The 72,089-nt window shown below is 41.7% G+C and overlaps 1 protein-coding gene and 1 long non-coding RNA gene across 2 annotated transcripts; both read left to right on the plus strand.

The window, feature by feature from the left end:
- The first annotated feature begins 8,474 nt into the window (after positions 1-8,474).
- On the plus strand, positions 8,475-36,864 carry LOC121269374. The gene is made up of 9 exons (XM_041173958.1): positions 8,475-8,658; positions 10,638-10,749; positions 17,656-17,749; positions 18,270-18,324; positions 26,933-27,073; positions 28,044-28,204; positions 34,611-34,709; positions 36,338-36,483; positions 36,705-36,864. Exons 1-9 carry the CDS (start codon positions 8,475-8,477, stop codon positions 36,862-36,864), a joined length of 1,152 nt encoding a protein of 383 aa, XP_041029892.1.
- Positions 36,865-48,397: 11,533 nt separating this feature from the next.
- LOC121269356 lies at positions 48,398-49,969 on the plus strand. Its single transcript, XR_005941339.1, has 3 exons — positions 48,398-48,500; positions 49,554-49,638; positions 49,830-49,969. It is a non-coding gene; the product is annotated as an uncharacterized LOC121269356 (long non-coding RNA).
- Positions 49,970-72,089: the final 22,120 nt, after the last annotated feature.

A 72,089-nucleotide genomic window follows, 5' to 3' on the forward strand; every position in this document is an offset into this window, starting at 1 on the left:
GATAGATAGGTAGGTAGAGAAATAGATGGGTAGGTAGATAGATCAATAGATAGGTAGGTAGATAGATAGATAGATAGATAGATAGATGGATGGATGGATAGATAGATAGATAGATAGATAGATAGATAGATAGATAGATAGATAGATAGATAGATAGATAGATAGATAAATAGATAATTAGATATATTGAAATACAGATAGATAGTAAGATAGATTTATGGATAGATAGAAAGATGGATAATTAGATATATTGAAATATAGCTAGATAGTAAGATAGATTTATGGATAGATAGAAAGATGTATAGATCGATATTTAAAGTGATAAAACGATAGATGGATGGATAGCTAGATAGATAGATTTGTTGATAGATAGATAGATATAGAGAAAGCCAAATACATAGATGGGTAGATAGAGACAAATGAAGATAGAAAAAAAAAACAAATGGACAGATAGAGAGAAATAAAGAGAGATAGAGAGATGCTGATAGAGTAAAACGAAATAAAAATAAATGCATGAGCTGCTTCCCTTTTATCAATCTGATATGCCTACTTATAATGCATAATTGGATAGATATTTCCAGTTATTGTCAACATTGCCCCTGCTAATACCTCTCCTTAGCCATATGCAAAGTATCCTTCTATCCCTGAGTTCAAAAATAAAATACCAGACAATGACCAACAAGCGGATAATTCGTCCATGATGCTAAGTTAAAAATTTGGAATAACGCAGTTGCCGGAAAATCTTGGAAATATATGTGTATCAATTAGAACTTTGAGCACCTAACCGCAAAATCAAGGAAGAATTATTTGTATCTCAATATGTTGTCACGATAGTTGCAAAGTGCTAGCGAACGCAATTGTCTTTTCGGATGTATCTCATTGTGATCCACTCCGGTGCTCAACTTTAAACCATAGCTAATATGCCCTATGTACACATAAAATATTTTTCCACTTAGATTTATTTTTGGGCGCAACATGGCGCATAGAACAATCAAGCAAATTCCATTCTTAGTGGAGTTACAGTCATCACACGTCACACAAACTTTATTCCCTCTCATTCCCTTATGGTTCGCTGGCAAAACTTTGATCTACCCCATTTCTACCTTAGAAGGAGATAATCCTCCATGCTAGCTCACACTTCCATGAACATATACATAGTGTTGCATAGAATTGCATTCAAGACTTTTATATACCTCTTAGGTCGTCTTTAGAGGAAGAGTTAACCAAGTTGCCAGTACCGCTAAATTGACATCACCTTAGAGTGTCCACAGTATGTATAGTTAGAAGGCCAGTTGTTGGATAAGGATCGGAACATTCATAACTGGCTTGGTGCACATTTGAAATGATGATTCTTGTGTTGTGCTGTGGATAGAAGGCTCCAACATTCATCACGTAAGAGTTGGAGATGGCGATGGGATCATAAGTGCCATTCGATTGACTTGCCACACAACTGAAGCCAATCCCTGTCCTCCTCCAAGAAATGCTTCACCAGGGTTTGATTCTCACGATTTCACGAACGTTAAACACAGAATCGCGATTTGAAGCTGCGAGAGAGAAAAAAAAAACTGCCAAGAAATCCAACAAAACCCTTTAAATTTCTAAGGCAGAGCTCTGGCATACGGAGACGGCAGGTCGACCAGAATTGAATGGACCCTGATTCATGTATTCACCCTGTAAAAGTACAGTCGGAAAAAAAATATGATTTGTCAGAAAAACAGGAGGAGTGGGATGCTTGTCATATGACTTCGACACAAGCTACTCAAAGCTGCAATATTGTTGTGAGGAACTCAACAGCAGCAGTATAGCATTTTGCGCCCTATCAATTATCATCAGAAAGGTCTCTGTCCACGTAAATTGCCTGACCCTCATCTACGTTGTGCTCTACTGTATGATCTGAACTCTATAAGGCCCATCCATCTCTGCGTGCCTTCTTCCACAGGGCAAATTACGCTTCTCTGAAGGCTAATGACCCTGCAACAATTTCAGTCGGCTACCCATATAAGGAAATAACATTAGATTTTTGATTGTGGCTCAGGGCTCACATGAAACATTAATTCTTACTTTTATCGAGTATTGCCCTGTACCCCATTCCATCCCTTATTCTTCTCTTGTTGTGTGATTGCAAAATGGGCGGGCATTGTTATATGCTTTTCCACGCAGTGTGCGTGTGTGTTTGTAAAGTAAACCACCTGGTTAATTTTACATTATCTCGAGTATGCTGTGGGGATTTAAATAGAAGCTCTCATCATTCCAAACTGACGTGTTAGCGAAACTGCACCACCACTTCCTAAAGGGGAAATGTGAAATCAAAAACAATTTAGTTTCACGGACGTTTACTGAGAGGGGTGGAAAATCTGTTTAAATCCATCCCTCCCTTGTCCGTAACAGAAATTCTGGGCTTTTCCAGTACTGATCAAATTTGAACTTGACCTGATTTCAAGTTAATCGAAGAGCCAAACTAGAGGTATATGAGTCATTTGAAAGTCCGAAAACGGGAAATCGGTTGCTTGAACTAATTCTAAGGCAAGAAAGCTTCCAGGGCATTTTACTTCTCTTAAAACTAAGAAACCGTTAAAATCTGATGCCTAAATGTTTGTTCACCAAGATAATGTAAGCAGGAAATGTTTAGATAACCTTAGCACAGATTTTTTGAAAGCTGTACTTCGGAAGATACAGTTCAAATTATTCAGCAAAATCAAAATAAGTTGAGTAATGCTGGCCATGGTAGAACATCTGCATATGGCGTTATCAGCAAATCAGTCAGATGAAAAGCTCACTCATAACTCCGAGTCCTCTTCCCGAGCCGAAATCGTGCTGCAAAACCTTTGATTGGAGCTATAAATCAAGGAGAGAGAAGGACAGAGGGAGAGATGGAGAGGAAGAGATAGGGAATGGGAAAATGTACAGGGGAGTGAGCGGGAGAGAAGAGGGAAGAGCGAACAAGAGAAGAAGCAATGGAAAGTTTATTCCAGCTCCGAAAATTGGAAGTGGAGCTAACATTTCAAATGAAGAGGGAGAGACTGAAAACAGACAATTAGGCGTTGGAATACATTTATTTCTTTGCGGCAGCACCCCCTATCCCCTTAACACAAAACAATGTCTTATGCAATCCAGCATGCAAGATCCCTGCTCAAGTCTGAAGTGACTAATGGGAAACCATTTTGTACCACAATTCAGATAATAGCTCGGCTGCTAATATGACCCATAGTGACATAGATATTTTTAATTCGGGGCAGCAGTCAGGGAGAGCCCGAGATTTCTACTCCATGCTTTCTTGTAAGGTAACGCGAATTTTTGAGGACTCTCAGTCTGCCTACCTAAGTCCATACGACTTAGTCACAGAGCCCACCAGCAAATATGGAATTTTTATCAAGAGGGCAACCGAAACCTACATAGAGCTTGAACGAGTGAAAATGAATCACATAAGATACCTAAATACCCCACGCAGCTATGAGGGGTTACATGAAGTAGTACTGTCGGAAGACTCCAAAAATTAGCTTCTCTCCAACATGCGGCTATACATAGAGAAGCAGAGAATCTTCAATGTTAGGGATGCAGCAGTCAGAGCAGGTAGCTATGATCTTACCCATAGGACATTAAAATCAGCTGATCCATTCCAAAATATACCGATGAGTATTGGAAAGAGTAACAGGGCGTCCAAGATAGAAAATGCACCCAATCTGAAAAAGAAAAGGCACAAGGAGGTCAGAGAAGCACCCTCCGCCTTCAGTTTAAAAGGGGAGTCCGAAGTGTTCTCATTTCAACAGAGTAGGCCATTCCAGATGCTACAGATGGCAACGCAAGTCATTTAACCACATACGGCTACAACAGAGGTGCCCTCGAAGAATTCCCGATGGGTCTTGTAGCAGAGCTACGCACTACAGAATCTTATCCATTAGGCGGCAATTCATTATGCATATCTGAGCCGGATGGACTCCCAGTGATTTTCTAGAATAATGACCTTTCAGAAACTGTGTTTCCCTACACGGCACAAAATGTTAGTAGGTTCGAGGCACTTCCCTGGGTCAAAGCGACCAGCCAGTCCTTAATGATAGAGGCAATCGGAAATCTAACTAAAGGGCCGAGGCCTTCCTGAAGGCCAAAGCCCTGGTTGATGGAGCTGGTCTAGGATCTGTGTTTGCACCCCTCCATGAGGCACACATACAGTGCGACATTGTTGCAGGCCCCGCTACCTTAGCAATTGCTGCCAAGCTACTAGAAGCAGGTACGATATCTCCCTTGCGGCCGATTTGCCTGGCTATCGGGTGGAATAATTGAGGCCAAGAGCTCGCAGAAGAAATCAGCGTTCTGGTACAAGCCTGGAGAAGGTCAAGAGTCCCAGAAGGATTTAATAACACCCATAGACCTCGAACAAGAGCTTCTCGAATGTAGCACAGTCTAAACAAGATGAGTACAATTAAACTGCATCCAAGGAAGCGCTAGAATCTGAATCAGATTCCCTGCAAAACTCCACGATAAATTGGAGCCAGAGAAGCCCTATAGGATGGAAATAATTAGTAACGGAGAAGCCCGACATAGTTAAAAAGCCTGAAAGATGTCAGTTTATTTAACACTGAATGAAAGTGTTTCAGGACATGCCTGAAATATGGCTGGTAGAATCCTGATTTCTGGCATTACATTGGGACAAATGGAGTTCTCAAACCAATTAGCAAATGGGGAGGGCGATGCCTTCCCCAGTTGGATAGCTCCAGGGAGGGTTCCAGGAACTACACCTTCAAAGCAGGATCGTGATGTTACAGAGGGAATGGAAGCTGTTTGGACAGCGACCTATCCAAAGTTAAGAAGGGCTCGAGCCAGGAAACCAATGATTAGTTTGACTGTCAACTATATGAAAATTTTAACTGTGCAAAAGAAAAGTTCCTGAATTGGCCCCGAAAGAGTAAGGGTGAAACCCACCCAGTTGATAAGCCATCCGGAGTTGAGCAAGAGTTGGCCGTCCCAGAGAGGACACTGAACAAAATATGCATCTGAGCTGCAAAAATTACCCCAATCAGTCTAGGACCCATCCACGCCCACCATCATGTAGGACAGCAAGAGGACCGAACAAAGTGAACACTCACCTTTAAAACATTCATAATGCCCTGATAAGCTACAGCCCTGTGGTTGTATCTGGTTTCGGGTATGGTTGCGGGAGAGTCTCCTGCCAGAAGGCCAGAAGCGGAAGATTCTAGGGCAAGTGAATAAAGTTTATTAAATGGCTCGGGAACTTAGAAAAATAAGTGAATTGGGAAGAGTCAGCATGGTTTTGCGAAAAGAAGACCTCTTGTTTAGCGACTGTATTGCAGTTTTTTGAGGAGTAACATGCGCTGTGGATAAGAAGGTGCCTATAGGCATAATGCACTTGGATTTCCAGAAGACATTCGATTAGGTGCCGCAGCATGGTCTAATTGAATGGTGCAGCATGGTCGAAGAGCCAAGTGGAATACTACTGTTCCAACTTCAAATATTCGGATGTTTGGTCATGTGCTAATGACTTTTTTGCCTGATTGACAGGGTGTTAAAATTGGAGTCCTTCAGTGGTCAGTGCTGAGTCCTCATCTTTTTTCTGAATTTACATCAATCACTTAATGAGGTGAGAGAAGGCATTGTAGCTGATTTTGCTGACAGCACAAAACAAGTTACCAAATGATGTTTTGAGGAAGACATAAGGAATTTGCAGCCGGATATTTATAGATTGAGTGAGTTGGCAAGGATCTAACACATCCAAGTGAAACTGGGAAAAGTGAAACTGTTCCTTTCGTAGGAAGGAAAAATAAACCACCGTGTTCCTTAAAGAGAGAAAGGCAGCAAAATTCGGAGGTGCGTTAGTCACAGAAAGGTGAGTTTGCATAAGCAGCATAGATTCAAGAAAGCTTATGGAATGTGCTCCTTCATTGCGAGAGGAATTGAACATAAGAGTAAGAAAATTATGCTTCGGTTATACAGGGAATTCGTGAGGCTGCATCTCAAATTAAGTGTTCAGTTTGGGTCTCTAAATTTAAAGAACTAATCCAGAACAAGGGGGCACTGTTCTCAAGTTAGCTGTCGCTCTTATACAACAGAGATGAGGAGAGTTTTTTTTTTTCTCTCAGAGGGTTGTACAACTTTGCAATTTCCTGCCTCCTGTGTCAGTGGAATTAGGGCTGCTGAATATTTTTTAGGATCGATTCTTGTTATTCAAAAGGAATAAAGTTTATCGGGGGCAGATGATAACGTAGAACTCAAACACAAACAGAACATCCAAGATCTTACTGAAAAGTGGAGCCGGCTCGAGCGGCCGAATGGCTTAATTCTCCTAGTATTTTGCACGTTCGCCTGCATCTTTCTGCACCGCGGCGCTAAAAGTCTAACCTAATTTCCGGTGCAGATACTGACATTACGGTCAGAAAGCAAATTTGATATCAGCAAAGGTAATCAGTCTGAAAAGAACAGCATGATCAGGAAACAGATGACCATTGTGGGTGTGGGATGGGGTGAGGGGCCGGTTGTGGGAGGAAAAGCGATCGAATTTGCGATAGGGATGTGGGATAGTCAGGGGGGTAAAACATTAAATAAACGGTACCTCTTTCAGCACCTTACCACAACCATTAATTCATCATTTGTCATTTTATTGTGTCAATCTCACCTTTGATGTCACCACCCGCTCCCCACAACTCCTTCACACAGCTGGCCTTCTGGCTACACCCGTAAACACTATTTGTTCGACTTCAATTCGACTTTTCTTCGGTTCTGAGGAAAGGCCATGCGGACCCGAAACGTTAAGTCTGTTTCTGTCTCCTCAATTGGTCTCAAACATGTTGAGTATTTGCAGCATTTTAGGTGTTGTTTCAGACTTCAAGCATCTGCAGCATTTTGCTTTTATCTGAAATGAAACGAAATTCATTTATTATTGTTCTCCAGTGCGGGAGATGTCTCTCATCCAGGCGACAGAAATGGAAACATATATTTCCACGTGAACCTGGCTACTTTGTAAAATTATTATTATTTTATAATTACGGTTGATTTAATTTTTACTATTATTATCATCATATCAATAATAATGATAACAATAATAATAACTTACAAAAGCATTACTATGCCATGCGTAACTGGCCATGACTAATGCCAATGGCATTTCTAACCTTCAGAAGCCGTAGGTAAATGCTTCCCTCTAAATAAGCGCTAATACCGACTGGGACTGCAGAATATCAAAATTAAAAGACATGCAGCAAATTTCATTTACATTCTTAAGACAGTGCTCTGGTCCACGGAGACGCTATGTCTTCAGGGGTAAAAGTGATCCTGATTCATCCCTTCAACAACTCAAGAATCCAGGGCTGAATAAATAGGATATTTGTCCACACCTCAGGAAATGAAACGGGATGTGGCGTCGGGGTGGAGGGGGGGGGGGGGGGGGGGGGGCGGGGGGGGCGAATAGACGGGGCTGGGGGGTAGATGGGGGCGGGCGGAGGGAGGGGGGTTTGCTGTGGTGGGTGCATTTTATATGACCTCCCCTCACACTGATCGAATCTGTAAATATTGCCGTGCAGTTGTGGCGAACTGAAATCAGGCCATCGTGCATTCCACCAGCTAATAGGTAGCAGCAGGAAGAGTTTTTTTTTTCCGGGTACATCACCCGGCACCCATTAACACTGTGTACCATTGGAACATCGGAGCTCCTGTATCTGTGAAAATCAAACTCATTCATATCTGCATTTACTCTTCCATCGGGGCAACAATCTCTTCTGGGAAGTCGGAGCATCCTGCAACATTTCAGCCTGCTGATATATAATGCTGTATACCATTCCCCTTTTTATTCTGCTATCTGGAGTCACGTGAAACATAACTTTTGTTATTCCTGTGCCCTTTTGCTGTACCCATTTCCCCCCTTACAGAACTTTCATTATTGGGAGCAAAAAGGGGAGGATGTTGTGAAACCACTGACCATGATTTGTGCGCCGTGAAATTATAACGACCTTCTTGTTTTACCTCACCTCGTATTTGCTTCGCATTTATTATTGAGGATTTTATCACTTCAAACTGGCGGTTTGGTGAAAGTAAGAGGAAATCAGAAATCAAACTCAACTTTCCATTTTGGGACTCGTGGTGAGAAGAAAAAGTCAGGGCTGTTTAAATTCATCGCACTCATGACCGTAATATTAGCAATATTTTTTTATTGTTACTCATTAATGAATGATGATATGTGTCTATTTATTCGCAACCAGTCACCATTTAAGGCGCAGTACTGGGCTGTTTCAGAACGATTAATGAGATTTTGTTAAAGTGACTTGGGATCTATGATCAAATTGTTTCATCAGAGTTTTTTTTTAAACTAGTTAAATATGAAGCGATTGCTTAACCCTTCTAAAATTATTCTCATTAAATTAAACATGCAACCTGTCAATTGATTTAATTGGATCCGGACACAGACGGGTGACAAAAAATGCTCGTACACATGTTATGTCACTCATACATGAATAATTGACCTTTACGTAATGCGAAAGTATGACAGTCTGGTCAGCTGTGAGCGTGTGAAGCAATCCGTGGTGCAAACAGCAGGCATAATGTCGGGAATCCTCAGGCTAAGATTCGCTGCAAATCCTTCCGAAAGGTTCAGTCCCCCCGTTAATGAGAACATCCTCAGAGAATGTCACTTGCTCTACACGGACTCAAAACATGGTAAGTGGCTGGGTGCAGTTTTCCAAGTACAATGGTGAAATCTATTTTCATTACATGTTTACAGCACGCAGCACAGTTTCTGCAGTATGTGTGCAAAAGAGAGCAACTGGCAGCTTTATTTTGGTGTTTCTGAGTCACTTGGCTCTCGGGTTTCACGCAGACTGGCACCAATTCAACTTTGTGACATTGCTTTCGGCAAGATTTTGCCGACGGCTAGCCCTTTGCTTTACTCCAGCGTTGTTTGTACTTACTGCTCACAACGCATTGGATCTCTGTGTTGTTAGTAGAAATAAGATGGATCAAAGTATGATTTAAAAGTGCGGAAATATCAATGAGATTTAAACAGTGACGTCATGGGCGTTATGTGTGCAGAGTGAGCGACTGCGAGTGGGATGGACGGAGTGCCATTGTGAGAGTAGGGTTTACAGAGTGAGAAAATAGGCGTGAAGTTGTTTATATCAGCCTCAAACAGCCTCCAACAATAGAACAGCCACAATTATCCAGAGTAGACAATGCAAATGATACACGAACGCAAAGTGAAATATTTTGTTCTAATTTTAATCTAAAAAAATTGATCCCAATTTCTTCACACCGTTGTCCCACGCAGATTATTATCCAGCTAAGGGAACGAAGATTTGGCTTCCGCTCTATTAAACTTCAACTATTGAATGTTTCGTTAAGATCGCCGCTCAAATCCTGAGCTTAGCAAGTTCATAACGAATTTCCTCCGAATCTTATTGTCGGACGTATTACTGGATTCAATTTAATTCCGTAATGCTGCACAAAGCAATTCCAACGTTTTGTTTCCTTAGTTACGGAGTCCAAAACCGCGTACATATGATACATGTTTGGCTTCACACCTTTTCAAAATGTTCTGCTCTCTATTTTCACGAACATATTAAATGACCTCAACGGTCTCACATCATCATCGACCTGCCACGTTTTTGCCTATTCACCTTTTATCGCCTATAACCTGATGTATTTGCGAACCATTTATGCCTGTTCAACTTATCATTATGTGAACAACATCGATAAATTGAGTAATGATAATTTGAAAGAGAATTATATTGGCAGAGTGAGCGGAAAAAATTGGCAACAGTGGATCATTCTGCAGCTCCGTTTCGAGGGCTAAAACACCAAATTGTGTGGCAATCCGTCTACCGACTCATAAGTCGAGATTTAGAATCCAATTCTTTCAAGTTGATTTCATTGGAGAAGATAATTAAACGAACTTCTCCGCAGGATATATTTATACGCAGCTAAATTTACCCTCCTCTGTTTCTCTCTTCCTCGAGTTCACTTCTTCTCTCTAGAGGTTACATCCTATTTCAGGCATTTCTCTCCTTCTCCTGCTACTTATTGAAGGGAAACACTCCGTTGGTTGGGAACTGACAGGCAATTCGGCAATGTCTATTTTTGTGAGCGATCATGAATGAAATTATTCTCTAACCTTTTTTTATGCCAATCAATGTCATATTTACAACAGTAAAGCCAATTTAACGCAGATATTTCGTCCATCTCAGTATTGTTAGAGTGCATACGTTAGCTTTTTGAGGACATGTACAATAAAACGTAGCGAATGACTTACCAGTGATTTCAGGGAAAAGGATTTCGAATGAGCTATAAAATTGGCGACTAATCTCTCATCTCTTATTGAAGTTAAAATATTGCTTGGAAAAACTCAGCAGGTCTGGCAGCATCGGCGGAGAAGAAAAGAGTTGACGTTTCGAGTCCTCATGACCCTTCGACAGAACTTGCGTTCGAGTCCAAGAAAGAGTTGAAGTTCTGTCGAAGGGTCATGAGGACTCGAATCGTCAACTCTTTGCTTCTCCGCCGTTGCTGCCAGACCTGCTGAGTTTTTCCAGGTAATTCTGTTTTTGTTTTGGATTTCCAGCATCCGCAGTTTTTTTGTTTTTAAAATATTGCTTAATGCGCAAAAAATTTACCCATTTGAATGAAATGTCCTTCACTCTCGGTAGGCCTGCTGGGCATTGCAAAGCGTCTTGGAATCGGACTCTTGGCTCCAAGGAAGAAAATTACGGTGATGCTGATGGGCAACCATTCGGCTGGGAAGAGCTCCTTTATCAACTGGTGAGCATGTCAATTTGATTTTCATCTTGGGTCATTGACGCCTCAGGCAAGGATTTATTTATTTCCAAATCAAGCTATCGTGACTAATGTTAAGTGTATACAAGACACAGGAAGGTTTAAGTAACTGCACTTCTTTTACTTTCCAACGTTGATTTTTTTTTTTATCAAATGTATTCATATATTAGGCCGTTACCAATTTTAGGAATACAATTACAGGCAAGTTGAATATTCACAGGACATTTAATGAACCACCTCAAAACTTTAAGTTGAAAAAATGCACTGGTATCAAAAACAACGCCAAAAGAAAGAGAGGAAAGACGATCAGGGTTTTCAGACTCTTTCTCAGCGATGGGAATGTCTAGCAATAAGGGAGCAGTGGGCATCTAAATTTGAAAATACATATCTAGTTTCCGGCTTGAAATCATGTCGTCTATACATTAAACGTTAGTTTTGTCTGTGCCACAATTGGCACAACGCTCGCCTGAATCCAAGCAATTGTGAATTTGAAATACAACCCAAATTGTCGACACAGTAAAGTTCAGATTGTTAGTCCAGTGCCATACTCTTGAAGGTCCCATCTGTTGAATGAAAAGCAATACCACATCTATATTTTAAGTACAAATGCTCCCCGATACTATTTTCAGGAAGGTTCTGTGGATAACACATCTCCTTCAACAGTGCAGACCAGATTGATTTTCAAATTAAATGCCTGGCTGCAAAGAACACTTCTTTGTCCTGATCGCCAACTCTTTAGAATCAACACTATCATGAAGAATGCACTCGTGACTGACATCAAAAGGAATTTCGAAGAAAAAACTTTTGGTGAAAGAGTGGGACAATGCTGAAAAATTTCCCATGGTCTTCCTTAGCCACACAAACAAAGAATATACGTTACCCTTTGCCCGGCTTCTATTGCTCAACTGCCATTTTTAATTACCTTTGTATACACATATATCAGAACCTCTGTTGTACTATTACAACCAGCAGCTTTGTATATAAGGTGTGAGTCATTTGACAAAATGTATTCACAGTTTATGTTGCTTCGGTGCCAAAGGGCACCAGCCAAGTTAACTTAAGTATTCGTCAAGATTTTGTTTTAAAGTGCCTCATATTTCTTGGTGCAAGTCTTATTTCAAAAAAAGATCGTATCCTACATGCTGCAAGTGTTGGATTTTGTTATTTGGGGGAGGGGCGAATGGAGGGAGCTGTTGCGGGTTGGGGTACACCTGAGATGTGCTCGGTCACCTCTCATGGAGTTCCCTGGTAAGGGTTTCCACGGGAAATGCTATAAATGCAGACTTCATTTTGGACAATGGCCCTCCATTGGGAATCTTTCAAAAATACGGATAAGTCACAAACTTTTGATGGCTCTTCGGAGGATACACTGTTACTCAGAAAAAGAGAGTCCAAAGAGAAAATTCTTCTTCTTGGTATCTATTGTAAAAAAAATTAAATCAACTCCACGTGACTCCCTTTAACCAACCAGGGCCAAAAACCCTGACCTCCAACTCCACAACACACACTGACTCCCGACCACCCCACCCCATGAACTCACCTCTCCCCCACTGCCCGGCAACTAAGTCCCACTACCATATTCCACCCAATGTCCGAAATTCCCATCAGCCCCCAAACTCCGACCGCTGGCATTCTCTGACTGACCCACTACCACGGCAATTTGTTCACAATCATAACCCCGTCGGACCCCCACACCCAACACCCAAACCTCCGAGTGTCCCACCCATCTGCTCTTACGCACCAAAGCCCTACCATGACCCCACACCCCACTACGGTATTTGTACTCCATCATCAACGGCTCCCGCAATTCCCCAAAGCGGACCTCAGACGACAGCAAAACCCTCCATTCTCCATGCCTCGCACACACACACGACCTTCCGAATCACCACTCCTCCCGACCTCCCCCACACCGTGACTTGCGTAACCCTCTCCCCACTAAATTAGAAAGCTCACAACCCCTGGAACACTGCTCGGCGCCCCCAACCCCTTATACTGATCCTCCACCCCACCAACCCGGCAAATCCTCCCCACCAAAACGTTCCCACTTGTCTTTTACAATTCTCTCCTGCCTCCTCTGTCACTTTAACTGCCTCTTAATATTCCATTTTGATAGCAAGTAAGGCCATACAAGAGGGGAGAATATTAGGATATCCTTGAATCCTCCGGATTTGTGATTCTTTGGGTCCTGCGAGGTGCCTCGCATGCAAGACCGAAGCAGCTCTGAAGACCGGATGTGACAGCGAAATATTCAATGACACTTGTGTCAGCATTTATTTACCATCACGCCTGCCGGCCATCTCGTTCAGAATGTAGTTGGAAGTTAGGGTCCTGTATCTTCAGCAATTTTCCACATGGTTTTCTCCATTTCTTAAGAATGCAAAGACCTGAGTAAATGCAAACAGAGCGGCTTTGGTGCAAAACGAGGCGAGGTAAAACATCAAGAATCGTCTCTTTGATGTTTGTTGCAAGTTAAGGAGCATTTTCACCCAACATCAGTGGCCCTAGCTGCGTACTTTATACTGTGTACCTTCAATGATATTTCTCCCATTTCATTTAAATAATGTCGCAGTTATGAGTAAGTACAGCATAATGAGAACCAGAAGACCATTAGACGTAGGGGCAGAAAAAGGCCTTTCCGCCTATCATGTCTGCTCGGCCATTCAATGACATCATAACTGATTGAATAATTTTCAATTCCACTTTCCTGCCTTTTCCAATAACCTTCGATGCCCTTGCTTTCCAACTTATCCTTGAATATGCTTAACGAGCCAGCCTCTGCAGCCCTTTGCTGTAAATAATTCCACAGATTTATTACCCTCTGAGAGAAGAAATCCTTCACTATTTCTGTCTTAAATGAGCGACCACTTATGCTGAGATTCCACTTCAGCTAACGGGCTTATCAACTCCTCCAAGAATTTTCACAAATTTTCCAGGAATGATTCCGGCTCATGAAGCCACAATAACTCTGTTTGACTGTATTATGTATTTCTAAATGCTGTGCTATTACTCCCGTTGTAATTGCCTCAGATATTTCCCCATGACAGATGTTAAGCTGACTCGTTTATGGATCCCTTTTATTTTTTTTTGTCGCCCTCCCTTTTTGAATAAGACTGTTGCATTGCTACTTTCTCAATTCTCTTGGGCTTGCTACGAGTTTAAGGATCCTTGGAAGATTACATCCTGTGCACCCACTATCTGTGTAGCTATATCCTTTAATATTATTGGAACGCACAGGGTGCATATCCAGGGGACATTCCAGCCATCAGCCACATTAATTCCTCTGCTACATTGTCTGTAGTTCCAGCTATTGTATTTATCATCCCTCCCCTTTCCCCTTGACTATTAAGTATTTTTGGAAATTTCTGCTGGAATACTCACTCAGAAGTGGAGACAACCTTTGAGCATCTACCAAGTCAAGCCGCCAAATAACCTTATATGTTTCAACTACGTCGCCTGTCATTCTTCTAAACTCCAATGTTTACAGGGCAAACCTAATGAACTTCTCCTCAAGAAACTATCTCCATACCTGGGATCGACCTCTTGAGCATTCTCTGGACTGCCTCCAATGCCTGTATATATTTCCGCTGGCAAGTGGACCAAAGCTATTCATTATACAGTAGATATGGTCGAACTCGAGCTTTGTATAGATTTATCAGGTCTTCCCTGTTTTTATTTTCTCAATTCTCTTTGAAATATATGCCAGCATTCCATTTGCCTTCCCCGTTACCTGCAGAACTTGCATGCTAGCTTTTTGATTCATTCACGATGACCCTGTAATCACACTTTGGTGCAAAGTTCAACAGGCTCTCCACTTTTTAAATAATATCCGGCTCCTCGATTCTTTCTGTCAAATTGTGTAACCTCATATTCTCTCAGATTACATTCAATTTGCCAAGTTATTACCCAAATAGCTTAACCTGCCTGTTTCGCTCTCTAGACCTGCTGTTGTCTGCTGGCCACTTACTGTCACACTTATTTGTGTATCATTCGCAAAGCTGGCTAAATTGCTTTCAATTTGCTCATCCGAGCGATGTAATAGATCTTGTAAACAAGTGTGGCCCCAGCAATGATCCCTGTCGCGCTCCATTAATAACCATGCCCCACCCTGAAAATGCCCCATTACCCCAACTTTCTGCCTTCCGTTGGTTAGTTAATTCTCTATTCACACTAATATGCTACTGCCAATAAAATGTACTCTTATTTTGTTCAGAAAGTTAATATGTGTGATGCTTTATCGAACACCTTTTGAAAATTCAAATATATTAGACCTACTGGTTCCCTTTGTCAATCCAGCTTGTTGCATGTTCAAAGAATTGTAACACTTTTTCAGTCATGATTTTCCATTCATAAAGCCAAGATGAATCAGTTTGATTATATTATACAGTCCTAAGTGGTCTCTTATCACATCCTTTATAATAGGCTGTAACATTTGACGGATGACAGATTTTAAATTAACTGGCCTACAGTTACATGTTTTTGTCTCGCTCCCTTTTTGCATAAGAATATTATATTGGTAGCTTCTCAATCCTTTGGGGCTTGCCCTGATACTAAGGGTTCTTGGAAGATTACTTCTGCTGCATCCATTATCTGTGGTGACTTTACCTTTAATATCCTAGAATGCTGCCCATCAGGTCCGGGAGATTTTACGGCTTTAGGCCCATTAGTTCCCCTACTAGTTTTTCACTAGAGTGATCGAAATTGTATTTATCACCCCCTCCCCATTCCCCTTGATTATTTAGTACTTTTTGGAAATCTATTAATGCCTTCTAACGTGAAGACTGATGTCAAACATTTATTTAGCTCCTCTTCCATTTCCTGCTTCCCCATTATTATTTGCCCAGCCTCAATTTCTAAAGGACCTATGTTCGCTTTGACCTCTCTCTTCCCTTTTATATTTTTAAAGGAGCTCTTGCTGTCATGTTTTTGTTATATTAATTGCTAGTTTATGTTCAAACTTTACTATCTTGCTCTTCATTATGTTTGTGTCATTGTCTGTTGCTTTTTTAAAACTTTCCCGATCCTCTGGCTTACATCTAATATGTTAAACGTTTGTGTTTTTTTTTAATTTATTTCAATTTGATGGTATCCTTAACTTCCTTGGCTAAACAGCTTTGCTTTGTCCCCTTCCTAAAACCCTTCATCCTCACTAGGATATATTTTCCTTATGAGTCAAGAACCATTTAGTTAAATGCCTGTCATTGTTCATCAACTGTCTTTTCCAAAATTCCTTTCTCAGTCCATTCCAAGCAACTCCGTCCTCATTTCTTTTTAATTATCTTTCCGCAGGTTTAGCACAGTTGTTTCTGAAGCAGGTTTCTCACCCTCAAACTAAATGCTAAATTATACCCTATTATGGTCACTGTTTCCTAAGGAATCTTGCACTCTGAGATCATTTATTAACACAGCCATATTACATATTACCCGTTCAAAAAATAGCCTGATCCTGAGTTGGATCCACAAAATATTGTTACTGTGAATTTTCTGAACATGGCAAATTAATTCTTGCTTTTTCTGCCACTGCAGGTTTGACCTTCCCAATCTAAATGAAGTTTAAATTCACCCATGATTAATGCACTGTCTTTTTGCAAATACACTCATAATCTCCTGATTTATTCCCTGCCCTACAATATAGCTTATGTTATAGATACTACTCCCAACAGTGCCTTATTCACCATCGTATACCTTACCTCCCCCTTATGGATTCTACACCTGCAATCCAAGTTATTTTGTTGATATGGTATCGAAAATGACATGAATGTTTTGAATGAACATACAATGTCTTTTTTTCTAGCCATTTAACCCAACATTAATTATTTGTTAACTAAGTAATACTTGCGATTTTGTACCTTCAGATATCTCCATTAACTAAGTGCAAGAACAAAAGAAACATGGGATAATCACTACCTCAATGTTCGCGAACAATTCACAAAAGATTGTTAATTGCTATGGCGTGCCTACTGATATCTGCATATTTATCATTATTGACCAATTCATCTCTTCTCAATGTTGCACAATATCTTAACATTTCTAACATTTAGACATTAATTACAGAAAAAAAAAATCTTGTAAACTGAGTTCGTTGGCATACTTAACTTCCTCTAAAGCCCAGCAAACTCAGGCGAAGCTAGATGAAAGCCATTATTGATTAGAGGTACCAAATATATTCTGCAAAATATTACGACCCCTCCTGCAAGCTATATTCCCCTGTCCTTCCGAAGTGAATGGATCATTACCACATTTTAAGGCCCTCTCCACTTTAGAGGGGCCATACAATTCCGCCAGTTTTTGTTTCACTTGCTTGTGTACTCTGGAGCATGAGAGCCAATAGTCATTTTACTGAGGAGCAAATCATACTCAGCTATGTATGATTTTTCTATGCTCCACACCGTCCCACCGCCCCACCCTGATCGATCTCTGGATACTCAATCGCTGATTATATTCAAGATGTTGAAGTTCAGACTCCCATGAAATCAGGGTTATGGGTTAGTGGGTGAAAAGAGGGATGGAGTTCAACGATAAGCCATGAAATAACTGAAGCATTTGCATATAAACTTCGCCTATTATAATAATAGGAATAAGACATTTATGAGAGGAAAGGTGCAGAAATGTTATAAAGTCAAAATAATTCACATAATAATAATAGAAATAAAATTGTTTGAAATGATTTGGTGGGAGAAAATATCAACATGTCTCCGTCCATTCTCCTTATTTAACGTATAAACTGTAATAGCTGCTAATTATTACATCCATTTCTCCGACTTTCCATAGATTTGCAGCTCTTAAATCGTTTATGATTAGGTTTCAGACAGATTTCAGTTGATAGTTTCTGAAAGCAGCAAGTTTGCTGACAAGTCTAATATATTATGTCCCTCTGGTCACTTTACCTTTTAGGTATGTTGAAGAACATGTACAGAAAACAGGAGTTGCAACAGAAACACAAGGATTTACTTTTGTCACCAGTGGAAAGAAAAGGGAATCGCTCACAGTGAGTGGCCCCATGACTTTATGCAGAACGTCAGTCCTTTCTTGGTCTTTATTGGCTGTTTGGGGTAGGTTCAATGAGCAGGATACCACACTTGGTGTATTGCAGTATCCTCTCTTTAAACAGGACGGCAGAAGGTATTATCTTCTTTGTCGACATGTGAGGGCCTTGCACTACTCCACTGACCCCCAACACCACTGAAGAGAACTTTTGGAAATATTCCGGGAGCACCACCAAATGTTCATGCACAGTTAAATTGTCCCTTTCTGGAACAGCACTCACACCTGAGTGCGTAGAAACGACAGACAGTTCCGTGTTATTCATCAAAATAGACACTTGATTCTTTTCAGACGATTATCATTTGAGATGAACAAACATAACATGGAGCATTAATGAAGATTCGAAAGTTACTCGCATACCTCAGTATTTGATCAAAAATCAAAACATTGCATACATTGATCATTGTTAAATAAAAATGAGAATGAGCTCTTGCTGCTACTAATCCTTGTCTATGTTTGCACAGGGCAATGCTACGCTACATCTCTACCCACACTTCCAGACTCTCGAACAGATCGAAGGTACATTCCGACTTGTATGCAATATTGTAAAGAGCAGAAATGTGGAGTGGTCTCTCTCATCGTACAGGTTACCTTAATGGAATGTTATTCAACAATTAGATTAATTATTTTTCACTCGTCTGAAATTATTCAGATTTATCGAAGGTTCTGAAGAATGCAAATTCAACAGGTTAAATAAATGTAATGAGAGATGGCCAGCGCCTGCTCTATTAGATTAGAAAACATAGTATGATTCAAGGTGACAAAGGCTTTGTGTGCTGTAATGCATATTTGAAATATTCTGCAGTTTGGCAGATTTTTGAGTTGCGTGTAAAAGTTAAGTTCCCATTTTTCTCTCTTCGAGTCAGAAACGAGCAGCATAAGTCACAAATGAGATGGAGAGAGGGAAGATGAGAACGAGGGAGGAACAGAAGAACGTTAAATGAAACATAGAATTCTATAGCGTTGAAGGAGCCTATTCAGCCCATAGCGCCTGAGAAAGCCAAATAAGTGCAAGCCAACGTAACTGTGCACTTATTAGACAGTTTCCCTGCAATTAAAGAGTCCTCAGGTGGGCATAGAGTAATCAAGTGTTACGAGGTCCTCAGCCTCGGCCTATCAAATAGTGAAGTCCAAACACTCAACGCCTTCTCTGTGAAAGTAAAATTGTCAGACCCCAGTTCATCATAAACAAATTTACATTAAATCTCATCTCACCACTTACTGCTAAAATAAGCTCTTATAAAGCCCTCCCAATCGACACAATTTAAGTTATTTATTATGTCATTTGCTTCTATTAAACATGCCCTCAGCATTTCGACTCGAGATAGAATTCGAGAATATCCAATCCATCCTCCCCGCTAAAAAAGCATCACTCGTGTCATTATTTCCGTAAACCTCCTTTTGGCTTTCCCTAGTGAGATCAATTCCTTCCTGTTAAGCAATGACAAGAAATAAGAACTAACGCCTTAATGAATAAAATCAAAAATACACAGAAAATGTGGGAAATATTCGCCAGCTCGGGCAGCAAAAGAAAGTGTTTGATGTTGGTAAGGACACATCATCAGATCTGAGGAAAGAGAATAACAGATTAGATTTTGAGAATTTTGAAAGTGTGAGGATTGGAGGATGGATCAAAATAAAGGGATTTCTGAGATAGAGCTGAGCGAAGGAGGGACGGAATTACAAAGATTATTATTGATAATGTGCAAAACAAGTGAATGAAGTATGTACCTAGTTGATGTGCGAATTGTTGTATAAGAACGTACTGAATATAAAGTGAATGGATAAAGAAAGAATTATAAACACAGAACATAAAAGAACAGAAATATTAGCAAAGTCGCGAAGAAGAAGCAATTCAAAATTATTGAACTCCTTGTTGAGTGCATTTGCTTTAAAAAGCCACAACTCAAATATGAGGTATTGCTCTCCGAGATTGCTTTGACAATCATTGGAAAACTTTCCCAGAGAGCACATAAGTCAATTGAAAGCTCACGTGACACGAAGTTGCGTGCCATGCATGGACTCTGAAGGGAAATGTTCTGAAAACATCTTCCCTGCTCTAGGTTTTGTATTCCAATCTGCATGTAATCACCTTGTGCTGCGAATATTTTACCTTGAATTAATAAAAAGAAATATTGAAGTGAATCAATATTTCTGCTGGAAGAAAAATTGTGCCTTGGATGTTGAGATGAGAGGAGACAAAAGAACAGATGTTGCATCATTTGCATTTGCAAGGGAACTTGACTTTGTGAGGGACAAGCTGATGGGCCTGACTGAGCAGAGGACGATTGTGTCACAAAGGGGCTGTTTTCTTCGAAATTCTGAAATTGGTGGGCAGGGAACTATTTGATGGAATGATGATCAATGTGGCAGAAGTGCTGGAGGCTGTTCCATTAATGGTAAGTGCGGGGCTGCGGAACAAATTATGAGTGATGGTGAACAGTGTTGAGATATATAGATTGAAAAAGTTTTAATGGCACGAGCATGCTGCCCGGGGGCTGTGGTGGGGGGGGGGGGGGGCGGGGTGCGGGGGGTGGAGCGGCTGGCGGCTGCTGTTGGTGTGGTTGGCCGGGTAGTAGTTTGTGCAGCTTTTAAAAAAACATCATGTTTCCTCAAATTCTGATTCCACTGCAGGGTTTATTCCATGCTCCTATAATTCTTCATCTCTTTTTCGTCTCTTCTGAAAACACGGCATTCCATGTGTGCTTTTTAAATTGGGCTTCCACTTTTCCCAAACCGATGGTCCAGTCAGAATGTTTTACAATGCCCTCCGCCGTGTCCTCTCGAATGAAACAATTCTGCTCTCATCCCTTTCCGTCCCTCCCACAATCATTATACAGCTGTCCCTGCACTCACTTTCTACTCCAGATACTTCCGCATTTAAGGGATCACTCACCTGTGTTTCCACGTAATCACGATGCTCATTCATTGTTCCAAAGACCTACTTGTGTGATCCCTTGGTCCACTCCTCTGTCACACAGTAAACAATCTCACGATTCGATTACATCTTTCCAATCATGTGCAGGCGATGCAGCTATAAACATTTTCTCTCCTCTCATGTAGAACAATGCAATGGCCCGAACACAACTTGCAAGTGAAACATCGGATAACCTATGATTGCTTTTAAATAGCATTTAAACTACTTACTTTGGCCAGCTCTACAGGCTGAGTGGTAATCTATCCCAGCATCACGCAGTGGGCGTCAGAGTCACAGATGCAAATTTCAGCCAATTAGATTCATCCCACTTGTCACCACGCAACTATTTAAGACAACGGATGGTGCAAAGGCTATGGGCCCTGTTATCATTCCGGCAATAGTACTGAAATTTGTGATCCACGTCTTGTCTCGGTCCTACTCAAGCTGTTCCACTACAAGGAGGGCACAAGATTCGAGCCAGCAGGGTATAAAATTGCCCAAGTGTGGCCTGTTCAGAAAAAAGAGGCAAATACAACCCTGCAAGTTAAAGACACATCAGTGCAATCTGGATCAACAATAATGTGATGGAAAGGGTCATTAACAGCCTAATAAAGCGGCACTTGCTTAGCAAAAAACTGCTCCCTGACTCCAAGTTTAGTTTCAAACATGTTTACTGAACCCTTGGACTCATTACAGCATTTTTTAAACATGGGGAAAAGATTTGTACTCCAGACGTGAGGTGAAGTGATGAGCATTTACATCAAGGACGCATTTGGCTGACTGTGGCGTCAAGAAGCCATGTCAGGACTGGAGCCAATGGTTACCAGTGGGGAAACTCTCCGTTGGCTGGGGTCTTACCTAGCACAAAGGAGGATGGTTGGGATTGATGGACCTCAGGCCTCACAGTTCCAGGAAATCATTGTTGGAGTTCCTCAGCGCGGTATTCCAAGCCAAACATATACAGCTGCTTCATCAAAGACATTAATTTCAACATAATGTCTGAAGTGGGGATTGCACAATTTTTGCACTATTTATGACTCCACAGATACTGATGCAGCCCATTTGAAAATTCGGCAAGACATAGACAACATCCAGGCTTGGGTTAAAAATTGGCAATTAACTTTTGTGCCTCACAGGTGCAAATCAAGGACCTTTGTTCCAGGACATAGAATGGCATTACCATCGCTGAATCCCCATCTAGCAACATCCCGGAGGTTACTATTGGCCAGAAACCAAACTTCAATAGCAATATGAATACGGTGGCTACAACAGTAGGTCAGAGGATAGGAATCCTGTGGCGAATAACTCACCTGGTGACTCACCGAAACCTGTCCGCAAACTACAAGGCACAACTCTGGACTTTGATGGAATAATCAGTACTTGCCTAATAACTGCAGATGCAACAGCACTCAAAAATCTTGACACCATCCAGAAGGAAGCAGCCCCATGAATGGCACCGCACCCACAAACAATCACTACCTCCACAACTGGCATACTCTAGCAGCACTATCTAACATCTGGAAGATGCACTGAAGAAAATCACGAAGGCTCCTTAGGCAGTGCCTTACAAACCCAAGAGCACTAACAACAATAAGGACATAGGGAGCAAGTGGGGGCTTCGCTAGCTTGCCAGCATTTCATGCCCAAGTCTTGTTGAGGAGGTGGTATGAAGCTGCATCCTTGAAACGCCAAAGTCCATGTGGTGTGGGCGGCTATACCTTTCCATGTCAGCGTAATGAGTGACTTGGAGAGTAATTTCCAGATGGTGTTGCACCCACTTCTCTGCTGCCCTTGTCCTTCCAGATGGTAGTGATGGTGGGTTTGGCAGGTGCATTCTAAGGGGCCTCAGGAAATTATAGCAGTGCACCTTGTACATCGTGCATGCTGCTGCTGCTTTTAGGCGTCGTTGGTGGAGGTCGTGAACGTTTGTGGATGTGGTATCATTCTCTGGTGTCGACATCCTTCAGTGTTGTAGAAGCTGCATTCATCCAGGAGAATGGGGAGTATTCCAGCAAACCCCTGACTTGTGCCATGTAGGTGTGGGCAGATTTTGGGAAGTCAGGAAGCGGATTCTTCATCGCACAATTTCTAGCCCAAGACCTGCTGCTGTAGGCACAGTATTGATATGGCTAATCCAGTTCATCTTCGTGTCAATGGTATCCCCATGAAATTGATATTGGAGATTCAGTGATGTAATTGCCATTGGAAGTCATGGAGTGGTGGCTGGTTCCTCTCTTTTTGGAGATGGCCTTTGCCTGGAGCTTGAGTGCTGCGAATGTTACTTGCCACTTGTCTGCCCAAGCCTGGATATTGCTGCATTTTGGCATGGACAGCTAAAGTGCCTAATGTGATGTGAATCATGCAAAACATTGCGCAAACATCAGCGAACGTTCCCACTTCTTAGAACCTGATGGAAAAAATGTAATTGATGAAGAAGCTGAAGATTTTCGGGCCTAGGAAACCACCCTGATGAACTCCTGGAATGATGCCCTGGAGCCGAGATGCCTGACCTCCAACAACAACAACCATTTTCATTTGTGCTGCGTATGAATCTAACCAATGGAGAATTAGGCCCCTCATCCCCATTGACTCAAGTGTTGCCAGGGCTCCTTGATGCCACACTTTGTCAATATAGGCCTTGATGTCATGGCCCGTCACTGGCACATCACCTCTCTAGTTCAGCTCTGTGTTCCATGTTTGAACTAAGGCTTTAATGATGTCAGGAGCTAAGTGGCTTTGGTAAATGCCAAACTGAGCTTTATTGAGCATGTTATTGCTAAGCAAGTTCTCCTTGTCAGAACTCTGATTATGTCTTCCATTACTTTATGAGTGACCATGATTAGCTGCGCAAATTGGTTGTTTGCATTTGTCCTGCTCTCTGTGTACAGGGAATGCCTGGGTGATTTCCTACGTAGCCAGGTGGATGCCAGTTTCATAGCTACATTGGGAAAGGTTAGCTAGAGATGCATCATCTTCTGGAGCACGTGTCTATTGCCAAAATAATGTCAGGGCTCACAGCCTTTTACAACACCCAGTGCCTTCTGCCATTTCAAGCAATCACGTGGAATACATCGAATTGTCTTAATGCTGGCGTCAGTAATGACCTAGATGGATCATACACTCTGGTTAAATATTGCAGCAAATGCTCCAGAATATTTTGCACTAATGTGCTGGGCTCCCCCATGATTGAGGAGGCGATAATTGTGTAACCTTCTCGTGCAGTAGGATGTTAGCTTGGGCACGAACACTGCCGACTAGATGTGGCAAGACTGCAGAGCTTAAACCTGATCCATTGGTCATGTGATCTCCAATCTCTGCCTTTCTGTTGCTGCTAACGCTGTTTGACACGCTAGAAGTCCTGTGTTATACTTTCACGAGGTTGACAACTCATTTTATTTCTAGATATGCCTCCTGCTGTTCCTGGCATGCATTCCTGCACTCTTCATTCAACCAGGGCTGATCCTGTAGCCTGTCTGTAATGATAGAGTGGGGGATATTCCGGGCCATGGGTTTATCGGTTGTGTTCGAGCACAGATCTGCTGTTTGTGTTGGCCGCAGAGCTTCATGCATGCCCAGTCTGGAGTTTCTAGGTCATTTCGAAATCAATCCCATTTTTCACTGTAGTAATGGCACTAAAAACGATGGGCGGTTTCTTCAAAATGGAGACGGGACTTTGCCTCTACAGTGAACGTGCGGCCCTCATTCCTAACAATACTGTCATGGAGGATGCATCTACGGCAGTCTGGATGGTGAGGATGAGAAGAGACTTGCTTTTGCATCTTGTTGGCTTCCTCATCTCCTGCCACAGACAAAATCCAGCAGCTATGTTATTTAGAATTAGGACAACTCCTCCCGTAGTGGGGCTCCCCAGCCACTCTTGGTGATGGACATTGATGTCCCCGAACCAGAGCAACTTCCCCCCGACTGGCTGCCTATCCGCCGTCACCATTGATGCATCTGTCCTGCTGGTGGGACAGGACTTAAACAGGGATGGTGATGACTGTGACAAGCTATTTTAGATATGCATCCGAAGGATTATGTAATGTTCTTTCTTGACTACCCTGTGCGAAAACGCTCCCAATTTTGGCACTAGCCCCCAGATGTTAGTAATGAGGATTTTGCAGGGCTGGCATGACTGAGTAAGTAGCTGTCATTTCCAATGCCATGGTTTATGTCTATTGGTCTATCCAATATCACATTTTTTAGACTTCGTAGAGGATTGGTACAACTGACTTTTTTTGCTAGACCACTTCAGAATGTATTCATGAGTGATCCATATTCCTGTTGGTTTGGGTGATACGTGGCCCAGGTCGGGAAAGGGCGACTGATTTGCTTCCTTAATAACATTTGTGAATCAGAAGTTTTACATCAATCAACGGTTTCAAAGTCACCAGCAGAGTTTAAGGTTCAGGTTGTTATTGAATAGAAGTTCCACCATCTGACCTGGTGGCATTCAAACTCGGGCACCCAGAGCATTGACCTGGGTCTCTATGTTACTTGTCCAACTAGAAAACACCACACAAATGCCAACCACTAACTGGATGTTCTCCTTGAAGCCACTCACTATCCTGACTTGCAAATGCATGGCTGTTCCTTCACTGTTGCAGCGCCATAATCCTGCAGTTCCCTCCTTAACAGCCACATTAGCACACCCAAATTTTAACGGTGTGCATTGCAGGACTCCAGTAATCGAGTACATAAGTTAGTTTGTGTTTCACAACAGTCCCGAGTTAATACTCAGCGATAACCAGCAATGTAGCCATTGCAGTGTATAGAAGGTGGAATGGAAAGCGAAAGATGAATAAAGAGGGGAAGAATGACCTAAATGGCAAAGAAGCAAAATTATAAATATTAAATGTTGAATAACCAAGAGAATACCATCAAAATAAGGAATAATTAGAGGAATTAAGCATGTTTTCATAGTTAAAATCAGAATAGAAATTAAATGACCACTAAAGAAATGAACTATAATTTTATTCAGGAAAGCAGATTAATGTAATTTACATGAGAAATAAACTGAAGCTGTTGGGTATGCGCATGGATGTGAACTATTGGGAGAAAGGAAATATACCAGGCATGCATAGAGACTAAATCGAAAAGAAATGCAACTTGGTGGGAATTATACTGTAGGCATATGCAATAAACATGCGATAATTGTGTGTGAATGTATAACATGAGAGACTCCGCAGCATTAACTAAATTTGCAACAGGCAAAATACAAACAAATTGAAAAATGGTAAAGGCATAAACAGTTCAGTCGTAATTTTATATCAAGGCACACTAAGCTTAGTCACTCACCAATGTTTTATTGCAACATTAGCTTCCACCATGCAACCAAAATGCAAAGTCTGTGCAATACAGGTGGAGAGCAAAATAGATGATAACCTAGAGATGAATGTCGAAGGAAACGAAGTTACCTGATTTTTTTTGTGTGTCTGTGAATATCGAGGATTAGTAATTTTACGAATTAATGGTTGCCAGAAATCTTTGAGAATCGTAAACCAGGAGCACATGACAGATTGAGGGGGACAAAAGTACATGGGAGCTGTTGAACAAAATATGACAACTTGCAAATCCTTGCATTTCATGTCCCACAAGGGAGTAAATCAGAAGCAAGGGGGTGATATGTGAACTGGAATTATTTCAGGAAAGCCGAAGGCAGTGTTTCATCGTTCTAATGAGATGCACTATTATATCTTCTGGAAGCGATGAAGAGAAATGTAAGCTGTTCACTGATATACTGGAGTTCAGTGGGTTTTCGGGGTGGGAAGTGTGTTAATGTGTGGTGGCAGTGGGACGGTGTTCAGGGTGCCATTGTGGTGAGGGAAGATGCGTGCGATGTCGGACATTCCAGTGCAATGGCTACATAGAATCTAGAAGTGTCTTTCGTTTTTTTTCATTTTTTTATCTATAACGATTTATGTAACACAGTGGAAACAAGCCTTCAGGATAAAGTTGTGAAAGGGTGAAGTTTGCATGTTAGTTTTAGTATTATTAATATGTTGTATAAATCCTATCTATTCTACGATATATCTTTAATGTGCATCAATCTTGATATTTGAAATGCTGCACAATAAAATGAAAAACATCTGGAAAGGAAAACCTTTAAACTTCCAAATGCCAAGAAATGAACTGGAAAGTTGCATTCTGAGATGCCAGCGACAAATGTTACCTTGGCTTCTGATGGCACTCTTTTTTCTGCTTCCACAGGAGTGACAGACTACCTGGCCACTGAGGTCAGCACTTCTAAACAGAAGAAGTTTAACCTTGTGACATTTATTGATACTCCAGGTCTTGTGGATGGAGACATGACCTATGAATTTGATGTAGATAGAGCACTCATCTGGCTTGGTAAGAGATCAAGCCGCACAGTTGGATAAATATAAATCAAGGTACAATTTAAACAGCAATAAATGCTTCAGAAGCCGTACAACAGTTTTCTCAAAATGAATGAAAAAGTTGTTTACATTTGCAGGCCAATTAAGAGATTGAATGAGAATTCTGAGTGAGTGAAGGAACATGAATATTCAGGGAGAAAATTAATTGCAGGGGAAATTAATGCACAGAAACAGATGGGGTGTAAGCATCGCTGCCAAGTCCAGCATTTGCTGCCCATCATCAATTGTCTCTGACACGGTGATTGTCTGCCACCCACAGCTGCGGTCCAAGTCGCTCCTGTACACCCCGAGTGCTGTTAGGAAGGTATTTTTAGAACGACCAAGCAGCAAATTTGCAGGCGAGACAATATAGATCTGAGTCAGAATTGTATGTAATTTGCAGCGGAAGTGGCCGATGGTGGTCACCCAAAAGCACCTGCTGATGGGGGTGGGGAGGTGGAGCCAGAGCGAAAAAATACTGCAGCTTTCTTGATTCTGGAGAATTAGTCTTTCCAGGTTCTGCTCCATGAGTGTGGAGTGGCAGCTTGTACCAGGACAGAGAAACACTTCACCATATTTCGCCCATGTCAACATGCATGAAATTTTTATTTTGCACTCAATAAAGTGGAGTTGAAGCGTCCCCATCAGGTAACATGCACGTGAGGAACTCAACGTAAGGATATTAAGGGGCAAGGTTAAAATTCACTAGAACCTCCCATATCATTAAGACCAGAATTAGTACCTCATTACATGCTGTTTGAAAGCAGTTAAATACGCGGGGGTTGTGAAAATAATTTGAACCATAATTACCGCAGTCTGTCAAGTTTCAGTTTTCTGACTCATTGGCAGCTTTGAGATACATATTGAAGACATGGCTTAACCTTCTTGACACATCCGAACACAATATGCATTAATTAACTTTTCACATGTTTACTTCCTTGCAGGAGAGCAGGCCGACCTAATCCTTGTCTTCTTTGACCCGATGGGCCAGGCTCTATGTAAACGAACTCTGAACATTGTTGAGAAGCTGAACGAAACACACGGCGAAAAACTGAAGTTTTATCTTAGCAAAGCCGATGAAGCTGGTCATGAGAGTGACAGACAGGTAAGGAGATTAATTTTACACACCTGCAATTTACCTTCATTGGCACATTTACATTCCATAACGTTGTCCATGTTTTGTGATGATTTCATTGATCATGCCCACATTTTGAGTATTGTTTAGCTCTGGGAAGAATGTTATTGAGAAGGCAAGGAAACTAAAATGCTAAGTTTTAGTGATTGACCGCACACCGTATAGAAAATGGCAGTTCAGACATTTAAACATGTTTCTTTCATAGAGTGATGCTAGGAGACAGGGAAACATGAAACAACATGTGGGCTAACTTAGCTAGCGAACTGGAGACGTGATATCGACACTATTTTCAAATTACTGCAGTCCATGGAGCTGATTTTGTACGGACGTTAGAGGTAACTTTAACGGGAATGCTCAAGGAACATTGAAAGCCTCTGTCAGAATGGATGTGTAGAGCTGAAGACACTTCACTGGTTCCAATGTTTTTTTGCATTTCTAGAAAAAAAGTTTCTGGTTGTGATAAGAACTCCGTTTGGTCTATAGATCAAAGGGAGGCCAAAAGCTGCTAACCGTTTCTGGGCAATTAGGGCTTAAAAAAAAAAGTTCTGAGGTTCTGGTAAGGTGTTGTTCAGTGATTTCTTTCAACCTGAGACATTCAGGGATCAGAATCGCTCTAGGAGCAATGAACAGCCATGTGTAAAAATGTGGCTGGTTTTTGAGAAAGTCGTAGCACTGGCAGATTAGTGAACTTAGCGATTTATGAAGTAATTGTAATCATACCAATAATTTGAGGTGCAAGTTTAGCTTTGAAAATCCCGTGGAACACCAACTTAGTTGAAGAGATTGAAACATCAGGAGATGAGTAGTAGCTGTTGCAGACGAAGTCGGAATGGTATTTTAGGGAAATCAGAGGCTATATCTTCGAAATTGAGGAGTGAGACAGTTGTTTGACGATATTGTCTTACGCGCAATAACCACTGACGTCTGGTTCCATTGCTGAAAAATCTCTTGGTATGATTTGGTCGCATCTGCCATTTGATGTACTGTGGGATGTGTTCGACCACAGCTCTCCCGATAGTTAAAATTCAGCTCATCTAAATTCTGAACATTAGACTATAAAATAGATACTCTAGAGGGTTGGGTTTTTTTTTTCTGTTTCCCATTATTTATAACTATCTATATTTTGGCAGTTTAAAACCATGGAATATTGTGGCTTTATACCTCTCATGGTTTACTGGGATAGATTATTTTCTTGCTTACTTTGTAGAAAATATTACTGTCCCCTCAAAATAATGGAACAGTGCCCTGTGATCAGTGCTTTCAAATTAGTTGAGTCAAAAAAGATATGATACTGAATGTGTACAAATGCTCTTTATGGCCAACAGAATAAGCTTGTTCTGGCATGTGTTCCATAAGGCTAACGTTATTATTAAGTGCATTATATCATTAGAATGCACAGCTCATTCATTAAGCGAATGCTGGTTGGAAAGTCCAATTTTTCTTAGCCCTTTTTTTCTTGAAAGCATGATGAATATTTATTTAGGTATCGTGTTGTGTATTCATGTTGCTGTAATATTTAAGTAACAAAACTTCGCATGTGGAAAGGTGTGTTTGGTAAAGCATGTTGGACTTTATTCTGTTATTGAAATGCAGGTCAATGACGTCATAGTTTAGGACTGGCATTTCAAACCTGAGGACATTAAAATTAATTCGTCAAACTGTATAAATGAATATAATATTCTCTGATAACAATTTAACGGATGAGGATATATTAGTGTGAATTTTACTGATCTTACGATGGACATGGGTATTTGACCTGATCTGATTTGGAGAATTTACGGGTTGGGGCTAACCAACATTCTTTAACCAAATAAATTCAATGACCAGATTAAAAGCTATGCTTGTCGCTATGCTACTTATTCCTATTAAAAATCACATGTTAACAAAGTATTTTATTCAGTGACTTCTATCCAATTTGACGTACCATGAAAGTCAGCTTAACAACAGTTTGACCTTGACTTTGTGCCATGGTAAACGTCCCACTTCTAGAGAATCGATTTAAAAATCACATGTCAACCAATTTGCATTCTTTTATTGAATACAATGTCAAAAATCATCTGTTTTTCAGTATCTCTCAGGTTCTCGACTGTTAATGTAATTTGTTGTAGAATTGTCAATAAATGTAATTGCAGGAAAGAGAAAGTTTACAAAATAATTCTGTAACTTTGTGCATAATCAATGGCCCGTAATATCCACGGATTAGCAATCAGAGTAATATTACCACGCCGCTCCTTGTTACCTGGAAGTGAAACCACCCGCCTCGCCACGCCCTTACCACTTCTTCCCACCTGACCTTCTGGCTGAGGCCGCGTGAGAACAATGTAGAGCAAAAGGGTTTCAGAAGCCTTGTGTCGCAAGCTTGGAGAAATGGAGGCCAGACTGCAATGTCAACTGCTTTATGGCATTAGCTGTTGTTCTCCCTGCCAAATCAAGCTCGAGCCTGTTTGATATACCAGAGGGGATGTTTTTCTTATATTGAGGAAAGTGTACAAGATTGAGGTTTGGAATTGAGTCAGGGAGTAGGCGTTTTCAGTTGTTCACTGTTGTAGGTCGGGTGATTAGCAGGTTTCAGCAATGAGTGGGGTGGTCAGTGTGAAGGCGTGTGGCCAGCAGAGGGAGACAGATCGATAGTGGGCGTGATCAGTTGGGTCGGGTGGCTGCAGAACGGTTTGGTGTGGTGTTTTTATCAGTGGGTGCTCATTAAGTCAAGGGCTGCCCAATGGGGAAGTGGTCAGTGGGGAAGACTGTCCGGTAGTCAGTGTGCTGCGTGTTGAGTATGTGTGCGGTTGGGTTCTACGGGGTGCAGGTTTTCCAAGATGAGGGTTGACTGTGTCGAGGCAGCCCCGTTGTGGGGAGGATATTGGTGTGTCCACTTCGGCGTGTGGGAGTGCTGTGAGCCCTATGGTGGTTTGAAGGCAGTATCGGCTTCCATTGAGCTATGGTGTCCTGTGGGTTTTCGGGATCGAAGAGGGAGGTGATAGTACTATGTGTACCATGAAATTGCAACTATATTTTTTAATCCTACAAACATTTGCTTTGGAACAGTTCATGTCAGACAGTCAAAACAATCCCAAGTTTGAGAATCCTTTCGTATTTTCTGATCGGATGACTCCAAAAATTTGGTGATTGCCTAAAGGAAGTCTGAACATCACAGCAGTTTTCGTGCAACTCTGTCCTGGGGGGGCTGGGGGAGGATCTTGGCGGAGGAATTGATGTGTGGTCCCAGCCCAACATTGGACTATCCCCAGGTGTCCGCCCAGGAGTTCGATATTTGCAGGCCACAAAAAGCATGAGGGATATTTAATGTACAAAATATTTCAATGTAGCGTTGATAAAATTGATGTAACTTAAGCACATTTATCTGCCAAGAAATATTCAATTCTACTCATAAAAAAGTGAGCCGCCTTCTATCCCTGACAAAAACAAATTGGTTCAGAGTAAATAAGATCAGAGTTGAATGCGCTGAGTGGAAAAAATCGCATGGGGACGTAGGGACTTGAATCATGGTGCACTGGCAGCAGTTCCGCGGGAACTCACCAGAGCATCCACCTTCACCTAAAACCCATTCGGACTAGTATTCTGATGAATCGATAAATAACATAATGAGACCTGAAGAGTGGCTGCACAAAAATATTTCTGCTGGGCGCGGCTCATCTGAGGGGAGTTTTTACAAAATTAAATAAAAAGAAAAGGCAAAAGAACAGGTAAAGGAGCAATTAATGATACAGGAGCCTAGATTTATGGGGCAAGGGGTGCAAATATTTGACAACACCAAACATTAAGTCGAATTATGTATAATCTGTAAAAACGAAACAAATTAAGGTTTCTGCATCTTGGTAGCCAGATGGATGAAATGAGAGCACATATAGAGATAAATAACGATAATGTAATAGCCATTACAGAAGACGTTAATAGAATTTAGGCAGAATTGGCACTGAATATTCAAGGATATCTGAGCTTTGAAACTTTCAGAATGAAAGGAGAATGGGTATGCTATAGTTTTTTTTAAATCAGATGGCCACAATAGTGAGAAACTGTCTTATTTTAGGCGATGAAGAAATAGAATCAGTTTGGATGGGATTAAGGAATCTCAAATTAAGGAAGTCACTGGTATGTTTGTTTCTTGTCACCGCACACTCCACACCCCCAGCCACCGAAAGCCCCCACCGTGGCCGCAATTGCAGCTACATAATAGGGAAAACTGTACTTGAGGAAATACTGAGGCTTGCAAGAAATACATTGCAATAGACGTGGTGACTCGATCTTGACAACGATTGGACAAAAAAGTTTTGCCTTTTGTAAGTTTAAGGATGAGTTCATAGAATGTAATGTGGAAAGTAAACTTCGTGCAATATTTCGTGTAAGCTATCAAGAACCAGGCTATTCCATAAGCAGTGGCATGTAATAAAAATATTATCTTTCAAAGCAGCTGAAGTTCGAGAAAATTAATAGCGATTTGAAAGCATGAAACTGCAAACTCTGTTCCAGAAAGGACAGCAAATGCAAGCATTAATCTATAGGTCAGTTAACCGAATGTCTTTCATTCGGAAACTGCTACAAAACATTATTAAATTGATAGTAGCAGAACATTTGGAAAATAATAATGCAGATTCCTTCAATCAGCACATCAATAAAAGCAAAATCGTGCAGACGCTGGAAATATTAATTGAAAGGAAAAAACTTGAGGGAAAAAAACGTCAACAGTTGGCAGAATCTGTCGAGAGAGAAACAGGTGTAACATTTTGACTCCGCATAATTCCTCTCCAGAGGCAGATCTGCTGCGATTTTCCATCATTTTCCTTTTGTTATTGCAATAAGAACACATATTTTTCCTGTGATATGCTACCATGGTTAGGGGTCTTTCGATATAAATGGGTCACTTTCAATTGGTAAACTGTAACTAGTGTAGTGAGAGATGAATGAGTTTTGAGGCATTAACTATTTATGATCTTTATTCATTTACTGCCTGAAAATGTCAACTGTGACAAAGCCAAATGTAAGGCAAGATCGTTAGGCCAGCACAATCTGTGGAAGACACCAAACATGTGGAGAGGTTAACAGGATCGATGCAAATTTGGAACTTTGCACATAATGTGGAAAAATATGAAGCTGTGCAAAGAACCAAACTTGACTGAAAGAACAGAAAAGAAAAAAAAAAAACAGAAACAGCCTAAAGAATGCTGTGGTACAGAAGGGCATCGGTATACTTGCAGATGAATCGCAATCATGTCAACCTGCTGGTAAAGCAAGCAATTAGTAAAGGAAACGATATATCGTCCTTTATTACAAGGGAAAAGCAGAATAAAGAAGGCAGTCATGAAGTCTTGCTACAACAGTACATGACATTTGTTAGACTAAACCAAATGTACCGAGAGCAGTTTTCCTCACCCAGTGTCAATAGCCAATAAGGTATATTTGAATTGGAATTACTGCAGGCGAGGTTGATCCGGAGATTCTCGGAATGAGGCAGTTGCCTAATGAGGAAATTATGAGCAGGTTGTGATTACGCTCATTGCAATTCAGAAAAATTTGGGTTGATCCTATTGAAACATATAAGACTCTGTCGGTGCTTGACAGGGTAGATTTTGAGGTGTTGTTTCTCAGTGATGATCAATCTAAAACCAAATGTCTCTGTTTGAAAATAAGGGGCCTCCCATTTAAGGAAGAAATGAGGAAGAATTTACAATTTCCTAATTATCTTCGCCGGCTAGCAGAGGAGCCTTAATGATAAAAAGTATTCAAAAATAAGTTACACAATTTTTTTGATTGACAGGGACTTCAAAGGTTGAGAATGGCGGGGCAGCAGGCAGGGCTGAGGACTTAAGGCAACATTCATGCATGATGTTGAATAGGCGGCCAAATTGCAAACGCCTGTTTAATTCTTATTTGATAATGTTCTTATGTATTTTATACCTTATTCAACTATGTAGCCTGCTATATCTGGTTGTTTCCCAGACCATAGTCTTGATTGGCATAGGGGTCTTAATTTGGATTAAAATCGAAGCTAAAGTTCTCTCCCCATATTTGCATGAACATCCACGACAAAGATATCGTTCGACCCTATTTCACGAATATATTGATGCTCATGAACATATATGTTTTTTGATCAGCACCGACATAATGCAAATAAGCTAAATGATTATCTCAATATTCATTACTGGATCGATCCTTGCAAAAATGCCCGCCCCTGTTGAAACGCAATACAGCACAGAACATAATTCAATCGCATTTTAATGTTCTGAAGTGCTTTGTTTGGTTCTGTGAATATGTAAAACTCTACCAGCACAAGTCCTGCAAATTTACAATTGAATTTTACCTGTTAAAACATGAATGTCTGTTCAAATATAGTAGGGGATGCATTTGCTTTCTTCTTCAGAGAGTTATGATGCAGATAGTACAAGAACTGTGCAAGAGACCCGGGCTGAATAAATGTGGCTTTGATATGCCGACCATCTATATCCCAGATCCAAACAAGGTAGGGCTGTCTGTTTGCACATCAATAAATGCAAAGCTGACATAAGGTGTTTTAAAGATGCTTTGCAGATCACTCGCAGTGTTTATTTTTGATTACAAACTTGTAGGAATCTCGTGGGCTGAGGACCGCTATCAATGAGATGGATCTACATGGAGACAATTCAGAATTTATTTCCTGCACGGCGCTGGGTTGGGTGACTTATCTTAGTGATCATTAGTGCTAATTTGAATGAAAATATGCAATGTTAACATAGTTGTACACCATAGTATAACACGTGGAAGCTTTGAATTGAAAAGATTAAGAAGCCTATTCTTCCAATATGTAAATGATTTTGCTCCTCCCACGTTGTCATCCAGAGGGCAATGACCAAATATTTGAATCACAGCCACCTGAAATTCAGTACAGCTTAAATGAAGTTAGTTGGCCAATGCCACTTTATTAATACAATCTTGTGGGGAGGGGTGTGGGGGCGGGGTGGGGGAACAGACCGGGGATCTCTGCCCCAGGGTGGCTAATTCAGGCTTGAAGATAACTGGAGAACTTGCTGCTTAAGCTCTTCATTTTGTAACAAATTTGAGGGCAGCAGAGAGCTTTAGAAGTAATGTTTGTGAGTTGCACCAGTGCATCCTGCAACACATTCATGTAGCAGTTGCACCGGTGGATGTTAGAGCAGGTATTTCTGAGTCTAAATCAGGCTTATTTATGGAATGATTCCACTGTATGAGAAGTGTTCCAATTGTTTAACGGCGGTGTGATGCATTTTTTTCTTTATTTCCAAGGATGTGCTTATAATGTAGGAACACACACTGATGGCTGAAAAACAGGGAGGGAAATGTGTGTCATCACTAATAAATCTTTGAAATTTGATATGGCTTGCCATAAGGAACATTGGAATGTTAAATACCGATTTGATTTCAATGTTACATTTCTACAGTATGAACAATGTCCCGTACGACAACATTGTGCTATGGCTTTACGAGGACCATGTGCCCAGTTTTGGAGGCACAGCATTTGTGTGATATATAGACTTGTGATGAAATTCAGGATGAGAACCAAAAAAAAATGATATTAAATCTTATGGTTCCTTGGTATCGGGAATGGGCGCATAAATTGAAATTTGCAAAAATGAAATTTTAGATCAGTGGATGTTTTATTCATACATTTGAAACAGGCATGCCATCATCAAGTTTAGGTTTAAAGATGCCGTAGTTTGTATAAACTTAATACTAGTTGTCTAGGATAATACATTTTTAAATTTCTAGCCGTCAGACACATTTTGAACATCAGCATTTAAACTTCACCATAACGTAATGCTTGTGACTCTGGAAATCCGCCCCTCCACAACCAATCTGATTTTAGTTTGTGTTCAAGCTATCCAATGTCATATTTTATTTATAATGTTGCACTAAAGGCAACGTTAAAATTTCCATTTCTCCCTTAATTTGGTGAAACCTGAAGTAATACAACTTGACAATGAATTGCCAAAAGTAGTGGTGGGGATGGATAAAAGGCATTTTAATTTTTTGATCGATGTGAACACTGTAATCGTCAATATATCCTTTGGATGAGGTACCTATATTGTGTTATTTTGTGTTCTCTATGCCTGTGCAATTCGTTTGGGCTGTCAGCCAATACGGTGTGTCAATCAGATCCAAGAAATATGCACAACAATAGAAAAGACGATCAGCCGAACTGTACAAAACACACTGAATCAGCTCGAGAATGATTGCGCATTGATCATCAATACAACTATTTCCAAGCTCCAGGAGAACAGGTGACGCTTTAGCATTTTCCGTATTCAGAATGTGCATTATACTTGGCAAATAATGATAATATCAACAAGGTTGTGCAAAGTGGTAGCAGAAAAGAAGACATTATAAGTAAAGTGGGGAAAGCAACAGGCAGTCAGAACTCTACATTGAGCAAGGAATCTAGGAACCACACTTTCCAGCCAAGTGAAACACGTTGCATTATGCTCGTTATTTTGTATTGTAGTTCAAGCCGAATCTTAGGAGAAGCAGTAGGTGAGTCCTTAGCCTCAGATTTATTAGCTTCTGACTTTTACATAAGCTGTGCCATGCATATGGTTTTGAGCTCAATGGAGACTGCCGAAGATGTTGTTTCTGTTCGATTTAGCGATGGGAATTGCTTTTAACGTGAATGCACAAGTTAAGGTGTCTCGTGTTCGTGATGGTTATGGTATTGCACTTGTCTGCTTCGACTGTCCATTGTTAGTTTTCAACCAAAGGCGGAATATTTCCCAGGCCTTCCTGAAATTAAACAAAACAAGTGCTTCTCTGCCTTCGGTATCTGGATTAGCAATGAACAGAGTGACAACATTAGTCAACATCTATATTTCTAAGATAAAAACAAAAAAACTGCGGATGCTGGAAATCCAAAACAAAAACAGAATTACCGGGAAAAACTCAGCAGTTCTGTCGAAGGGTCATGAGGACTCGAAACGTCAACTCTTTTCTTCTCCGCCGATGCAGCCAGACCTGCTGAGTTTTTCCAGGTAATTCTGTTTTTGAACTGTATTTCTAGCCGTATTATGGAGGAGTTATGGCTGATGAAACAACTGAAGATATTTGGGTCTAGAAAAACTATTTAATGAAATGCTGCAGCCATTAAATCGACCTAGACAAGCATCTCCATTTTCCCCTCTGTTCGCTATGAATCCAGTCAGCACAAGAATCCTTTCAGGCGTTTCCCTGACCTCCATTTCCTTACTTGTATCAGGGCTGCTTCATGCCAAACATGGTCAAACGCACACCCACCACCCCTGCCCCCACCAACGCACAATCCTTGCCCCGCCCCTTTGATGTCAAGAGATTTCAGTCGCATTTCAGACCTTTAATTCACATATTTTTTTCATGTATACAAAATGTATGCAATATTCATTTGACCCTGAGGGAGCCAAAACACCGAGCAATTTGTTGTTCTGTGATTACTATTTGATAGAAATTCCATCCTCGTGTCACAGTGCTGATGATGGGGAATAGGCCGCTGGGGCGACACTTACCCAGGCTAATTTTGTCAAGCTTTCAGTGGACAGGTCGCGCTGGAGAAACGTTGTCCCCACATTGTCGGGTGTGCGCCAGTGTTGTAGCTGTGCAGGGCCACCTGCTTAGTTTAGGAGCAGGAGTATCCAGGGTTAAGACTGGTATGATTTTAGAGTGCATGTGTTTGCTTCACCCAGTCCATTCACCTTGTGGCTTAATGTGGCATTAGGTGCAATAAATCAATTTAGCTAAACAGAGGCAATTGTGTATGTTAGAACCTCAGGTGGAAGCCCAGGTAGCTCATGAACTCTATACCTCTGGCTAATGATGGCTGCAAACTCTTGAACCTCTTTTTTTCTTATTGATGTATCGTGTTGCTCCATCATTCAGGGTGGCAGGACTTTTGTGCCCCCCTGGCATCACTACCCGCTTCCTTCAGTTAGTTTAATTTCCAATCATGATTCATAACTGGATGTGACATGACTAAATCTTTTTGAGCAGATACAATCATTTTTGTATTACGTAGCTCATTTATACTTAGTTGGATAACAGAACAACTGGTAGGTGGTGACGTAGAGATATTGTCACTAGTCTGGTAATCCAGGGACGGGGGTTTGAATCCCATCACAGATGTTGCAATTTGGATTCAATTAAAATCTGGAATTAAAAGTCTGTAATGATCTTGAAAACATTTCCGATTGTCGCTAAAACTCGGGTTGTTTAATAATGTACTTTAAGGAAGGAAATCTGCCACCCTTACATGGTCTACCCTACACGTGAGTCCAGATCCACAGCAATGAATCTTAAAAGCCCTCTGGACAGGGCAATTCGGGTTGGGCAATGAATGCTGACCTAGTTAGCGACGCCCACATCCCATGAACTAACAAAAAAAAAAGCTGTTTTTGTTTAGCCAGATTTACATTGCCATTTAAGCAAGACCGATACTTGTCTTTATGTAAATTATGGAGCGAAGAATATATACACTGACCAGGTTACACATTGTGGGATTAAGTATTGCTTCCATTCATGAATCACTGGGCTTCAATGATGCCAAGGATTCAACTGCTAGATCTATTGTGAATCGACCCAATTCAGGACGTTATTATATTCATACATGTTGTTAGATTAATGATGGACAGCTCGAGCAGCTTTTTCTCCTCTTGCTCTTCCCTTCATACCAGCACAATCCAGCAAATATGTCCTTCATGAGTTGTCCAGCTCAATCAGTAGTGGTGGTACTGCAATATTATTTGTAATAGGTTTTGATCTCCCCTGTCCTAAACACAGTAAGTGTCCCTATGCCTTGCGTATGTATGGCCTGACGTCAAAAGACTTCATGCGATACGTATGCAACTTTAAGGGTGCCCAGCCAAATTCCTTCAGAAAAAGTGAACTTCTGTGAAACCACCTTTTGCGGGTATGCCCTGTACGATGAGCAAGCATGATGATGAATGTAACTGTGACCATAGCTCCCAAAGGGGATTCAAACAGTCTGACTAAATGAATCTGTTCATTAATTTCTCGATGACAGCTTTGTCCATTTTCTGAACATCTTTTCAGTGTTAACCTCATAATTAATGCTGCTTTAGTTCCTCTTGTCGATCGCTGCCACATGGATCATCAGGCTTGAATTTTTATTCATTTTTCCCTGACAATTCACTACCTTGAAAGAGCATTTCAGGGGTAATTAAGAGTCAACCACGTTTTTACTTGCTTAAAGAAACATTTAATGGAATGGAGGCAGATATTGTAAATGATCGAAATCAAACATTTTAATTATGCAGTTCTAATAATCTGGCACTTAGAAACACAGAAACATAGACACTAGGAGGAGGAGTAGGCCATTCGGCTCTTAGAGCATGCTCCAGCATTCATTATCATCATGGCTGATCATCCAACTCAATAGACTGCTCCGGCTTTCGCTCCAAGAACTTTTGCCCCAAGAGCTATATCTAACTCCTTCTTGAAAGCATACAATGTTTCAGTGTCAAGTACTTTCTGTGGTAACGAATTCCACAGGCTCACCACTCTCTGAGTGAAGAAATGTCTCCTCATCAGTCCAAATGATCCACCCCATAACTTCAGACTGTGACCCCTGGTTCTGGACTCCCCCACGATCTGGAACATTCTTCCTGCATCTACACTGTCTAGTCTTGTTAGAATTTTATAGGTTTCTGTCAGATCACCCTTCATTCTTCTGAACTCCAGCGAATACAGTTCTTAACTATTCAATCTCTCCTCATACTTCAGTCCCGGCATGCCATGAATTAGCAAGGCAAACACTTGCTGCACTCCCTATGTAACAAGCACACCCCTGCTCAGTTATGGAGATCAAAACTGCACTAAATATTCCTGGTGTTCTCAGCAAGGTCAGGTACAGTTGCAGCAAGGCAGCCCTGCCCCTGTATTCGAATACTCTGGCTATGAAGACCAACATACAATTTGCATTATTACCGCCTACTGCATCTGCATTCTTACCTTCAACGATTGTTTTACATGGACATCCAAGTAGCGTTGCACATTTCCCTCTCTCAGTTGTAGTCATTCAGATAATAATCTGCCTCCTGTTTTGCTACCAAAGTGGATAAGCTCACATTTATCCACATTATACTGCATCTGCCTTGCATGTGCTCACTCACTCAGCTTGTCAAATCACAGTCACATGCTCACAAACATCTGTCATGGACCTTAAGCATGCAGAGCCTAACCCCACGCCTCGTGGGCTTCCGGCCTCGAATATACCACAGGCACATACCGTCAAATTACCTCCGCCCCTACCACATACACCACCAATCCCAAAGGATTATCGACCACCAATGCCGGTCTCCAAAGCCCCATGATCCTTTTCAGACCTCCGAATTCCCGGGTCCATGATCCTGACTCAAACAACCGGACCCACACCCCTCCCTCCTCTCTCTCTGACCACGAACCCTGGATTTCGGGAAACGACCAAATGGCCATGCCAAAGCTCCGAAACCCATCGCACGACAACGAAAAATATCCCGTGCTCTGATCTCAGCATCCCCCCACCCCCAACCGCAAACCCATGAACCGGCACAAGTCAGTTTAGACACTTAAAAGGGCAGCGGTCAGCTGGCAGTATCAGCTGAGCCCAAAAGGAATTTTGAATCAAAAGAAGTGTGGACCAGATGGCATATAGCTTTCCAAATACATTTTCATTCATGTAAATCATGTGGGTTTCATTGACTGGAACAGCATTTTTTGCCCATCCCTAGCTGTAAATCATAAGGTGGTGGTGAAATGCCTCCTAGAACTGCTGCAGCCCTTGAGGTGTAGGAACATGCATAATTGTGTGAGGAAATTATTTCCAGTATTTTGTCCCAGTGATAGTGAAATGACAACGATATAATTCCCAGTCAGGATGCTGAGCGACGTGGAGGGGAACTTCCAGCTTATGCTGTTCCCAACTATTTGATGTCCTTGCTCTTCCAGATGGTAGTGGCCGTGGGTTTCAAATGTGCTGTCGAATGAGCCATGGTGATTTCCTGCAGTGCATCTGGTGCTTCTGTGCGTTGGTGGTCGAGGGAGTGATTATTTGTGGTGCCAATCATGCGAGATGCTTTGCCCTGGATGGTGTTAAGTTCCTGGCTTTTAAGGGGGCTGCCTTCAATCAGGTGCTTCTGGAATACTCCCTCACACTGCTGCCTTGTGCTTTTTAGATTGTGGGGAGTCTTTTTTGAGAGAGGAGGTTGTTTACTGGTTGCACGGTTCCTAGGATCTGACCTGCTCTCGTAGCCAAATCATTTATAGGGCTATTCCAGTTCAGTTTACGGTCAATGGTAACCAACAGGAAGTTGATAGTGAGAAATCCCTTATCGGTAATGCAAATGAGTAGCAAGGGATGGTGGTTGTTTTCTGTTTTTTTAATGGAGATGGTCATTGCCTGGCACTGGTGAAGCCGCGAATATTGCTCACCACTTGTCTGTCTAAGCCTGGTTGTAGTCCAGGAATTAGTGCATTTCATCATGGACTGCTCCAGTAGGACAGAAAACGCGAATGGCGCTGAGCATTGTGCAATCATCAACGGACAGCCCCACTTCCGACGCTATGATGGAAGGAAGGTCATTGATAAAGCAGCTGAAGATGTTTGGGTCCAGGACACTACCCTGAAAAAACCCAGCAGTGAAGTACTGGAGCTGAGATGACTGATCTCCAACCTGCACGACCGCTTTCCTTTTGCTAGGTGTGAGTCCAGCCAGCGGAGATTTTCCCCCCTGATTTCCATTGGCTCGAGTTTTGCGAGGGCCCCTGGATGCCACACTCGGTCAAATGTTGCATTCATGTTACCGGCTTTAACTCTCACCTCCCCTCGGGGTACCAGCTATTTGCCCATGTTTGAACCAGGGCTGTCATGAGATCAGGACCTGAGTTGTCCTGGCAGAACTCAGACTAGGTGTCAGTCAGCAAGTTATTGCTAAGCAAGTGCCTCTTGACAGCACTGCCGTTTACCATTCTATTACTTTGCTGATGATCGAGAGTGGCTGGTAATTGGCTGTGTTCAATTTGTCTTGCCTTTTGTGTACACAATTTTCCACATTGCCTGGTGGATGCCAGTGTTTTAGTTGTATAGAGACAGCTTGGCTGGGAGCGTGGCAAGTTCTGGACTGCAAGTCTTCAGTATTATTACTGGAACATTTTCAGGATCCATAGCCCTCAGTGTTCCATGTTATGACTTGGAGGGAACTTGACCAACTGAAGACTGGCATCTGTGATTTGAGGCACATCCGGAGAACGCAGAAATGGATCATCGACTCGGCACTCCTGCCTATAGATTGTATCAACTGCTTCAGCCTAATCCTTTGCACTGATGGACTGGACCCCTTCATCATTGAGGATGGTGATAATTGTGGAGCCTAAACTCCATTGCGTTGCTTGCTTCTCAACCAACATTCACGACTGGAAGTGCCAGAACAGCAGAGCTTTTATCTAATCCGTTGTTTGTGGAATCGCTTAGCTCTGACTATCACTTACTGCTCATGCTGTTTTGCATGCAAATGGAGCTGTGTTATAGCTCCAGCAGTTTGACACCACTTTCATTAGGCATGCATGGTGTTGTTCCTGTCATTTCATCTTGCATTCTTTGTTGAACGAGGGCTGAACTCCCTGCTTGAAGGTAATGGTGCAATGTGGGTTACGTCGTGCCATGAGGTTACAGATTGTGTTCAGGTAATATTTTGTTGCTACTGACGGCTTACGGAACCTCATGGATTTCCGGTGACTTGCCAGGCCTGGTCGAAATCTATCCCATTTGGCACAGTGGTCGTGCCACACAACACGATGGAGGGGTATCCCCAATGTAAAGGCTGGACTTTGTCCTCATTACGCGCTGAGGTCATTTCTAATGATACTGTCATGGACAGATGTGTCTGTGGCAGTCAGATTGCTGAGAATGAGGTTAAGGTTGCTTTTCCCTCACCAACTGTCGCAAACCCAGTCTAACAGCTACGCCATTTAAGACTCGGCCAGCTCTGTCAGCAGTGCTGCTACAGAGCCACCCAGAGTACATCTGTGCCCTTGTCACCCTCGCTGCTTACTCCAAGTTGCGTTTAAAATAGAGGTGTACTGGTTCATTAACTGCTGGAGGGTGGTACGTAGGAATTAGCAGGATGTTTCCTTGCCGATGTTTGACTCTGTGCCATGAAACTTCATGGGGTCGAGAGTCGAGGATTTGCACTACCAGGGCATCTCCCTAGTGCATGTGTGTGACTGCACCATCATCTTTGCTGGGCCTCTCCTTATGATGGGACAGGACATAGTCAGGGATGGTGATGGTGTCTCCTGGGACATAATCTGTAGTGTATGATTTCATGGGGGCCCCAATGTCAGGCTGTTCATTGATTAAAGTGTGAGAGTGCGCTCCAAATTTTGGCACAAGGCTGAGCTCTGCCACCAGCTGCAGTTGAGAAAGTCGCTCTATCAAGTCTGTCATTAAAAAAAACGAGTTTCACACCTGAAGTGATTCACACATTGAAGGCGTATTATTGCCCTCTGTGGGCTTGTTAATTGTCTCAATCAGCATTTAAAAGGACATTTAAATGATGTGAGCGGGTTCACGACCTTTTGACCAATCAGGCTATGGTATTAACTAAAGTAAGCGTGATGACACCCGGAGCGCGGCCCGACGTCATCACACTCTTCAAACATAAGGACAGAAACGGGCATGTTCGCTGATGATTGCACAATTTTGAGTACCAAACAAAACTCCACTGATACTGAAGCAGTCCATTTCCAAATCCTGCAATGCATGCACAATATCCAGCCTAGAATGAAAAGTGCCAAGTAACATTAGCGCCACACAAGTGTCAGGCAATGACCATCTCCATAAAGTAAGAATCTAACCATCAGTCTTTGACATTCAATGTCATTTCCATCGCTGAATCCACGAACTATCAACATCCTGGGTGTTACCATTGACCAGAAACTGTTCTGTACTCTCCATTGAAATATAATGGCCGCAAGAGAGGGTTAGAAGCTTGGGATGCTGCGATGAGTAACTCAGCTTAACATCTTCTACATGGCACACGTCAGGATTCTGATGGAATGTGCTTCGCTTCCAGAGATGTGTGCAGTGCCAAAAACGACTAAAAAAAAAACAAAAACAACGTTATCAAGACCTGTGTGAGAGTTCATTGGAGGAGGGGCACTTATTTTATGTTTACCTCCTCTGTTTTCTAGCTGCCCACGATACAACATGACTTTATTCAAAGGGAAAATAATCTAGCATGTTATGGCGTCCACAGTGTACCCAATTACAAGCCTGTGTCTAAAGTTAGACATATATCCACAGAAGACATTGGAGACGATGGCATGATACTAACAAATGAACATAAAGCTTCAGTAATGTCCTTGTTCATATTGTTGAAATGTAATGTCGCCCTGCGATCTATTTTTAAAGTTGAAATTATATAATGGAGTTTCTGGTGCATGTACTGTTCCCTCGAGCAATGAAAACATTTTTTATGTATATCTTTTCAGTGAAAAGGTGTCGACGAACAGGAGAGCATGGATCAAGCGTATGTTTTTCCGCTCCATGACATACCTGGTACCATTGTCCCTACTGGCAAGTTTTATCATTTCGAACACACCAAGGGAACATCTCACTGATATTATGGGAGAGGACGTGGCAAATATTTCACTCGTCTGGGCGGTATGGATCTATTATTTGATGGAGAAATGTAGCGGGAGAGATAGTTCAGTAGATTCTCCGTGCGATTAGAAGGCTTGTTTCAGAATTGTGTGCTTCAGTAAATCGGCAATTTACGACCTGGAGTTCAGAAGAATAGAAGGTGAACATCTCTGCTTTGCAAAAGTTATGAAAGGTCGTGAGATAATGAATGTTAAATTTTGAGCTCGATGCTTCCCTGTCAGCATTTTTTCTTGGGTCAGCTGGTGGAGATCGGGACTGAAATAGAATAAATTAGCCACCCGCTGGGTTCCCTCTGGCCTGAACTCCCAACAGTTTTCCGCAAAGGAGCGGGTGATCGCCTCGGGCAGGCCCACTGCTCTTCTCCAGTTGAAGTCCTTAAGGGGCCAATTAGTGACTAATTAGGGGCCAGTTCCAGCTCAGCCTCAAATGTTAGGCTATTGGAAGCATTTCTCCGGTGTGAAAGAAGCCCCTAAATCATGGGGTTTAGGCCTCATGTGGAAAGCAGGCGCCACTTTCTGAAGCCCCTATCTAACATTGGGCGCTACCCCCGGTCTCTTATGTTCCAGTGGCTGCTGTATGACCGTATCCACCTGCCAATACTCTATCGCTTATCGGCGTCTCCCCCAACAACCCGATCGCCCACTCTAAACTCCTGAAGTCTTCAATACCCTGTCTGTCCTGAGGTCCCGAAAGCTAATCCTTCCCGCCATTCCCAGGACTTAAGCCCTGAGGTCCTCATGAACTTATTTTTCTGCACATTGCAGTTTCTGTCACTGCAGGGACTGAAGAGCTGTCATCCAATCCGATTGGCTGGCAGCTCAATAAAGCATATATTCTACCCGGGTGAGGGGGGTAAGTCCCCCCTGCAGCCAATTGCCGATTGAACATGAAAGAAAGAAAAAACAGAATATTTCGCTGCCTTCCATACAAATCATTTGCATATGCTTTCTGTTCTTTTCCAAAGCCGAGGAATCTTCTGCATCGCGATTTAAAAATCTTAGTTTCATTACATGCTCTTCTGATCTTACCGCTTCAGCCTTCAGCACAGAATCACCATAGCTTTCCTCTCTTATTCAGTTTCCTTTCCATCACAACTCACAATAAATAAGCCTTCCTACACCATTACCACAAACTTCTGTGCCATGTGTCCGAACCATATCTGTTTTTCTGCAACAAAAGCAGCAATCTGAAATACAGTAACCTACATGAAACCCCCTTGAACTGCCCATTTACCACGAAACTCCCTTCCTCCTCTCTGCGCACCTTACATGGCAAGGCACCAGATGCAACCTATATTATTTTGCATGCTCAATTTCCGACATCCAATATCCTAAATTGACATTCCAGGTGAAACAAAAATTAATTTGAACTTTAAATATAATTGTCCTTTACAAGTAACTCTAGTATATCTTGTTCTCACAAGTGGTCTGTTCAACAACTGCAGGACAAACCTAGCTTGGTTACAGGCTTTCTGAATACATCGATCCATTTAGCAAAAGTGACACTGAGCTTCCAGTTTTCTGTGATTTCATTTTCCATCATTGTCGCCCGTTGAATGTGTGATCGGTGTCTCACAATTTACTCCTGCTCCCGAACATATGTTCAGCAACTGCATCCGATCTTGCAATTAAGCACTTTACATGGTTCCAGACACAGCATCGAGATTAAGATTTTCAAATCATAAACTCAGCCTCAGTATTTTGGAATAGGAACTGTAGTAATTATTGTGGCTTTTTCCACTAACAACACCTCTGAACCCCTCTTTTGCTACACTAATGGAGTTCCATCATTTCAAGCTGCACTATCATCATGTTTGCCAATTTATCTTTCCTGCCTCATCAATGCTTTTGGATTCCCCTGCCACCTCATCCACTCTTCAGCACAAGTATGAAGTTTGTCAAATAAATGAAAGTTTCCGGTTCTGCGACAGGAATACTTAAATGAATATTCACTCACCGCAAATGCTGCTGATGTTCTGACTGTTTTCTGCATTTAATATTTTCACCATGTATTGCACTAAAACTGGAACTGTTTCAAGGCACAATGTTCAAGGACTTTTGTACTGTCTGTCCTCCGTATAGTGCTTATCTGTTAGTGTGTGCAGCACTGTGATGTAATTACCCCTGGCGTGTTTAGTAGCTCAATATCGTTGGAGCAACATACTGTGGAAGAGCCATGGTGTCAATAAGAGCACTGCCCTAAGCTGGTGGGAGTTGATTTGAGTGTTAAATGTAAATTAACACAGGATATTTTAGTTCATGTATGACCTATCTTTTACATGCACTGGAAAGAAAACAATACATTTCGACCAGCACAGATGAAAAGTTATGCTGTCACAAAATCTTATTGAATGTGAACTGAGAGTATTTAATTTGACAGTTTAGAGGAAACTGTATACGCGCTATCTAGTTTTCCTGGAGTGCTTCCTTGGTTGAAGGGGGTCATGTGGTGCAATGGGTAGCATCTCTTCTGTTTAGCCTTCTTTACTTGCTTCGGGACTCGCTGGCTTTGGAAGCAATAATGTTAATAGAGTGGCCAGGCAGGTTGATCATCAGTCTAGAAATCATTCCTGTGTTCATCAACAGGCTTTAAACAGCGGGAGAATTTCCTTGTCAGTATGACTGCCAAAGGCAACAGCAAACAATTGCAGTATTTTGCAAAATTAATCGTGGATTAATCAAGTGGGAGTCCATAGTCACTTTGGGCATTAAGGAGGAATAATCTTTGGACAGTGTAAATGCCGATTTATTCTGTACCAAATCCATATTTTACCCAAGATGGTAACAGTTGGTTGCAGATTTGTTCAGCGCTTAGTGGTATGTGTGATGGGATTCTCGAATTATCTTTGTACACAGAATATGGTTGTGAGCGAGAAAAGCTTCACATATTTCTGAGATGGAATAATTGTTTCCTATTTTACCTTGGCATTTGCTGTGCAGTAGGCACACTTTCTTTAAGGGGCCTTCAATTTTATTTAAAAAATAAAAACAAAAAAACTGCGGATGCTGGAAATCCAAAACAAAAACAGAATTACCTTCAAAAACTCAGCAAGTCTGGCAGCATCGGCGGAGAAGAAAAGAGTTGACGTTTCGAGTCCTCATGACCCTTCGACAGAACTTGCGTTCGAGTCCAAGAAAGAGTTGAAATATTTCAACTCTTTCTTGGACTCGAACGCAAGTTCTGTCGAAGGGTCATGAGGACTCGAAACGTCAACTCTTTTCTTCTCCGCCGATGCTGCCAGACCTGCTGAGTTTTTCCAGGTAATTCTGTTTTTGTTTTCAATTTTATTTGTTTACTTTTCGCTGTCATTATCTCAGATAATTTGCTACGTTAGGAAGGAACTAGAATATCTCGTACTTTACTTAACCTGGAAGAGATCAGCCCTTTCTGCAATTTAACACAATAGCATGTGGACTTAATCGTGAATTGCCTAAAAAATGTGTAAGTTACTCCTCATGTATTACAGGTCTGTCGAACATGTAACCTTTTTCATTTCTCTTATTGTAAGTGGTGCATATCAAAAACCTGGAACTGGCTAACTGGAGACAGTTATCTCCTGGCTCTGATTATACTGACTGGCTTCATGTTCGTCTCAATGATGCTTGCAAAGTGTTGCTACAGGTATATGCTATCACATTTATCTGGCACGTTTATTACTGACAACAATTACACAAATTATTATGTTCATGAACCATGCATTGTCACTCAAAATAATTTATTGATGACACTAGAGGCTTTCAGAGGATGTGAAATGAGAAAGGGACATCAAAATCAGTGATACTGTTAAAGTGATAAAATGATAATAATACAGAGTCCAGGTGGAATAAAGGGAAGATCAGAGACAGCGTTCTTATTAGAGATTGCAGTAACGAGGAACTGGGAAAAAGACACAAAATAAATATGATGAGAGATTTAAAGACTAAGAGACAGATGTAGGAAATGCAACCTAGGTTTCAACAAAGACAGAGAGACAGAAAGTGAGAGAAAGGACGACAGACAGGCACGGGCAAGAAAGAGAGAGCCCGTGAGAGAGTCACTGACTGAAATAGAATATTATCACTTCTATGTATGTAAAAATGGAATAGTAACACCCAAATCTTACTTTTGAAGCTGAGCAGTGATTGTTTTTTTTTTTTCTTGCATGGAATGTGTAAGTATTTACTTCCCATTCCTAATTGCCCTTGTTTTGAGGGCATTTAAGAGTCAACCATATTACTTTGTCTGGAGTGACATGTAGACCAGACCAGGTAAGGGCGGCGGATTTCCTTCCCAAAAGAGCATTAGTGATGCTAATGTTTTTTTTTTCTCTGCAAAAATCAACAATGGTTTTATGTTCTTCAATAGAATTTTAATTCCAGGTGATTATTGAATTCAAATTCCAGCCGCTGCTTCGGCAGAGATTTGAACCTAGGCCCCCATAGCATTACCCTGAGCCCCAGGATTACTGGTCTAGTGACAATAAAACTAGGTCACCGCCTCTTCCCTTAGCTCATCGATAAATGAAGTGTTGATCCTCAAATTGCATATATTCGTTAGGGAATTAAATTTGGAGAATTTCTGCAGATTCAGATTGACAAGTGTGAAATAATTACTGGTCATGACTCAGGATAACGAGGACTGCCCATGTTCGCACAGTACCCAGGTCTGTTCTTAATTTCTGTCTCTATCTTCCAGCACACAACCCACACTAACGAGGAAGGAGAAAAAACAATTGGGAGCAAATCGTGATTATGTCCAACGTGTTGTGGTTGAGAAAAAGGTCACTGCGTGTTATTGTCCTGTTAATACCTGATTCGAATTATCCTTTATGTCTTCTCAAATCTTTACATATCCACTGCTGCACTAAGTTCTAAAGAATTCCATATGCACATATTTATATCTCCACAATGTATCTCACGATATATCGCATTATATTGATAACTGATTTGATAAAAACTTTTTTTTTTGCAGGCGCAGCTCTATGATATGTATCTCTATCAGTGTGTCTCGGAACAGGAGTTAATCTAAAGCATTAATGGAAAGAGCCTGTGTGGAGAAAATAACATTGTGTAATGCCTAACTCTGAGTTTCTGTGATAATGTATGGCATGTGTTGATGTAAACGAATGGAAACATTTTCTTCCAATAAACTGAGTTAACCTACGCAGACTGACATCTCATTTCTTCTTGAAGTTGCATTTGTTATTTCCAGCCTTCTCTTATTGCGCCCTTGATACTGCAAGCAAGACATTCATCTAGCAACCAATATGTCACAATCAAACATTCCTTTGCAATGCCTTGGTCCATTTCATGGAACTCCTGCAAAAATATCCTGCAATCTTTAGCTGCCTCACGCAGCCTTAGTGATCTGTATTTTGGAAGCTACAATTTTGAACTCAGTAAATCATAAGAAAGTAATGCACTTCGTTCTCTTAATTTGATAAAATGAACGACATATTTTTTCTTTCCATTACATTGAGCCGGAATGCAATCAGAAGCCCCCTGAAAGACGATTTTAGCGTTGTATTTCAAGACCCTTACATGATTTTGTTTGTTTCAGTGTTGTAAAAGTAAATAATGTGAATTCTTCCTCTCGGAAGTTAACCTAAGTTACACTCCACAGGATTCCAAGGCTCAAACTGCAAATTTAGTTATAGCATGTAAACAACGGTCCCTGGAGGATGATAACGGGGACATTCAGCAACTAAAATAATATTGAATGTAAAGGGGGAGGGTTAGATCCTTTCATTTTGGGCAATGGTCACTCGCATCATGCCAAAGTGATTGACCCTTCTTTTGGCCCGAATTTATTGCCCACCGTTAAGGGACTTTATTCAGAGGGCATTTAAGAGTCAACCTCATTGTTGTGGGTTAGGATTCATATGTAGGTCAGACCAAGTCAGAACAGAGGTTTTCCTTCCCTAGAGGAGCATTAGTGTAGCAGGTGCTGTTTTTTTTTCTCTCTTAAATCAATTATTACATGGTTATAAACATTAGGACTTTAATTCATGATTTCGATTGAATTCAAATCCACAATCTGCCATCGCCATTACGCTGGGCCTTTGGATAACAAGTCCATTGACAATTACACTACGCCATCGCCTTCCTAACAGCCTAAGCCTGAACGATTTCCGGTCATGCTGTATAAGGACACGGATTCTGTCAGTATTGAGCATCTGAGAAAGCTGCTGAACATTTTGCTTTCATCAGCGAAATTTCCATCCTCTGAGATTATAATGGAACAACTGAAGGCTGAGGAACGTAGAAAATTACTCTGAAGAACCCCTGTAGTGATGCCCCTGGACTGCAATAATTGACCAACAGCAGCCACAACCATCATCCCCCACCAGGATAGTCTGAGGGCCCTTAGCTTTTTCCTCGAACAGAGGCCCGAACAATCCCCATCCACCACAACTCTCCTCCGTCTGGCTGAACTTGTTCTCACAATGAACAATTTCTCCTTCAACTCCTCTCACTTCCTCCAAATAAAAGGTGTGGCTATGGGTACCCGCGTGGGCCCCAGCTACAACTTAACCGAGGTTTTGCACACACGGTCATTGACAGGGCCCTCAACCGTGATGGCCCATTTCCCGCGCATCCACCCTCACGCAATCTCCTCCCTCCCAGAAACATGACAGGGTCCCCCTTGTCCTCACTTATCACCCCACCAGCCTCCGAATTCAAAGGATCATCCTCCGCCATTTCCACCAAATCCAGCATGATGCCACCTCCAAACACATCTTCCCTTCACCCCCCACCGTCGGCATTCCGTAGGGATCGTTCCCTCCGGGACACCCTGGTCCACTCCTCCGTCACCCCCTACTCCTCAACCCCCACCTATGGCACCTCCCCATCCCCACCCAAAAGATATAACACCTGCCCCTTCTCTTCCTCTCTCCTCACTGTACAAGGGCCCAAACACTCCTTTCAAGTGAAGCAGCATTCCACTTGCATTTCCCCCAACTTAGTCTACTATATTCATTGCTCCCAATGCGATCTCCTCTACATTGGAGAGACCAATCGTAAACTGGGCAATTGCTTTGCAGGACACCTGCAGTCTGTCCGCAAGAATGACCCAAACCTCCCTGTTGCTTGCCATTTTAACACTCCACCCTGCTCTCTTGCCCACATGTCTGTCCTTGGCCTGTTACATTGTTCCAGTGAAGCCCAACGCAAACTGGAGGAACAGCACCTCATCTTCTGACTAGGCACTTTAGAGCCTTCCGGACTGAATATTGAATTCAACAACTTTAGGTCTTGAGCTCCCTCCTCCATTTCCACCCCCTTTCTGTTTCTTCCCCCTTCCTTTTGTTTTTTATTTTCAATTATTTATATAGATTTTTCTTTTCCCACCTATTTCCATTATTTTTAAATCTTTTATGCCCCCCACCCCCACTGGAGCTATACCTTGAATGTCCTACCATCCATTTTAATTAGCACATTTGTTTAGATAATTTCACCAACTTCAACGCCTCTGTGTTCTATTGTTCTTTTGTCTGTGATATATTTTGATGATCTGCTCCTATCACTGCTTGTTTATCCTTACAACAACACCCCCACCCCCTCCACTCATCTCTGCACACCCCCCCACCCCACTCCACCCCAACCTTAAACCAGCTTATATTTCAACCCTCTCCTTGTAAAGAAAAATCAGTTCTGTTGAAGGGTCATGAGGACTTGAAACGTCAACTCTTTTCTTCTCCGCTGATGCTGCCAGACCTGCTGAGTTTTTCCAGGTAATTCTGTTTTTGTTTTTTTCATCATTACTGCTGTTGGGCAGTGGACTAAAAAGTCGCACCATAAAAAAGTTGAGTTTCCTCTGATCGCATTTGACATCAAAATTCCTTAGAGACCTTGATGCCAATCTTGTCCATCTGCACACTCTCAGCTAAACATTTGAGTTCAGCTCTTTTGTCCATGTTTGAACTAAGTCTGTAATTTTGTCCGGAGCTGCGTACTTCTGCTGAAACCCAAATTGATCGGCAGTGAGCAGGCTATTATTGAGTAAATGCCGCTCAACAGCACTGCTGGTGCCATTTTCCAGCACTTTGATGGTGATCAAGAGCAGGAAAATGGGGAGGTAATTGACCTGGATGGAATTTTCCTGTTTTTATTTTTTGCATAGGAGACATCAGGTCAATTTTCGTCATTGCTGGGTGATGCCCGTTTTTCTTCTATAGTGGAATAACATGGCTGCAGCTAATTCTGGGGCACAAAACGTTTTCAGCATTCCTGGAATGTTGTCAGGCCCCACAGCCTTTGTATTATATAATCCCTTCATCCTTTCTCTTATATTTAGTGGTGTGAATCGAATTGGCTGATGGCGACAATATGTGGTGTTGGGAACCTCACGAGTGTGCTGAGTGAATCATGTATAATACATTTCTAGCCGAAGATGTTTGCGATGCTTCAACGGTTTATCTTGCATTGAAATGTTCGGCATTTCCATCATTGAGAATCAGTTTTGCGATCAGTTTGTTCTTTGGGTATCCAACACAGCTGAGCAGGCTACGTGTGGTCAGAAAAACAAGCTGAACATGCATGTCAGAAACGGTTTACCTGTGAAATCTCTAACATAGCTGGCGAGATCCAATTATGCTTGGAATCCCCATACACATTGGCATTATCCTGGAACACTGTGGGATGTATTGCTCACCATCATGGATATCGATGCACTGTTACTCCACGTAGAAAATTGGAAGGATGTGGATGTATTATGAAGCTCCGCGCTCACTGCAGAGGTTGGCAAAATAACGTGAACCCTCTCAAGCACCTCACAGGTTACCGAACCACCTTCAAAACCTACACACCCCTGACAGGAATTCGATAGACTTTGAAAACTCATAGAAACCTGACAATATTCCCATTGACTACACAGCTCCATTATACAGCTCACAGGATCCAAATACATTGAGCCATCCCATAAGCAGCTGGAAGGCTCCAGGCTCATTTAAAACACTCCTGAAAATGCAGCAAATTAGATTCCAAGCGTAAATTTACATATAGACATTGTATGACAGCAATGTTATTAATAATCCCAGGAGCATCTGGTTCATTTCCATTACGCCCCTCCTAGGCTCTCAAGTGATCTGGGCGCATCATTAACAAGAAGTTCTTTCAGGTTAATTAACGTTACATGCTCCCAGTAACATGAGATGACATTGAATTTTGGAGAAAATTTTAGAAACATTACAAGTATACAAACGTTCTCATGTCATAGTGCAGAACGAAGGATTAGAAAAGACTTTATACTGTTGAGAAGTTATACAAATCATAGCCCAGAAGCACGGTAATCAGAGAGTAATGGGTGGTGGTGGTGGGTGGGGGGGGGGCGGGGTGGTGGGAAGGGTGATTAGGAGGACATTCAGGCTGACTGTGAATTTGTTGCCTGTTTTCTTAATAAATCCCGGATTTTAAAGGAAAATTAACATTTAATGGGACATCTTTTTTTCTTTTTTTGTGAAATCTAAGTGACAGAATTAAAAACCCCAAATGAAATACCGAATGAAATTATTGGCGTAATGTCCCAAATGAATTCTATAAGTTTTTGCTTACAATTAAGCTGAAATAAGTGCAGAGTTGCTCACTTTTTTTGAATCAAATAAGAATAAATTCGACCGGACATTTAAAACATGTGAAGCTGTTAGACAAGCTGGAGAATAAATTTGCAACAATTTTGCAAGAGGTGACTGACTTCAGCTATGCAAATAGATTAGCGAACTCGCGTCTGTCCTCCTTCGAAGAAATGACTTGAAACGGAAATAGAAGAGGGCTTAATGTCACAGTGGGCTGGAGAGGCAAACGCTACCCTCATTGTTCGAACTGATCATAGGGCGAAACCTTTAATTCTTCTGGAGGTACTAAGGACCAAAGGGCGATTATTATCTGCTCACTGTAAAAGGTCTGAATGATACATGAGGAGAAAGGTTTTTTTTTTCTTTGTATTTATATGCAGCACATTCCTAGACTCTAGAAAACACTGCCTGAGAATGTCACAGCAGTTGATATCAACCAGCTTTTCAAAAGAGAATTGGATAATTAACTGAGAAGAAAATAAAACGAAAAGTGAGAGGAAAACGATAGCCGAGTCCAACCAGCTGCGTTGCTCTGGTCAACAAATAAAAATGGGACCAATGGCGTCGGTTTTTTTTGGTCTAGAAAATCGATGATTCCATGAGACGCTCTAATTCTACCTTGCGGGAAATGACTCGTCATTCTGAAACCCAAACTAAGCAAAGAATAATTAGGAACAGAGAACCATTTGGCCTACATAAGCGGGTCTTCTCTCTGGAAAGACCATAAAAAGGTTTAGGTTATTATTTACGTTTGGTTTTTAGCGTTAGTGCAATAATCACGGAATCAAAGTGCTTTGATCAATTCACCCAATAGGATAATCTTCGCAATGGTAACCAATGAAAAACACTCATAGACCACGTGATTAGAGCGTTGTTTGCTGTCACATCCTCAACTATAAAATGAGAAACACCACATGGCCTGAAGCCATGCAAAGTTACTTTTTTTACAGCCTAATAACAGACAAATGAGACGAAACCGCCAAAGACGAGCATTCCTAACCTGGGACCATCATATTCACTGTAATATAAAACCTATCAGCGGTACTTATAGCGATGGTCCAGAGGGGAGTTAGAACTTCCATTGTGTAAAACCATCAACTGAGAAACATTCAGCCTTGTGTCTAAAATTCGCTCAGCCCTTTTAACATGTAGCTTTGTAAAAAAAATACTGCGAAAAGAAATCAACTTCTTTCACGACATATCTTTGAATCTGTAAACTGACAGTTAATATTGGTAAACAGTGTAGGTCTTGGGACTTTACTTCTTTATGTGTTACTTGAATCCATCGAGCATGTGTATCCTGTATCCGCAGTTTTTATGCTCTGCTTATCCTAATGTACTATTTGTTTTTATACATGCTTTCAGGTAACTGATAATTTGCAATATCTACAAGAGAATACCTGACACTCGAACTATAAATTAATTTAATGAACATACGCCAAGCACTGGAAGCTACTGGCAAGACATAGTAATAAAGCTGTTCCCATGACCAAAACATATTGATATTGATAGGAACAGAATTACCTGCAAAAACTCAGCAGGTCTGGCAGCATCGGCGGAGAAGAAAAGAGTTGACATTTCGAGTCCTCATGACCCTTCGACAGAACTTCGACAGTTCTGTCGAAGGGTCATGAGGACTCGAAACGTCAACTCTTTTCTTCTCCACTGATGCTGCCAGACCTGCTGAGTTTTTCCAGGTAATTCTGTTTTTGTTTTGGATTTCCAGCATCCGTAGTTTTTTTGTTTTTATCTTGATATTGATAGGTGCCATCCGTAATGATAATTCCATTTGATATCGACACATTAATAAGGCATTTGCAACGGTGTGTTCAGGTTTTAATTCATTCGATCCCAACATAGCACGCACGCTTATCTCAAATAAGTGGACAAAAATTATATCTTAAAGCATCAGCTGTATCAGTAAAAACGTCTTAAGGGGAGGGAGTAGTGTCGTCATAAATTCATCCACCGAGCAATCAAAAGGCCGCACAAAATTGTCTGTCGGATGGCATTCGAAAAGCACCACAGCAGCTGGTAGAATTTAATTCATAAACCTGAAATTATCAATCTATTCTCTGTTGCAGTGACCATTGAACCAATGTCAAGTAGCATTTAAAAAAACCCAACTGGTTCATTAGAGAAGGAAATCTGCCATACCCAGTTGGCCTGCACACGTTTTGTCTCCAGGCCCACATCAATGTTGTTGAAACATCAATCGTTGAGCAAGCAGCTCAGTCGTATTATTAAAAAAAAAAATAATAACAGACAGATCACACGGCATTGGCCTAGGCACTGGAAATTGGGACACAAACACAGCCCTGTTGATCCTGCAAATTGAACCTTATTAAAATATGGGCTAATGAGCCTACACCACGATTGCTGCCCAACAACCAACAGCTGGAGTTAGTAATACACAAGGCATGATAACTTACAGCAACAAAAGCAGAAATTGCTGGAAGAACACAGCAAGCCTGACAACTTCAGTGGGGAGAAGGTCAGAGTTAACGCTTTGAGTCCGTATGAAACGTCATGAGAACTGAATTGAAGAAGAATCATACAGACTCGAAACATTAACTCTCTCCTTTCCCCAGATGCTGCCAGGCCTTTTCAGTTTTTCCAGCAATTTTTTCTTCTGTTTCAGATTTCCAGCATCCGCAGTATTTTGCTCTTATAATTACAACAACATCGCCATCCCTGGATATGAGGACAGGTCCACCAGATGAGCAGTGATCGTCTAGTGATCCAGCGTAAATCTCTGGGGTAAGATTCCCGCCAAGGCAGATGGTGGAGTTTGAATTCAATTTTATATAAATTCTGGAATTACAAGCCTTATGATGCCAATTCTATAAAAAAAAGCATCTGGTTTATGGATATCTTTTCGGGAAGGAAATTTGCAATACTTACCTGGACTGGCCTGGCCTACATGAGTCTCCAGACCCACAATATTGTCCCTAATTCAGAAATAACATCTCATCAAGGGCAATAAGAGATGGGCAATAAATGCTGGCCTGGCCAGCGAAGCCCACATCCCATCAACGAATACATAATGGGTGGTGGCACAGGGGTATACATTCAGAAAATAGTTACCTGGCAGCCAAGCACTTGGAAGTACCACGAGCTGGAAGTTCCTTTCAAAGCCACCCAGCATCCTGATTGGAAATATATCAGCGTTCTTTCACTGTGGCTAGGTCAAAATGCTGGAAATCTCCCTAATAGCACTGTGGGTGCACCTACACCACAGGAGCAGCAGCGGCTGAAGATGGTAGCTCACCAGAATTTTCGTAAGGGCAATTAGGATTGGCAATAAAAGCTGCCCTATCCAAGGATGGATGCATCACTTAACTGAATAAATAATAGTCCCTCACTGTTTCCACAGAATCAAATTTGCCTGCATCTTGTTTCTTCCTACAAGGACCCTTTATTTTCAAGCCATGATAATGCGTCCTGCCCACTTACTATTCAGTGAATCCGTTATCGCTGTTTTGCATTCATACTTCTGTGCTTCAGTTTTCTCCATTAAGAATTGCCTGTCTGTCTCGTGCATGACTGGTGCTTGCTCCATAGAGAAAAAAAAACGGCACAATAATTAACCCTCGTGAAAAATTTACACCGAAAACCCATCATAAACAACTGGTCACTTAAAATTACTTTTCCAACATTATCTTCTGGATGACAGTCGGCTTTTCCTTTTGTTAAGTCTCTAAGGCTGTAGAGGTAATAGCCAGAAAACCTTCCAATGACCAGAAATAAAGGCATTGTAATTGCAGACGATTTATATTTTTCCCTACTCTCCATACTTGTATCATCCCCACCAACTATTTTGATGCCTAAACAGCAATTCAAGCCCTATCGATAAGAAGGATGCCCCTCTCACAGCAGACAATTTTACGTTAGGGCCCGCTCACCCTTTCACAGATTGGTGCCCTTAAATGGCAACTTATTGACAACTTTATGGCCTGACGGGAGGAGTTCAGGGGCAGGCGGAAGCTCGAAAATTAGCCATGTTCAGGTCCTGGTGCAAAGGGTCGAGTTGGCGGGGAGGCGCCTCCAAAACACGACTCCGTTTAACAGCGAAGGACAAGAAAAAGGTCTAACACGTGTGGGCTCTCCGCTTTAACTAGAATATATGCTCCTTCAATGTCCTTAATGAAAGCAGATGCAAAGTACTCAGTGAGAACCCTGCTACACTTCTGCATCATGGCATAAGTTATCATGTATACCTGTGCTCGAACATCCTTTCCATAGTCATCTCTGGATTACTCCCATTGCCACGTTATAGAGCTCAAAAATAGGGGAAGAGCGCAGATGAATGCCTGGTGCAGGAGGGAGGGATTTAGATTCCAGGATCACTGGGACAGTTTCACAGGATGGTGGCACCCTTACAAGCGGTACAGTGTACATCTGAGGCAGAGCAGAACTAACATCCTTGCGGGCGGGTTTTCTGGTTCTATTGGGAGATTTTGAAGATAATTCGGCAGGGGGAGGGGACATAGAATGTTAGCAGAATAGGGTCATATCATAATACACTAAAACAATCAAGTCAGAGGGAATACAGATGCATTATGTTTCTTCGGGGTAAGGCAAGACTCGATGGCCTCTTCTTTAGTCCCAGGCTTATTACAGGTAAAACAGATGAGTCAAGGGTAAGGATTGAAACATGGAATTGTGATAATGTAGCCATCACTGAGATGTGGTTGAGGGAGGGACCGGATAAGCAGCTCAACTTTCCGTGATATATAAACTTCAGGTGAGACAGGGTAGGGGGAGGGTAGGGAAGGATAAACGAGGAGGAGGCATTGAATTATTAGTTAAGGAGTCCGTTGCTGCAGTGAGGAGAGATGATATCTTGAAGGTGGCAGCGAATGAATCTTTGTGAGTAGAGTTTAGGAATAAATAAGGGCCAGACACACTCTTAAGTGTTTATTACAGAACCACAGGTAGTCAATGGGAAATTGTTGATCAAGTATATGCACAAGTTGCGGAGATGTGAAAAAACAATAAAACTTGGTTAATTATGTTCACTGTTTTCACCATTCCTGACCTGAAGTGGAATGGGCATCATGTTAAGGGCTTGGTTGGAGTGGCTTTCTTGAAACGTATACAGGCAAACTTTTTTAGTTGATATCTATAGTGTGCAACAAGGGACGGTGCAGTGCTGGACCTAATTCTGGGGAATGAACACGGGCAGGTGACAGCGGTGGTGTTGGGATTGCATTTTAATGATAACGAAAATTTAAGCTTGTTATGGACAAAGCAATAGATAAGTTGCAGTAAAATGTTTTGGATTGTAGGAGAGCGGAATTTAGTGAAATAAGGCAGCATATAGCCAAGGTAGACTGGGAACATCTACTTGTGGGGAAATCTACAGAGGAGCATTTGGGGGTGTACAAAAAGGAAATTGCGAGAGTACAGACTAAATATGTTACACCCAGGGAGATATGAAGCAGTAGCAAGTCCAGAGAACAAGATAAATTTGAAGAGGGAAACATAGGCTTTTAGGAGGTAAATGGTAGCAAACCAGCCAAATCATTAGTGGAGTACAGAAAGTGCAGGGTGAAGAGTAAGAAAGCAATTCGGAGAGCAAAGTGGTGATATGAAAAAATCTCTGGCATGTAAAAGTAGGGAAAATCCAAAGATATTCTATAAGTATATCAATGGGAAGCGGATAACCATGGAAATAGTGCAGCCGATTTGGGAAAAGGGAGGAATTTCTTGGGTGGAGCCAGAGGGCATCGGTAGAGTTTTGAACAATTACTTCTCATCCGTTCTCATCCAAGAGAATTAGGATGAAGGTATTGAACTCTGGGAGAGAGAATGCGAGGTTCTTGAGTAAATTGATGTAGGCTGTGCCCAGGTATTGGAGGTGTTGGCAGGCTTAAAACTGAACCAATCTCCAGATCCTGATGATATGTGCCCCAGGATGCTGAGGCTTCCAGGGAGGAGATCGCACGGGCTCTGACCCAAATTTCCAATTCCATAATGGCAACGGGGGTAAAAACAAAAAACTGCGGATGCTGGAAATCCGAAACAAAAACAGAATTACCTTCAAAAACTCAGCAGGTCTGGCAGCATCGGCGGAGAAGAAAAGAGTTGATGTTTCAACTCTGAGGACTCGAAACATCAACTCTTTTCTTCTCCACCGATGCTGCCAGACCTGCTGAGTTCTTCCATGGCCAAGGAGGAGTGGCCAGAGAATTGGAGAACAGCTATTGTGGTTCCGGTATTTAAGGCGGGTTGTAGAGGCAAGCCAAGGAACTGCAGTGCAATGAGCCTCACATCAGTGGTAGGGAAAATATTGGGGATAATTCTGAAAGAGAGAACCTTTGAAAGGCAAGGTGTCATCATGAATTGTCTGCGTGGCTTTGTCAGACGGAGGTCATGCCTAACAAATCTGATTGAATTTGTCGGGGAGTTGACCAGGTGTGTAGAAAAAAAGTAGTGCTGTTGCTGTGGTGTATATGGATTTCAGCAAAGCCTTTTTACAAGGTCCCATATGGGACACTTATAAAGAAGGCAAATGCACATGGGATGCAGGGTAATAAGAAAATTTGGATTAAAAATTGGCTTACTTGTAGGAGACAGAGGGTGGTGACAGAAGGATGCTTTAGTGACAGGAAGACATTGTTCAGTGGCGTACCACAGGGATTTTTTCCAGTGTCCCATATTATTCACCATTTATATAAAGGATATAGATGACAATGTGGGGGTTAAGATTTCTAAATATGTGGATGACACAAAGATTGGCTGCAATGTGAACAATCAGTCTGAGTGCCTTTGGTGCAGGAAGGTATATACCGGGTGGTCAAATTGGCAGATAAGTGGCAGATGGAATTAGACTCTGAACTGTATGAGGTGATTCACTTTGGAAGGAGTAATTTGACAAGGAAGTATTTAATGAACAGCATAACAGTAGGAAGTTCAGAGGAACAAGGGGAACTTGGTGTATGTATCCACTGACCTCCGAATTCAGAGCGGCATGTTAGGTGTGTGGTGAAAAAGGCATATAGGACAATTGCCTTAATCAATCAAAGGACAGATTACAAAAGTAGTGGAGTCATGTTGGAGTTCATAGAACCTTATTGAGGCCACAGCTGGAGTACTGTGTGCAGTTCTGGTCGCCACATTAAAGGAAGAATTTGATTGCACTGGAGAGGGTGCAGAGGAGCTTCACCAGTTTCTAGCCTGGGATGAAACACTTCAGTTCTGAGGAGAGGTTGGATAGACATTGGTTGTTTTTGTTTGAACAGAGAAGGCTGAGGGGCAACCTGATCGAGATGAGCACAATTATGTGGGGCATGGACAAGCTTTGATAGGGAGCAGCTATTCCCCTTATTTGAAGGATCAGTCATGGGGGAGCATAACTTTAGGGTGAGTGGCAGCAGCTTACGGGGGGATGAGAGGAAAATCCCTTTTACCCAGGGGGTGGTGACGGTCTGGAATGGGCTGCCAGGGATGGTGGTTGAGGCACGTTGCATCATATCTTTTTAAAACGTAACTGTACGAACACTTGGCACGTCATAACATACAAAACTACCGGCCACTTGCTGGCAAATGGGATTAGTTAGGTTGGTTCAGTGTATATCCCATCTTGGAGCAGACATGAAGGGCCGAAGGCCTCTTCGGCACTATGTGATTCTGTGATTCTAAACTCTTGGCCATAAGGCACTTTCAAAACCTCTTTGGGTTTTATTCAATTGTACCAACCATTGCTGTTCATAACCTCCCTGCTTTTCTAATTAATTTTATTCTTATTTCATCCCCTGATGTTCCTCCAATCCCACCTTCTCGAAGCCATTATCTGTGTGTCTTGCAGTCACAGAATCCCGTTCTTGAGCACTAACCAAATCAATCAATGCAAACCCAGGGGGTCTGATTGTTTTCTGGATATAAGTGACCAGGTAACATACCCCAGCCTGATGTGTGGCATTATCTTCATTCCGGTCTCCCCAGAATCAAGTCTATGCCGCATCTCATCAGTAATCTGAACATACTGCTGATGTGGTTGCCAAGGATTGCAGTGGCAACTATGGGCTCCCTTTTTCTGCATGCATGGCGCGAGAAAATTCCTCTCACCTTCTTTGTGTATTTTTTTTGTATTCAATTCATCATTCCCATGTTCAGTAAACTCCATCATTAAAGAAACCCACAGCCTAACACAGTGCGCTAAACAGAACTCAGTGCAAGCAATATGCTTCATGTTGTTCAATAGATGTAACCTTGGAGCACATTTATTTTATCAACATAAATCACAGAGAGGGGAATAAAATCTGACGAGTAGAGATTGGTCATAGAGAGGTGATTTCTGAAAGCACCTCTAGGTACAAAGTGCACTAAAAACCTGAGACATTTCACCCAGAAATTCTGTACCGTCCAGATCAATTAAAAACTTCAAAACCAGGTATTTATTCGGCAAGAGTGCAGTGAACATGGGAAAATAAGAATAAACTAAGTGGCACTGTGGATTGGATTAATAACTGAGAAACTCGGTTCACTGGGTGAATTTGTCTTCTCGCATACGTTTCTAAAATGTCTGAATGTGTTACATTTTCATTGAAGTAAAGTAATCCGTATAATTAGAGAAGATTTCATCGATAAGAAAAAAAGAATCACATCATGAAACGTGTTAATTCAAATCGATCACTGCCTACATCACTTTGGACAATAGTTTCACCGTCACATAAACTGAAAGTAGTATTTTCTCCTTGCAATCTACTTCGCTTTATGACCTGTTAATGAACAACGTTATGGTGAGGGCACGGACTGATTTGAAACACAGAAAAAAGTTTTCTCTTTGTTATCTATTAAACAGCTTGTTGAAGAGGCAATGGCAATAAAGTCATCCATTTCATACAAAGGATTAACGACTGATATGAAATACTAAAACAATCCCTGAATTTTCAATCTTAAGATGGACTATATGGTGCAGCTGTCTATGCAGTTGTCTGTGCGCAGAGAATGCCTGTGCATATCAGACCGAAAGTCGGGTTTTTTTTTTATTGCGATCCATCATGATTCATCTTTAACCATGGTGTGTTCAGTGAACTACAGAAAGCGCAATACTGATTTACAGATGTAATTTGAAACCGACATCAAAACTATAGAAGAAGGTTAGAGCTTGGATTTACTGAGGACATTTATTTTGTTTTACTGTACTGGAGGGGAGGTGCAGCCAATTATCAGTTTAGCAGTTCATTGTTGTTGAACAGTTTAGGCTTTTATTTTAATTCATTTTTGTGATGTAGGCATCGGTGGCTAGGCCAGCATTAATTGCCCATTCCTAACTGCCATTGAGAATGTGGTGGTGACCTGCCTTCTTGAAGCGCTGCAGTCCATGTGGTGTAGGTACACAGACAGTGCTGTTAGGGAGGGTGTTGCGGGATTTTGACTCAGTGGCGAAGAAAACGCCTTATATTTCAAATTCAGTGTAACCAGAGACAGGGAGGGAACTTGGTTCTGTTCCCATGTGTCTATTGCACTTGTCCTTCTACTTCTTGGCTGTTGTGAGTTCGGACGTTGATGACCTGTGTCATGTGGAAGTCATTGTTTTCTTGTTAAGATAATGTATTGCAAATAAACTTGAAAGGTCTTGACCAAGTATCACTCGTTTCCGATAAAGAAGTAATTATTAGGCTCGTGAGGTGGCGCAAAATTGGCGATGTTCAATCAGAAAATAGTTTAAGTTTGCCTTAACACTCTGTTCCATTGCAAAGAAATGAATTAAATATCGGACGCTGTGGAGAACGCGCAGCTGAAATAATACTGTGCCTTTCACGGCACATACTGAGATAAATCTATACCCTTCGGAGGCACAGCGGTGACAAAATAGCGCGAGAGAGTGCCAGAGCCTTGGGAGTCACAGCAGAGGCTAACGGGACAACAGGGCAAAGGGAAAAATGTCGGAGCTTAATAGGGCCCGCGAGGCCGAGAATCTTGGGAGAAAGAGCAGGGTTAGCCGCCTGTATGCAGGTTCAAAGCATTCGTTTTGGACCAAAATTGTGGCATGGCATCACAGAGTACGGCGTAGCTGAGTGGTGGATGAGCTTTTTCTATTAATCTTATTTCAGAAATTTGAATCGGTTAAATGGATCATGGCTTCAATAATAATAATAATGATAATGATAATTCTAATAATATTAGCAAAGACAATACTAGACAATTTTATTAAAATAAATAACTATTTTCATCAAACACAATATGGTTCGCAGGCCAGGAGATGAGTTCTGACATCAGTATGTGGGGTCGAGTGATTACGAAGTGATTTGAGGCAACAAATACTGAAATAAGCGTCTTCTGTTTGAGGAACTTTGGCTTAGGCTTATTGAGTTGGAGGCAGAGGTAGATAAACTGTAATGAATCAGGGAGAGGTAAAGTTACCCGGACAATTTGTTCCAGAATACAATCTCGGCAATCAAGCATAGGAATTTTGATTTGCCTCATGGCCAGGGGCAAGAGGGTATAACTGTTAAAGAGGCATGTATGGAAACTCAAAACGTTGTAGTTGAGGAAATTCAGCCATTTCAATTGTCCGATAATTTCAAGATTCTTGCAATATTGTATGGATGAATGTGGAGTGGGGTTTTGGGGGAGTGCGCGCGGGTGCTGTTGATGCATGGCTGATGAGTCGGCTGGCCATGACACTGTGGTATAGGAAAAGGCTTCTAGCGGTGGGTGCAAGTAGGGATATAAGTAGAGTGGAGACAATAATCAATGGAATAGAAATAGTTCTGTGTAGCTGAGAAAGAGAGCCCAGACAGTTGAGGTATCTGTCCATTGCCAATTATTTAGACAACCATTTGGCTTGGAAGTGGCTTGCAGTGGGATTTGGACCAGTCAATTCACTTAGATTACGTAGGTTAAAACGACATAGATCATACTGGAAAAGAGATTCTGAATAGGGATTATAAGTTGAGGGGCAACATTGTGAAGTACAATCTCACAGGTTGAAACTCTATTATTACATGAGTCTCAAGCAAATTGAAATGAGGTCAATGAGATCAGGGAGTTGAATGCGTGGTTCAATGATAACTGTGGGAGAAACAGGCTTTCATTCTGTTGCACTGGCACCAATAACAGATAAGTTGGAAGCTGTACCACTTGCATGGTTATCAGATAAAGCTTGCTGGAACCAGTCTTCTGGTGAGTTTAATAACTCAGGCGGCGTAACTGAACTTTATTTTTTCAGACTAAATCTTGGTGAAGTACTGCTGGGCGACAGTCACGTGAAGGTAAAAATGGTAAATCAATGGAAAGGGACAAGGTAGAACAGCGATATTGCCATACGTGTTTTTACAATGAAACTGGGGGAGGAAGAGTCTGTGCATACACATCTCCGATTGCAAGAGCAAGTGTTTAGACAAACCAGAAAAAAAAACAGAACTAAGCAATCTACCACTGATTGCACATGGCGTTGCTACCAAAATAACTGTTTTGTTTTGGCGAAAGGGGGTAATATGCTCAAAGTGGGCATTCTTTACTCCAAGCATTCAGTGGAGAGGCTTCATCGTATCGAAGACTTTGAAAACGTCCCTTCACAGCACGTGCATTTATAAAGCAGTTTCCGGGGCACTGGCATAGCTACCTAACCCGTGGCCTTGGTGTTATCTGGGGGCGATATCCTCCTGAGTCATAATATAAATGTTCTTCTGTTAAAGTACATCTATCATGTATGCACAGTTAAGCAACCAATATGAGCAGGCCAAATTTCTCCGTGGAAAAGCACATCAAGATAAAAAAAAACGACTTTAGATTTTTAACTGAACCAATATCCTACTAACTCTTCATAAAATACATCAACATGTGATCTCAAATAGTTAACCTGAATCTGAAAATTCAAATGTAATTGGCATTTTGGAAGGACAGGAAAGAAAGAGAACAAAACGTACTTGAGTTGATCTATTAATTAAGTATGATATTAGTGCAATAGGAATTAAAGTTCCTGTTTCTCAAGAACAAGATAAAGAATCATTTTTGGTAACCGCTAAGAAATTACAAAGTGCAGAATTCAGTTATGGGAGTAGGTTTCGGCCTTTAGTATTGAAGCTTCTAAGGAAGAATATGCAATTACAATGATTTTTTTTTAAAGTGCATTGAAATGGACATTCACATCAGCAAAAGTAGACCAGAAGATAAGTTAACAGAGTGGTTTCTAGAGAAGTTATTAGAACAGCACGATGTGCTGTATAGCAGAGAGTATGCTGTTCTGTGTCTGGTGATGTGCAGTTAGGCAGAATTACTTAATAGCTTCAAAATCGCCATAGCATGATCAAATTTACTACTTACTTTTATGGAAGAGAAGGGAGTGTCCAAGTCTAGTGTTTTCAACTTGATCGAGGCAATCACAAGGCTCTGAACATGGATATCTCTAATGTGAACTATGAAAATAGGATATTTTGTAGGTCAGTACACATCCAGTGATAGCCATTTGAATGAATAATTCTAAAATTCATCAAGGTATCTTCCATTGAGAAAGAAAGCCTTTTTGGAACATTGCAAATGTAACTCATCTATTCAGAAATTGAAGCAGAAAGAAAGCATTTAGCTATAGGGAGCTTAGCCAAAAATCTATCATTGTGAAAATGACAATCTGTTGTGAAGGAGTTTATAATCGGGAACTTCGGACATCTTAATTGGTTTATTCCGGGAAAATAAGATTTTATGAATGGGAAATAATGTTTTTTTGTAAATCATTACAGTCCTTTGAGGAAGTAACAATTAACGCAGTTAAAGGAGAACATCTAACTCTGGTGTATTTGTTTTCCAAAAGGCGACTGATCTTCTGACACCTCAAAGTCCGACACAAAAAAAGGAGCTCATGGGTCAAGGAAAATATATTCTTCTGGGCAGAGAGTAACTGTTATTAATCGAACTAGTGAAATGTTGTGGAGTTATGTACTGTGCTCTCAAGCATGTACAATCTACATCAATTACTTTGATGACGTGAGATAATGCATGCTACCTAAATGAGACGATTACACAAATGCAGATCGCAAACAAATTGTTCCCAACAGCAGGTAGAGTCTGCAAATGGAACTTCGATGTGAATGGGTAGAAATTTGGCAGATGGGACATAATGAACCTGTCCAGTTTCAAATAGAATGTAAAAGCAGAATAGTATTTATCTAGATAGAGATAATAAAGCTCGGATGTAGAGAAGGAACACAGTGAACTTATGGACGAATCACAAAAAGGAAGCTCGCAGATTCAACAGTTGACTACAAAGCAAATGGAATGGTAGAATTCACTGCAAGTGGAATGAAACAGGAAATTAAGGGAAGCTTTAATGCAACTGAACTGTGACTGTGTGAGATCAAATCTGGAACATTGTGTATCGTTTTTGCGTTAAAAAACATATGGGTTAGAATATTTAATTATGATGGCGGAGTTTCCAATACCACCTTCCGAAGATTGGGCAGGGCACGCATCCAACCAAAACTGACTGATCAGCAGCGAATTCACACTTCAAGAGCCTTAACTGGCTGTCGGTGGGACATCCGACCCACAGTCGGGAGCCAGTACGTTTTCGAGATGGCAGCCTATCTGCAACTCTGCTGTCCGTGCAGCGCCATAAGCTACAATGGACAGGACTGGAACTGAATGCAGTCGACGGGCCGTAAGTGACGGCTTTATATGAATAGGTATGCTTTGTGTGTTTCGGGTCAGGGAAGGGAAGGGTGGCTTCCTGGTTTTGGCAGGGGTATTTGGCCGGGCTGCAGGGGCGGAGGGAGTTGTACTGGTTGCATGACCTGAAGGAGTTGGCATCGAAATTAAAGCTGCTTTATGATTGAGACTTCACCCACTTTCACACTTCCTAACTGCAGCACGAGATCTGAATCTAAATATTTTAGGTCTAACCCAAAGCCAGTGAGGTCCTCTGGCCGGCCTAAAAATTCAGAGTGGCTGGGACCAACATTAAGTGGTGAATAATTTGTCACTTAAGGGCGTCAAATGGAGCAGGACAGAAGCCCTGCCAGCCCCAGCATAAATATGAAGAAAGCTCGGGGTGGGCGGGAAACTAAAGGGAAGTACATTCAGGAAGTTTACAAACAGTCCGGCCCACAGGCCAGCCAGCGCAGCAGCATATAACTGAGGCAGTAATTGTGTTAAAAGTAGTTCAGAGAAGGTGTTCTCCACTTATTAACGTGATGGATTTCTCATATATGAACAAATGATGAATAGGCTTGGCCTTTACACACTAAAGGTGAGAAGAAATGATGTGACCTTCTTAAAACATATCAAAATCTGGGGTTACATGACTTTGTAGATATGGAGATGTCGATTCAGTTCACAGAATCACAATATATTAACAGCACAGAAGGAGGACATTCGTCAGTCATATGGGCACTGGCTCTCCAAATGAGCATTATGAACTTCCGCCATTAACCTGACTTTTTGCCGTAAACCTGCACACTGTTTATTTTCAAATAACCATCTAAAGCTGTCTTCAATGCATAGACTGAATCTACCTCCACCACACTTGCAGGCAGCGCTTTCCAGACCTGAACCACTCGTTGTGTGAGAAAAGTCGTCTTCTCACGTCACTTTCCTTTTTTTTTTGCAAATCACTTTAAATCTGTGCCCTCTCGTTTTTCATAATTTACAGGTGGGAACAACTTTTCCTTATCTACTCTGCCTAGGCCATTCATTATTTTGAACATATCTCTCAAATCTCCTCTTAGCGTGCTTCTCTCCAAGTATAAAAGTCCCAACCTCTCTAATCCATCTCATAGATGAAGTATTTTATCTCTGGAAACATTCTTGCAAACCGCTTCTGCACTGTCCCCAACGAACTCACGTCCTTCTTATAATGTGGCGCCCAGAACTGTACACAAATGTCCACCTGATGTCTAACGAGTGTTCTATATAATTTCAGCATAACCACCCGGCTCTTGTACACTATGCACCTATTAAAGAAGCAAAAGATATTATATACTTTACTAAATGCTTTCTCAAAATGTTCTTCCACCTTCAATTATCTATAAACGGATGAATTCAGGTCTTCATGCTCCTGTAACATCTTCAAATTTTTAGTTCGTATTTTATACTGGCTGTCCATGTCCTTCCTAACAAAATACACCACCCTCACCATTTTTCTCATTGAACTTCATATGCCAACTTTCTGCCAACTCTATCAATTTCCTACACCGTCTTCAAGCTCCATGATCGGGTCCAAATGGACATAGCTGTTAGAATGTGTCAGTGCCAGGTGGTGAGGGATCCAACAAGAGCGAAACACATACTTCACCTCATCCTCACTAACCTTCATGCGGCAGATGCATCTGTCCATGACAGTATTGTTAAGAGTGACCACCACATAGTCATTAAGGAGACGAAGTCCCGCCTTCACATTGAGGTTACCCTCCAACGAGTTGTCTGGCACTACCACCGTGCTAAAGTGATAGATTTCGAACAGACATAGCAAATAAATGCAGGGCACTCTTAAGCCACTGAAGGCTATTAGCAGCAGCAGAATTGCACTCGAACAAAACCTGTAACCTCATGGTCCAGCAGATCTCCCACTTTACCGATAACATCAATTCAGGGGATCAACACTGCTTCAACGAAAAGTGCAAGATGGCATGCCAGGAGCAGCACAAGCCATACCTAACAATAAGGTGTCAACGTGCTGAAGCTATAAAAGACGATTACTTGTGTGTCAAAGAGCACAAGCAGCAAGTGATGGGCATAGCTAAGTGATCCTACAGCCAACGAGTCAGATTTAAGCTCTGCAGTCCTGTCACATCCAATGGACAATTAAACAACTCACTGGTGGAGAAGTGCCCACATGTGTCGTCATCCTGAATTCTGGGGCAGCCTAGCACAATAATGTAACAGACAAGAATGAAGCATTCGCTACAACATGAAACTAGAGGTGCCGGGTGGATTATCAAGACCTCTGCAGGTCCCCAACATCAGAGATGCCAGTATTCAGCGAATTTGATTCACCCCACGTGATATCAGAAAACAGCTGAAGGCACAGGATACTAAAAAGATTGTGGGCCCTGATAATACTCCCTGAATAGTACTGAAGGCATCTGCTCCAGATATTGCAGCGCCCCTAACCAAGCTGTTCCAGTACAACTACAACAAAGGCATCGACCCAGCTATCCGGAAAATTACTTTGGAATGTCCTGTACACAAAAAGCAGGACAATTCCAACTGGGCCAATTGCAGTCCCATCAGTCCTCTCTCGATTATCAGTAACATAATGGAATGGGTCCTCAACAGTGCTACTAAGTGACACTTCTTTCGCAATAACCTGTTCACTGATGCCCACTTTGGGTTCCGCCACAGCCACTTAGCTCCTGACCTCATTACATCCTTGTTTCAAACATGGAAGAACTAGCTGAACTCCCGAGGTGAGGTGAGAGTGGCAGTCCTTGACATCAGGGCAGCATTTGAACTATGGCATAAATGATCCCGAGCAAAACTGGAGCCAATGAGAATCAGGCGGAAAGCAGTCCATTAATTGGAGTCATACATAGCACAAAAGAAGATGGTTGTGGCTGTTGCAGGACAGTCACCTTAGCGCCAGGAGATAACTGCAGGAATTTCTGAAGGTAGTGCCCTTGGCTTAACCATCTTCAGCTGCTTCTTCAAAGATCATCCTTCCATAATAATGTCAGAATTGGGGATGTTTGCTGATGATTGCACAATGTTTAGCACGATTCCCAACTCCTCAGATACTGAAGCAATTCATATCCAAATGCAGCAATACCTGGACAATATCCAGGCTTTGTCTGACAAGTGGCAAGAAACATTCGCACTACACAAGTTTTTGGTAATGACCATCTCCAAATGCATAAAATCCAAACAGGGCCCCTTGATGTTCATTTGCACTAGTATTACTATCAACCTCCTGGGAGCTATCATTGGCGAGAAACTGAACTCCAATAGCTGTATAAATATTACAGCTACAAGAGCAGTTCAGAGGCAACAAGTTGTGCATTGAGACGTCATCTCCTGACTCCCCAAAGCCTGTGCGCCATCTAGAAGTTTCAGGTGCAGTATGTGATGGAATAATCCCCACTTTCCTGGATGAGTGTAACTCCCACAACACTGAAGAAGCTGGAAACCAAGCAGGACAAAACAACCCGCTTCTTTCGCACCACAGCCACAACAATTAGTTCCCCCCAAATCCGACGCACAGTAACAGCAGTGTGTACCATCTACAAGATGTAGGAATTCACCAAGGCTACTTACAGAGCACCTTGCAAACCCACGACATTTAGCAGCTAGAAGGACAGAAGATAGATGGGTAGCAACTACATGGGGAAGCCATTAACTGGATATTCCCCTCCAAGTAACTTACCATCCTGACTTTGACATATATTCCTTTCCTTCACTGTCTTTGGAGGGGAAAAAAGCTGGACCACTCTTCTTAACAGCACTGTCGACTGCAGCGGTTCAAGAGGGAGTTCACAAACACCTTCTCAAGGTCATCTCTGGATGTGCAATAAAAGTGCTGGCCTAGTCAGCGAAACCCACATCCAGTGACGAATAAAGAATAAAATACTGCCACTCTCGCTGTTTACAACAGTCTCAAACTTCACATGTTGCGGAAAAATGAAATTTCTCCCTGCAGATCAAGGTCTGGTTTATAAATGTGTGTCAGGAACCGCAAGGGTCCCAATACCGACCCATGGGGCACAACACTATAT

This window comes from Carcharodon carcharias, chromosome 24 (genome assembly GCF_017639515.1).
Source record: "Carcharodon carcharias isolate sCarCar2 chromosome 24, sCarCar2.pri, whole genome shotgun sequence".
Lineage (NCBI taxonomy): Eukaryota > Metazoa > Chordata > Chondrichthyes > Lamniformes > Lamnidae > Carcharodon > Carcharodon carcharias.

Excerpts from the sequence above, each read along its gene's own strand:
- LOC121269374 (XM_041173958.1), top strand. The coding sequence starts at position 8,475 with ATGCGAAAGTATGACAGTCTGGTCAGCTGTGAGCGTGTGAAGCAATCC. Across the intron at positions 10,750-17,655 it reads AAGAGCTCCTTTATCAACTG|GTATGTTGAAGAACATGTAC; the intron begins GTGAGCATGTCA and ends TTTACCTTTTAG. Across the intron at positions 18,325-26,932 it reads GACTCTCGAACAGATCGAAG|GAGTGACAGACTACCTGGCC; the intron begins GTACATTCCGAC and ends CTGCTTCCACAG.